This window comes from Mus caroli, unplaced genomic scaffold (assembly GCF_978045245.1).
Source record: "Mus caroli unplaced genomic scaffold, Mus_caroli_1 scaffold_8, whole genome shotgun sequence".
NCBI classification, from domain to species: domain Eukaryota; kingdom Metazoa; phylum Chordata; class Mammalia; order Rodentia; family Muridae; genus Mus; species Mus caroli.
Genome location: NW_028227263.1, coordinates 118,077,143 through 118,138,090, shown reverse-complemented (window position 1 = coordinate 118,138,090; position 60,948 = coordinate 118,077,143). Strand labels below are relative to the sequence as shown.

Here is a 60,948-nt window from a genome sequence, read left to right as displayed (position 1 = left end):
GACACACCAGAAGAGGGCATCCGATCTAATTACAGATGGCTGCGAGCCACCATGTGGTTGCTGGGATTTGAACTCAGGACCTCCGGAAGAGCAGTCAGTGCCCTTGGTGTTTGTTTTGTTTGATTGGTTGGTTGGTTTTTGTTTGGTTTGCTTTGGTTTGGTTTGGTTTTTTTTTTTTTTTTAATTAGATACTATCTTTATTTACATTTCAAATGTTATCCCCTTTCCTAGTTTCCCCTCCAAAAATCCTGGATCCCAGTCCCCCTCCTCATGCTCTCCAACCTACCCACTCCAGCCTCCTGGCCGTGGCATTCCCCTATAATGGGGCATAGAGCCTTCACAGGACCAAAGGCCACTCCTCCCATTGATGACAGACTAGGCCATCCTCTGCTACATATGCACAGTCCCAACATGTGTGTTGTCGTTGATTGTGGTTTAGTCGCAGGGAGCTCTGGGAGTAATGATTAGTTCATATTGTTAGTCCTCCTATGGGGCTGCAAACCCCTTCAGATACTTGGGTACTTTCTCTAACTCCTTCATTGGGGACCCTGGGCTAAGTCCAATAGATGGCTGTGAACATCCATTTCTATATTTCTCAGGCACTGGCAGAGCCTCTCAGGAGACAACTTTATTAGGCTCCTGTCAGAAAGTTCTTGTTGACATCCCTAATAGCGACTGGGTTTTGGTGGTTGTTTATGGGGTGGATCCCCAGGAGGGGCAGTCTCTGGATGTTCATTCCTTCAGTCTCTGCTCTGAACTTTGCCTCTGTAACTCCTTCCATGGGTATTTTGTTCACCCTTCTAAGAAGGGTCATACTACCCACACTTTGGTCTGCATTCTTCTTGAGTTTCATGTGTTTTGTAAATTGTATCTTGGGTATTCTGACCTTCTGGGCTAATATCCACTTACCAGTGAATGCATATCATGTGATTTTGTGATTGGGTTACCTCACTTAGGATGATATCCTCCAGATCCATCCATATGTCTAAGAATTTCATGAATTTATTGTTTTTAATAGCTGCATAATACTCCATTGTGTAAATGTACCACATTTTCTATATCCATTACTCTGTTGAGGGAACATCTGGGTTCTTTCCAGTTTCTGGCTATTATAAATAAGGCTGTTATGAACAGAGTGCAGCATGTATGTCCTTATTACAAGTGGGAGCATCTTATGCCAAAGAGAGGTATTGCTGGATCTTCTGGTAGTACTATGTCCAATTTTCTGAGGATCCATCAAACTGATTTCTGGAGTGGGTGTACCGGCTTGCTATCCCAAAAGCAAAAGAGGAGTGTTCCTCTTTCTCCAAATCCTCCCCAGGATCTGCTGTCACCTGAGTTTTTGATCTAAGCCATTATGACTGGTGTGAGGTAGAATCTCAGGGTTATTTTGATTTGCATTTCCCTGATGATTAAAAAGGTTGAACATTTTTTCAAGTGCTTCTCAGCCATTCGATATTCCTCAGTTGAGAATTCTTTGTTTAGCTCTGAACCTCATTTTTAATAGGGCTATTTGGATTTCTGGAGTCCATCTTCTTGACTTCTTTGTATATATTGGATATTAGTCCCCTATCTTATTTAGGATTGGTAAATATCTTTTCCCAATCTGTTGGTTACCTTTTTGCCTTCTTGACAGTGTCCTTTGCCTTAAAGAAGCTTTGCAATTTTATGAGGTCCCAATTGTCAATTCTTGATCTAAGCACATAAGCTGTTGGTATTCTATTCAGGAAATTTTCCCTTGTGGCCATATCTTCGAGGCTCTTCCCCACTTTCTCCTCTATAAGTTTCAGTGTCTCTGGTTTTGTGTGGAGTTCCTTGATCCACTTAGACTTGAGCTTTGTACAAGGAGATAAGAAAGGAACCATTCACAATCTTCTACATGCTAATCACCAGTTGAGCTAGCAAAATTTGTTGAAAATGCTGTCTTTTTCCCACTGGATGATTTTAGCTCCCTTGTCAAAGATCAAGTGACCATAGGTGTGTGGGTTCATTTCTGGGTCTTCAATTCTATTCTGTTGACTTACCTGTCTGTCACTTAACAAGTACCATGCAGTTTTTATCACAATTGCTCTGTTGTACAGCTTGAGGTCAGGCATGGTGATTCCACCAGAAGTTCTTTTATTGTTGAAAATAGCTTTTGCTATTCAAGATTTTTTTGTTATTCCAGATGAATTTGTAAATTGCCCTTTCTAATTCTGTGAAGAATTGAGTTGGAATTTTGATGGGGATTGCATCAAATCTGTAGATTGCTTTCGGCAATTTTTACTATATTAATCATGCCAATCCATGAGCATGGGAGATCTTTTCATCTTCTGAGATCTTTGATTTCTTTCTTTTTTAATATTTTTATTAGGTATTTTCCTCATTTACATTTCCAATGCTATCCCAAAAGTCCCCCATACCCTCCCCACCACTCCCCTACCCACCCACTCCCACTTTTTGGCCATCCCTGCATCCCTGATATAAAGCCTACTTAATCATGATGGATGATTGTTTTGACATGTTCTTGGTTTCAGCTTGCAAAAATTTTATTGAGGATCTTTGCATTAATATTCATAAGGGATATTGGTCTGAAGTTCCCTTTCTTTGTTGGGTCTTTATGTGGTTTAGGTATCAGAGTAATTATGGCTTCATAGAATGAATCATAGAATGGTTAGAGTACCTTCTATTTCTATTTTGGGGGAAAGTTTGAGAAGAATTAGAATTAGGTCTTCTTTGAAGGTCTGATAGAACTCTGCACTAAACCCATCTGGTCCTGGGCTTTTTTTGGTTGGGAGACAATTAATGAATGTTTCTATTTCTTTAGGGATATGGGACTGTTTAGATCATTCATCTGATCCTGATTTAAATTTGGTACCTTGTATCTGTCTAGAAAATTGTCCATTTCATCCAGGTTTTCCAGTTTTGTTGAGTATAGCCTTTTGTAGAAGGATCTGATGGTGCTTTGGATTTCTTCAGGGTCTGTTGTTCTGTCTTCCTTTTAGTTTCTGATTTTGTTAATTAGGATGCTGTCCCTGTGCCCTCTAGTGAGTCTGGCTAAGGATTTATCTATCTTGTTGATTTTCTCAAAGAACCAGCTCCTGGTTTGATTGACTCTTTGTATACTTCTTTTTGTTTATACTTGGTTGTTTTCAGCCATGAGTTTGATTATTTCCTGCTGTCTACTCCTCTTGAGTGAATTTGCTTCCTTTTGTTCTAGAGCTTTTTATGTGCTGTCAAGCTGCTAGTGTATGCTTTCTCTAGTTTCTTTTTAGAGGCACTAAGAGCTTTGAGTTTTCCTCTCAGGACTCCTTTCATTGTGTTCCATAAGTTTGGGTATGATGTGTCTCATTTCCATTAAATTCTAAAAAGTCTTTAATTTCTTTATTTCTTCCTGGCCAAGTTATCATTGAATAGTGTGTTGTTCAGCTTCCATGTGAATGCGGGCTTTCTATTATTTATGTTGTTATTGAAGATCAGCCTTAGTCCATGGTGATCTCAAAGGATGCATGGGATTTATTTCAGTCTTTTTGTATCTGTAGAGGCCTGTTTTGTTACCAATTATATGGTCAATTTTGGAGAAGGTACCATGAGGTGCTGCGAAGAAGGTATAGTCTTTTGTTTTAGGATAAAATGTTCTATAGATCTGTTAAATCCATTTGTTTCATAACTTAAGTTAGTTTCACTGTGTCTCTGTTTAGTTTCTGTTTCCAGGATCTTTTCATTGATGAGAATGGGGTGTTGAAGTCTCCCACTATTATTGTGTGTAGTGCAATATGTGCTTTGAGTTTTACTAAAGTTTCTTTAATGAATGTGGATGCCCTTGCATTTGGAGCATATATGTTCAGAATTGAGAGTGCATCTTGGTAGATTTTACCTTTGATGAGTATGAAGTGTCCTTCTTTGTCTTTTTTTAATAACTTGAGGTTGAAAGTCGATTTTATTCGATATTAGGATGGCTACTCCAGGTTGTTGCTTGGGACCTTTTGCTTGGAAAATTGTTTTCCAGCCTTTTACTCTGAGGTAGCATCTGTCTTTGTCCCTGAGGTGAGTTTCCTGTATGCAGCAAAATGCTGTGTCCTATTTATGTAGCCAGTCTGTTGGTCTATGTCTTTTTATTGAAGAATTGAGTCCAGAGATATTAAGGAAAAGTAATTGTTGCTTCCTGTTATTTTTCTTGTTAGAGTTGGGATTCTGTTCATGTGGATGTCTTCTTTTATGTTTGTTGAAGGATTACTTTCTTCCACTTTCTATGGTATAATTTTCCTCCTTATGTTGGAGTCTTCCCTTTATTATCCTTTGAATGACTAGATTCCTGGAAAGATATTGTGTAAATTTGGTTTTGTCATGGAATAGTTTGGTTTCTTCATCTATGGTCATTAAGAGTTTTGTTGGGTATAGTTGCCTGGGATGGCATTTGTGTTCTCTTAGGGTCTGTATGACATCTGTCCAGAATCTTCTGGTTTTCATAGTCCCTGATGAGAAGTCTGGTGTGATTCTGATAGGTCTGCCTTTATATGTTACTTAACCTTTTCCCTTGCTGCTTTTAGTATTCTACCTTTATTTAGTGCATATGTTGTTCTGATTATTATGTGTAAGGAGGAATTTCTTTTCTGGCCCAGTCTACTTGGAGTCCTGTAGGCTTCTTTTATGTTCATGGGTATCTCTTTCTTTAGGTTAGGGAAGTTTTCTCCTATAATTTTGTTCAAGATATTTACTGGCCCTTTAAGTTGAAAATCTTCATTCATATCTATACCTATTATCCATAGGTTTGGTCTTCTCATTGTGTCCTGGATTTCCTGGATGTTTTGAGTTAGGATTTTTTGAATTTTGCATTTTCTTTGACTGTTATGCCCATGTTTTTTATGAAATATTCTGCACCTGAGATTCTCTCATCCATCTCTTGTATTCTGTTGGTAATGCTTGCATCTATGGCTCATGATTTCTTTCCTAGGATTTCTATCTCCACAGTTATCTCCCTTTGTGAATTCTTTATTGTTTCTACTTCTGATTTTAGATCCTGGATGGTTTTGTTCAATTCCATCACCTCTTTGGTTGTATTTTCCTGTAATTCTTTAAGTGTTTTTTGTGTTTCCTCTTTAAGGGCTTCTACCTGTTTAGCTGTGTTCGCCTGTATTTCTTTAAGAGAGTTATTAATGTCCTTCTAAAAATCCTCTACCAGCATCATGAGATATGATTTAAAATCCAAATCTTGCTTTTCCAGTGTGTTAGGGTTTCCAGGACTCGCTGTGGTGGGAGTACTGGGTTCTGATGATGCTAAATAGTCTTGGGTTCTGTTGGTTAGATTCTTGCATTTGCCTTTTGCCATTTGGTAATCTCTGGTGTTAGATATTCTTGCTGTGTCTGCCTGGAGCTTGTTCCTCCTGTGAGTCTGTAAGCCTGTGTCAGCACTTCTGGGAGACTGGCTCTCTCCTAGCAAGACCAGTGCACAGAGGGCTGCAGAAGAGCCCCACCTCCTGGCTGCAGATATAGGCCCATAAGACCTGTCCCAGCTGCTCTGCTGCTTCTGCAGCCTGTGCACTTCTGAATGGACCTGCCTTAGAGAGGCACCAGAGAGAAAATGGAGATCTCCCCTGAGTCCTGGGGTCAGAGTACTCCAGTTAGTGCACTTAACCACTGAGCCAAATACGCTTATCTGATCTTACTACCTCCTCTGAGCCCAGTGACAAGTACTTGCCAAATTTCTATAAGAGACACCAAGAGCTCTCCACAGTGGTATAACTCTGAATGGACCACTATCAAAGGTGTCCCAGCAACCCACAGTGAGCCCTTTCTAGGATCAAGTGGAAGTCAATCTCAACTCGTATCTGATGCTTGCATACAAAGCTGCTAGGACCACCCTCAGGAATCACATGGTGCCACATCCTCAGGCCCCACCTGATGCCACCCTTATACTTAATGAAAGCAACTGCCAAGCCCCTTTGGCACCAGAAGTAGAAAGCTAAGTTTTACTCATTCAATACCAACTTCTTTCCTACTATAGTGTCTACCTATGTCGCTGATTTCCTGGGTCTATCTGATATCATAACTGCCAGTGGATCTCTCTGCCTACTTATGATGATGTTCTTAACATTCATCTGCCTCTAGACTTGGTCCTCATGTATCTCCCAGGGAAGGCAGTGCCAGATAATGGAGTAACCATAATGAAGTCACCATTGAAACAGCCCAGTTGGCACTAAGACCCAAATGACCAAGCACACATTAACTTAACCTTCCCAGAATACAACATGTTCACCAAAAGGTTGTTGTCCTTATCAGACCTTAAATAACGCACACACACACATAAATAAATAAATAAATAAATAAATAAATAAATAAATAAATAAATGGATTTTTTTTTGGTTTGGGTTTTGAGACAGGATTTCTCTTTGTAACAAGCGCTGGCTATTCTAGACTTGCTTTGTAGACCAGTGTGGAGAGCCGTGCATGCTGCGAGCAATCACCATTATAAGATGGCGCTGGGCGAGCAACAAATCAGGAGCTGACACGCCACATCAGGTGCTGAAACGCCATGGCTGAGCGCTATATAAGCGACTCCATTTTCTGGGGTCGGGGTCTTCCTGAGAAGTATGCAATAAAGCTTTGCTGCAGAAGATTCCGGTTGTCCTGAGTGTGTTCTTGCCGGCAGGGACAAAAGCTCGGGATAGACCAGACTGGCTGTGAACTCAGAGATCAACCTGCCTCTGCCTCCTGAATGCTGGGATTAAAAGTGTGTGACACCACACAGAAATGTTGAACTTTTTTTTTAAAGAAATTCCGTAAAATAAGATCAGCGTGGTTATTTGCTCCTCCTCTTCTTATAGCGTCAGTATTCCAGGGTCAGCCTATGCTTTCCACACTGGAGTTGACCTAAATTTCTGTCATAAATCTTCCCTCTGCCTACTAAGAGCAGTCCCTGAAAAACCAAGAAATATTGCTTTAAAACATCTTATGCACCTTCAAAGGGAACTGTCACTTCACAAGCACCCACTGTGCACAGCTTGTATGGCAATTAAGATACAGGATGTCCACAGACTTGGATTAGGGAGCTTGACCCAAGGTCTTTCACCAATGTGCTCCATGCTTGCCCTGTGTCCTGTGGGAAACATAAATACTAATTACAGAAGTGACCAGTATCACAGTGAGCTACCATAAGGGTCTTAATGGGAACTCAGTAGGAGTCTTTGCCAATTAGAAGCCTTCTGACAGCTGGGGTTTCCCAATATTGGTAGTTCAAGCTGTTATTTCACAAAACTTTTATAAATCCTTCACTAAAGTTCTAGGTTATTCTCCTCTAGTCTGTGAAAAGATCTGATAAAATATAGCTGTGGTTTTCTATCCTTTTCCAAGCCATACATAGGCAGGAAAGGTTGCTCACCCTAACCTGAAGTTGAGGCTCCTTTTAGAACTCTGTGCACCCATCAGTGGTGGCACATGTCTTTAATCCCAGTGCTCAGCAGGCAGAGGCAGGGGGATCGCTGTGAGTTCAAGGCCAACCTGGTCTACAGAGTGAGTTCTAGGATAGCCAGAGCTACACAGAGAAACTCTGTCTGTAAGAGAAAGAAAGAAGAAAGGGAGGGAGAGAGGGAGGGAGGGAGGAAAGGAGGGAGGGAGGGAGGGAGGGAGGGAGGGAGGGAGGGAGGAAGGGAGGGATATAGTGGGAAGGGGTGACAAGGAGGGAGGCAATGAGCCTCTTTGACTCTATCATATCCATGGGGCACCACAACCCAGCAAGGCTTTAAGTATTTCAAATTAAGCCTAGCATCCAGAGGTCTTCCTCTTTGCCCATGTTGTGGGTGTTGCAACACAGACAGATTCCATGTAAGGAGATAGGTTTGGAATCCAAAAGACTCAACTAAGTAAATAGAAGCAAAGGCCATCTTCTGCCCCTTCTGTCCCTGGGAGTATAAAGGCAGTATCTCAGCCTCAGCTATCAGCCTGTCACTCCTCACTGGCCACCATGCTGGGCTCAGGGCTGCTCCTGGTAGCCATACTGGCCTTCCTGAGTGTCATGGTCTTGGTGTCTATCTGGCAGCAGAAAATCAGGGGGAAGTTGCCCCCAGGACCCATCCCTTTGCCTTTCATTGGAAATTATCTGCAACTGAATAGAAAAGATGTCTACAGCTCCATAACACAGGTATCACTGGATGAAGGGATGGATGGGACATGGGACACATACAAGAGTTTGTGTGATTTCAGATGTTTTTGTCAGAAAATTCACAGAATAATCCAACGTCTCTTACTAGTGGGATTTAGAAGGCTCTGGAGCTATTTCAAGTCTTTGGTTTGTTGTTTGTTTGTTTGTTTGTTTGCTTGCTTGCTTGCTTGTTTGTTTTCAAGCTTTTTTTGTAGGATATCACATAATCTGACCTCTGTGTACTGGTCCAGTTAAGTGAATAAGTCCTCTAACAGCCCCCAATTATTCCACATCAGCTCCAAGAGCACTATGGCCCTGTGTTCACCATCCACCTTGGGCCTCGCCGGGTTGTGGTGCTTTATGGATATGATGCAGTCAAAGAGGCTTTGGTGGACCAAGCTGAGGAGTTCAGTGGACGAGGCGAAGTGGCCACCTTTAATACACTCTTCAAAGCCTATGGTGAGGAGAATCTGAAATCTGTGATTGTAGACAGACTTTTGCTACTTTGTGGGTTCTTCTTTCTTCCACCCTTCACCCTCTTCACCCATTTAACCTCCTAACACTAGGTAGAAGAGAAAAATAGAGAGAGTCGAATGGGAACAAAATTATTGTTAGACTACTTCCTGCTCATTAGGAGTGATGAGTTCCTTAGGGCAAGTTTAATCTTCACAGTCAGGATATCTAATTTCTTCTTGCTCTTGTTTCTTTGCACACGACTACTTAACAAACCACAACCAACAGTAACCAACCAACAACCAAAACCATCCTCTTGGGGCCCTAGCATTTATATAACCTCTGAGGAGTCCCCAGAATTCTAAGTACTTCCTCCCTTCTTTTTGTTCTTCTTCCATGGCTTCCACCGAGGCTCCTCAGTCCCTTCTCCTTCCTCAAGGTCTCTAGCCCAGTAAACCTAAACCCTGCCTATGTCTCTACCCCTAACTATTGGCTGATGGGATCTTTATTTACCAATCAGAATTAACTAGGGCAGAGTCCCTCAGGCTAAGTGTAGACTCCAAATCTTAGAGAGTAGCACTTAGCATTATGATAAACAGTGAAAGACAAAACCTCAACACCAGGGTATGTTTTTATATAAGAAGTCCTTACTTTAGTGGGGATTTGCTGTTATCAGAAAATGCTAAATATTGGTTGATTTAGCCATTTCAGGGACCCAGAGCAGCTAACCAGCATCAAGAGGCATGATAGAATTGGTCCAGCTAAAATATTGAGGACTAGTTTCCCTGCCTTCTGAGTCTCTCTGCTTCTGCCTGTTTGTAACTTTCTGTTTCCTTGCCTGGCTGATTAGTTCCAACTTTCTTATTCTGAGTGTGTCTAATGCAGGATCTGTGTTTGTATATTCTGTGTTCTTCCCATCTCTATCCATCTTTGTCTCTCTTCTTTTCTCTTAGAAGCCTTTTCCAGTGTGGACCTGGTCCTTCCTCAGCCTCAATCTACTTCTCTCCAACCCTCATGTTCTTATCTTTACAGGTGTGGTATTCAGCAATGGGGAACGAGCCAAACAACTCAGACGCTTCTCCATAGCCACACTGAGAGATTTCGGTGTGGGCAAGCGTGGTGTGGAGGAGCGCATCCAGGAGGAGGCAGGCTGTTTGATCAAGATGTTGCAGGGCACTTGTGGTAAGCAAGAGACCCTTAAGTGTTTGGGCAAGAGAAGGAACATCCCCTGTACCAAGAGCCTATGAGCTGTGGAGAAGGAGGGTGGGGAAGACCACCTACCAAACCATCCCCAAAATCTGGTGCTGAGAGTTTGGTGCCTCACTCCAATGCCCATACCATCTTCTAACTCTTCTTCCTCATAATTCCAATGTCTTCCCAACAATGTCACTCATCTCAGGAGCCCCCATTGACCCCACCATCTACCTGAGCAAAACAGTCTCCAATGTCATTAGCTCCATTGTCTTCGGGGACCGCTTCAACTATGAGGACAAAGAGTTCCTGTCACTGCTGCAGATGTTGAGTCAAATGAACCAATTTGCTGCTTCACCCACAGGGCAGGTAACAGACTCCAGCTCTGCCAATTGCCCTTGCAATATCCCACATTGGCCATACCCACAAAGGGCAAGGACCACCCCAAATCTCATACCCACAAACATAAGCTCCCCTCAAAACCAGCCTTTACCCTCAGACAATTAACATTTACATCAGAACCCATGGGAGCTATCGAGTACTCAGAACCTAATGACATCTGGATACCTCAAATAGCCTGAGAACAAAGCCCTCTGCTTGGCTCTCTTCCCTGTGCAGGTTTCCCCAGCTTAGTCTCTAACAAATCTTCTGTATGGTCCTCCTGAAAGTTGAGACACCTGCCCAAGGGAAACAACTGACCACCTCAGGTCCCCTCCTCCATTCCTGAACACCTACCTGGTTCTGCAAAATCAAGGCCAGTAAAGTTATTCAGCCCATCCACGCTGCTCTCCCAAAATATCCCACTGGCCCAATGGCACAAAAGTCATCTGCTTGTCCCAGGTCAATTTAGGAATGAGTAGACAGGCACCTCAACCAAGGAAACTGAACGCAGACCTCAGGACAGACTGTTTTCCTAAACAATGATATGAGTGTCTCCCAGCCACACACAGCCTTCATCAAAACAATGTCTGACAGGTGTGTCCACACCTTATACCCTGAACCATCCCACACTGAAGTCCTGACTATGTAGAAAACAGATGCTAATCTCAAACAAGTATCAAGACAACTAAACTCAGCCCTCCCGGATGCCTAAACATCTAGATTCATGAGTCACTGTGACACTCTGTCCTGAATGCTAGAAGCCTGGAGTCATGGTCTGATCCAAAAATTAGTTAAATAGTTGAATGTCTACCAGTGTCCCCTTTGGAGCCACCTCGTCTGGATTGAAAGACAATGACCTTCCTTCTTTAAATCGCTTCAGCGACAGATCAGTGGTTTAAGAGCATGCACGTCTCATCCTGAGTTCAGTTCCCAGCACCTATGACGTTTCCCACCTCTAGGAGATGTGACTTCAGACACCTGTATTCATGCACACACACATAATTAAAAGTAAAATAATAATAATAATAATAATAAATAACAACAACCACAAAATGAATGTAAAGAGTTCTTTAAAGACTAGAGTTGCGGTTTATTGCAATCCAGCCTCACATACATACATTAGTACATGGATGGATGCCTTGAGACAAGTCCCACTCGCACTGAGTGTTGCCACTGACAAGCCTCATTCCCGTCTTTTCTCCTCCCACCCCAGCTCTATGACATGTTCCATTCAGTGATGAAGTACCTGCCCGGACCACAGCAACGGATCATCAAGGATTCTCATAAACTGGAAGACTTCATGATACAGAAAGTGAAGCAGAACCACAGTACCCTGGACCCCAATTCCCCACGAGACTTCATTGACTCCTTTCTCATCCACATGCAAAAGGTGATCCCAGCATCTGGGGATGGGACATCTAAACCAGGGCAGCATGAAATCACCCTAGAAAAGGAGGAACAGAGGCCCATTAAGTCCCTATGATGTTCCTCACAGACGCAATCATAATTAAACATCACTTTTCCATCTGTTGAGCCTTCCTTATGCAAGCCAGGGTATGGGCAAGCAAATTAGCATGCTAACCAATATTCCAGTGTTCCCCTACGAGACACTGTTCTCAGTGCATCCTGCTATTTGCCTACTTAGCATGCATTGAAGCTACTGTTGAAGAGCCTGTAAAGCTTAAATTTCACACAGTGTGCCCAGGGTTGCATACTGACTTCATGCACCCAGAAAACTGTGCACTCTTGCCTCTCTGTGGCTCTCAGGCTTTTGCTCTTGGCCACGTGCTCTCCAGCATTTCATATCACCATTAGGATATACACATCAATACATATCAGTGGCCTAGGCAACTTAAGTGTTTTATGTGATATCTAAGGACTTCTTTCACAACTGAGAAGAAAGGACATAGAATTCTATTGCACATGAAGGTCAAGGGTCTGTTTAGGGGCTCTTCTATGAGTTGTTTGAGGGAGGAGAGAATGAAGTTTAAATTCTGATCTGTGTCTCAGACCTATCTCTAATAACACACCCCATCATGGCATCTGGGTTCTTTCTCGCAGTCCTTACCCCTCACTGTCTAAATATCCCAACCATAAAATGAGTGGCAGACAGTCAGTAGACAGAGAAAAGAGCAAAGCTTCTCCTGCAAACCCAAGGCTCCACACAACCTGGAGATTACCTTTCCCGTAGTTGTCTGGACCCTTTGAGAATAAGATCCAAAGAAATGTCCAGAAATGGTGCCTGTTGGGTCAATCTCCTCCATGAGGAACTTAAGCCACAGTTGATGGCTGTTGAGAAAAGAGGAAATCATATTCCTTAGTGGTGTGGCTACCAGTAAATTATCCTTTCTCAAGTGAAGAACCCCTAACCCATACTCATGCAGCCAAGCCTATTTATAACCAGTTGTCCATCCCCCCCAAAAAATACATAACAGGAAAATAGGAAGGAGGCTTATTAAGGATAAGAAAGAATTCCACAAAGTGGAAAAAAGAAGATAACAGAGGGGAATATGGTTAAAGTGCATTTCACATATATGTCTAAAAAATGAGGACTCAAGGTTCAGTGGGTGTGGAAGGGAATTCATCTGGGAGGGGGAGAGGTGTGAATATATTCACAGTAAAATAAATGAAATTCTCAAAGAATTAATAAAAATATTTATAAAAGAATGACTAGAAAGTTTTAGAAAATTAAAATCCTTAATGTTCTCCAAGAGGATGACAAACTGATAGATTTGGGTTCTCTCTCTCTCTCTCTCTCTCTCTCTCTCTCTCTCTCTCTCTCTCCAGGAGAAAAATGCTAATTCAGAGTTCCACATGAAGAACCTAGTGATGACATCATTGAACCTCTTCTTTGCTGGGTCTGAGACAGTCAGCTCCACACTACGCTATGGCTTCCTGCTACTAATGAAGCATCCAGATGTAGAGGGTAAGGATGGCTGTGTGGCAGGGAAGAAGTTGGGAACCCCAGATGCTCCAACTTTTTCCAACCTGACAATGACCCTCACCTTTCCCAGGTCCCTGGATGCTCAGACATGCCCTGCTATGCAGAAACAAGAGCATATTAAATGCATAAACAGAGTTCTCACTGTTAAAATATTAGACATTCCCAAATTGATTTCCCACTGGCTGCCAGATCCTTACTCTCTGGTCCCTGCCCTGACTCCTCCTTCTTCTCCCCACCATGATTCTGTCATGAAAAGGATAAAATGACCCTGCCCAACATTTAGGTATGGAGATATGTTTTCAATGGCCTATATGCATGTCACTTACAGAGACATGTACTACATACAGTGTTACACATGTGAACTATTGCACCTGCTTTGAGGCCCCTGGACTTTTAAAAACACCCCAACTCCCCTTGTCTTCCAGCCAAGGTCCATGAGGAGATTGACCGAGTGATTGGCAGGAACCGACAGCCCCAATATGAGGACCATGTGAAGATGCCCTACACCCAGGCTGTGATCAATGAGATCCAGAGATTTTCTAACTTTGTTCCTTTGGGCATTCCTCGAAAGATTACCAAGGATACTTCCTTCCGTGGCTTCTTCCTCCCCAAGGTACAGCCATAGCCATCAGGAGGGGCCTTTAGCCCACTTCCTGATGCCTTAGGGTCCCTTTCCATCTACAGTCATCTAACTCCACTCTATTCCCCCAACTACTATGTCAGCCTCACCAGGGTCCTCTGATTAGATAGATTATTGTCACCTCTCCTAGACTTAGTGTCTCTGGAGATTTATCCACATGTCTCCAACTTCTTGTCCCATTGCTTTGAATTCCAAGTTCTATCTGCTCCTCTGTCTTGCTACCTTCCAATATCTCAACTCCTGGGCTGGAGGCAAAGGCCTGGTGTCACTCTAGCAGCCTGTCTCAGAACATGAACCCAATGGAGCTCATATCTCCTACTCCTGGTGGCACACATCACATCTCCTCAAAACTCATACTCCATAATATCCCTTACTCAGGAGACCCCCAACTCTGTGCCTTTCAGATCTCTTCATTTAGAACCTAACACCTTCTGTTGTCCTTTCTCCATTTATCCATCTTCTTAAACTCCATCTTCCCTCTTCCAGGGCACCGAAGTGTTCCCTATACTGGGTTCTCTGATGACAGATCCAAAGTTCTTCTCTAGCCCAAAAGACTTCAACCCACAGCACTTCCTGGATGACAAGGGTCAGTTGAAGAAGATCCCTGCTTTTCTGCCCTTTTCCATTGGTAAGAAAACACTGGGTTACCAGACCACTGCTCACACCAACAGGGGTAGCTCATGCCAGCTCCCCTCTCTGTGATGCAACCTAACATCAAGCCAACCAGTTGCAGCCCCTGGACCTCCCAAGCCTCAGACATCCTGGATGCCTATGAAAGGATCAGTGGGATCAGTGATCTCTTTCAGAGAGCAGGGGGCAGTTTTAATGCAGTTTTAAATGATTTTTTGTTTCCTTTATTTTTTAAAATAATTTATTTAATATGCACTGGTGTAAAGTTGTCGGATACCTTGGAACTCGAGTTACAGACACTCATGAGCTGCCATATGGGTGCTGGGAATTGAACCTGGGTCCTTTGGAAGAGCAGACAGTGCTCTTAACCACTGAACCATCTCTCCAGCCATATATTCAGACTCTTTAAAAGAGGACAACAGCCAAGTGGTGGTGGTACCTGTCTTTAATCCCAGCACCGGAAAAGCAGAAGCAGGTAGATCTGTGAGTTCAACACCAACCTGGGTCTGTGTAAGTTACAGGACAGCAAAGATTACACAGAGAAAACCCTGACTTAAAAAAACTAAAAATAAATAAATAATTGATAGATGATAGATGATAGATAGATAGATAGATTAGATAGATAGATAGATAGATAGATAGATAGATAGATAGATAGATAGATAGATAGATAGATAGATTAGATAGATAGATAGATAGATAGATAGATAGATAGATAGATAGATAGATAGATAGATAGATAGATAGATAGTGTAAAGTTGTCGGATACCTTGGAACTGGAGTTACAGACACTCATGAGCTGCCATATGGGAGATAGATAGATAGATAGATAGATAGATAGATAGATAGATAGATAGATAGATAGATAGATTAGATAGATAGATAGATAGATAGATAGATAGATAGATAGATAGATAGATAGATAGATAGATAGTGTAAAGTTGTCGGATACCTTGGAACTGGAGTTACAGACACTCATGAGCTGCCATATGGGTGATAGATAGATAGATAGATAGATAGATAGATAGATAGATAGATAGATAGATAGATAGACGCATATGTACATACATGTGTACTTAGATACATAGATGATAGATAATTAGATGAATAAATGAGTGAGGCCACAGCAGAGCATTCACATTGGAAATATAATTGGTAATTGGTAGAGGAAACATCTGACTTCTCATTGCTCCAGCCTACCATGGGTTACCCCACTTTGTGTGTAGGAACATTGGGGTTCTGAGAGACTTGGGAGCCTTTCCTAATGATCCCTCACACTCCAGTGTAGAAACCCCTTCTCCCTAAGAGAACACGGCTGCACACTGGGTACTGAGGCAAGGCATCAGTGAGAGCTGACTCCACGCCTGTGCTCCTTCCCTCTCTCCTCTTCAGGGAAGCGATTCTGCTTTGGAGACGGCCTGGCTAAGATGGAGCTGTTCCTGTTCTTCACCACCATCTTGCAGAACTTCCGTTTCAAGTTCGCAAGGAACTTGAAAGAAGATATCAATGAGTCCCCCACACCAGAAGGGTTTACCAGGATCATACCAAAATACACCATGAGCTTCGTGCCCATCTGATTCTGGGTTGAGCCAAGGTGGATCAAGAAGGAGGGAGAGACAGAAGTGGTGCCAGAAGGAAGGTGGAGTGAAGAGAGAAGATGAAGACCGCTGGGTTAAGAAGGGGCCACCTGCATGGAAGAAATAGAAAAGACTACTCACCTTGGTAAAATTGTAACAGTAATAATAAAAAAAAAAAAGAAACACACAGTAAGCAGCAGTAACAAAAGCTGTCACTCATCCAGCAAGGGTCACTCACCTCTGCAAAACTGTCCCATCCTTCTCTCATTCAGTACTCGAAACAAGAGCAGTGTGTTCCCAAGCCCAGTGTACAGGTGGCAAAGATGAAGCTTACAAATTTGAATCTAAACTGAGGTTTAAAAGACTCAGGTTAGCTAAGTCTGAGGCATGGCACTCTATCCCCAGCATTCAGAGGCAGGAAACATGAAACTCTAGGAGGCCAGCCAGGATTACACAATGAGAACTTATCTCAAAAAAGCAGCAAGAGCAACAAAAACAACATCGTTTAAATTGCATTCTCATAGACCATAAGAGTCTAGCACGTACTTAAACACAGATTTGTATCCACAGCCATTTGGTCAGGTTTTTCGTTCTTTTTGTTTTGTTTACCGATTGTGGTTTTGTTTGTTTGTTTGTTTGTTTTGTTTTGTTTTGTACATCACTGTTAGGAATATTTAATTTGCATTTACCTATTAGTGTGGATGGTAGAGCATGCCATGGGTCACATGTGGAAACAAAAGGACGGTTTTTGGAAGTGTCATCTCTCCTTACAATACTTGGATCCCAGAACTCAAATTCAGGTGGTCAACCTTGACATCAAGCACTTTTACCCACTGAGACATCTAACTGCCCATTTAGGCAGTTAAAGCAGTTTCTTCCTTCCTTCCTTCCTTCCTTCCTTCCTTCCTTCCTTCCTCCCTCCCTCCCTCCCTCCCTCCTTTCTTTCTTTCTTTCAAGATAATATATATACATATATGCGCATACACACACATTATATATATAATGTGTGTATATGCATATATATATGTATATGTATGTGTGTATGTATATATATATACATGTATGTGTGTATGCAGATATAGATATAGATATAGATATAGATATAGATGTAGATATAGATATAGATATAGATATAGATATAGATATAGATATAGATATAGATATAGATGTAGATGTAGATGTAGATGTAGATGTAGATGTAGATGTAGATGTAGATGTAGATGTAGATATAGATGTAGATGTAGATATAGATATAGATATAGATACATCTGCATGTTCACCTGCATGCCAGGGAAATCACAAGATCATATTACAGATGTTGTGAGCCACCATGTGGTTGCTGGGAATTGAACTCAAGACCTCTAGAAGAGGAGCCCGTGCCCTTAAAAGCTGAGCCATCTCTCCAGCCCCCTAGACAGTTTCTTAATGTCACCCTTTCCTCAAATAAAACAACAAGGACTTGGGGCATTATTATATACCCAGAATAACCCTGTCTGACGTGTTTTTCCATAGCCCTGGCAGGCAACTGATCTGGCTCCAACACATACTTTCCAACAGTCTTGCTTTCTCCTATACACCTTAATCACCTGAACACCTGCTGTGCCTCACCCCCTGTGAAAGGTAAGGCCACTGTGTCTGACTTAGTCTGAGAGATAAAAATCACTTGGACAGAAATCCAGGAGAACATTAAATTATCATAGGTCAGCAAGGATGTGTGTGTTCATGCATAGAGTGCACATGGCTGTGTGATTGCCCATATGCCCATGTACTCTGCATGAGTTTCATGGGTCTCTGGGGCTCAGCTAAAGGGCACAGATAAAGGTCTTTGAATCTCCTGCCTGCTCCCACATGATTCAGTGTAAAACCTATACATCGGACTGGGATCCTTTTCTTCATAAACTAAATGCTGCATATAGGAATGAAGAGATATCTTATCATGTTAAAGAGATTGCCACTTGTGATAGTTATTCTTGGCTGTCAACTTGACCATATCAGGAATTAACTAAAGCCCAAGGACTGGGCACACCTATGAGGAATTTTTCTTGACTAAATCATTTGAAATGAGAAAACACATTCTAAATTCAGATCTTTGGAGGTGAAAAGGTTTACCTTAAATCTAGGCCATGCCTTCTATGGCTGCCTATATAAACAACATGGAAGAAGGAAGCTCTTGCTCATTGGCTGTTTGGCAGGTCTCATTCTCACTGGCAGGTCTATTCCTTCACTGGCATTAGAAACTACTTCTCTGGGATTCCAGCACATGTAGAAGACTACCTGAGACATCCAGCCTCATAAACTAAACAACTAGTGTATTTGTGGACCCTTTGATGGAAGACAACCATTGCTGGATTTGCTGAACCACAGCTTCTAATCCAATTATATATTATACATACACATATATATCATACATATAAAATAGATGTTTGTATTTATATATTATACATCTAATTTATATATTTGCACATATCATATAATATAATATAATATAAGTAACATAATAGAGAGAGAGTGTTGTGTGATTGATTCTATCAGTTCTGTTTCTCTAGAGCAGTGGGTCTCAACTTTCCTAATGATGGAACCCTTTAATACAGTTCTTCATGCTGTGGTGACGCCCAACCACAAAATTATTTCATTACTACCTCATAACTGTATTTTTTCTAGTTATGAATCACAATGTGAATATCTGATATACAAGAAATCTAATGTGTGACCCCTATAGGACTTGTGGTCCACAGGTTGAGAACCACTGCCTAGCGAACCCTGAGTAATACATAAATGGTTCTAGAGTAACAGAAGTATAAGGACAGATTTTTAAATATCTGGAACAAGCTTTTAACTTTCCAACACCTATAGTTACCGAAGTCTCTCATAGAAGCTTAGAAAATACAGAGAGCCCAAGATGTGTGCTATTTAACAAACTCTGAAGACAAATGTATTTGATTATCCTAATTCACCTATTGTGAGATGCAAGGAATCTAGTTATTCTGTACATAAAACTTTTGACAATTTGTGGGAAAGTAAGGAAATGATGATGTGGATTGGTTGCTTCTAGGATCTCTGGATAAATTGACAAAGGGGAAAAAAAAAGCTCTATGATAAAATTAACCAATTTCTAGCATCTCAGAACACTGTGAAGGAAAACAACTAAGTTATAATATTGACCAGCTCCAGGTGCACATAACCAGTCTAGAGGATTCTGAGTGCAGTCTGGAAAAGGATCTTTCACCAGCCAGCCCTCACCAGCCCACCCCAGAGGTCAAGTTGCAGAAAACCAAATCAAAGTCCTCTTTATAACGTTGGCTGAACTACAATTAAAATTCAAGCCTTGAGTGCATAGGCGGTTAAAGACAAGACATTGATTTAGTAGAAAATGGGACCCTGTAACTTGGGATGGAGCTGTATGGGAGGATCCCCTTGAGGCTGAACCCTCAGATTCTCAAGGGCTTATCTCACTCAAGGAAAGAGTCTTTCTCCCTCAGCATAAGATGCACCCCTGTCCACACCCCCTGCCTCTGACTGAAGAAATTAATCCTCCATTGTCTTCAGTGACTTTCCCTGAAGGAAATCCCAGGCAAGACACACTAATGGCCTTCAAGACCCACCAATAATTACCTCTAGCCCCATAACCAGACTTAAAGCAAATCAGGCTCCTAGATGGGAGGTAAAAAGGTGTGCCATGTGACTAAAGAGAATAATGAATTTGCTAATTCATTCAAGCAGAAGTCTGGGAAATCTATGTAGGAATGAATTTCAAGGGTGTGGAATCATTATTTAAGGGTGTGGAAGAAAGATAAAACTGGATCAGCTTGATCTATTGATAATGCTATGGCATTCGAATACACTGGGAAAGATGAAAAACTTAGAGTCGATTCAAACTTAGATTAAATGAGTTTGTTCTTAAAAAGGACAGCAGCATTAAAGCCAACAGCATGCTGTGCAGAAGTGGAAATAGGTAGACTTTATAAAGGCACACATCAGAAAGCTGTGTGGAATCCACAACTGGGCAGGAAACTGTTTTACTTCCTTCAGGTTTTTTTCTTTCCCACTATATAGTAAGAAAAAGACCCTTTTGTCCTTTTCCCATTGCATAAGCATAAGCATATGCAGGGTTTACAGAAGCAAAGACAGTGTTAATAATTCACAGTCCATTGTATCTTATCTCACCTACAGGCCACTAGGGTCTCCTAGGCACTCCAGAGCAAAAGGTCAATAGGCCTTAAGAGATGTCTGGGTCCTTAGTAAGTCTCTTTAGTCTTCACAGGGGACCTGTGTCAGTTATTACCCAGGTCTGAGCACTGATGGCCTGATGACTGGGAAAGTGCAGTTCATTGCTGGGCAGGCAAAAAGAGAGGGCTGTCATGGTTAGGGCTAGCTGTCACATACCCACAATATGTAATCTCTGGGTGGAGATTCTGGATTTAATCTCAACGGTCACACAGGTGTTTTTGCTTTTGCTTTTGGTTTTGCTTTTGGTTTTGTTTTTGTTTTTTGTTTTTTTGTTTTTTTTTTCGGGGGGGAGGGGTTGAGTGCCAAATTTTTGTTTGGATGGTTGGCCAAAGCATTTGTCAAAAGATGGCCTACTCAAAAGGAGCTGGAGATGTCTGATATTCCTTGGCTTAGTGTTAGCTGAAGAGATTTAAGGCTTAGTAAAATTGCATTTGTTGTGTGGGTAAACTGTGTAAAACTTAATCCTTCACAGTGGAAAGACCCAGAAGACAGGCCCTTCACTAATCCTCTAAGATGAAAAACTGTCAGAGGGGCATCAGCACATTTGAAGAACTTTGTTGTCTTCCTTTTCTTTGTACTGGCCATAGGGTTAGATGTACTGCTCCTCAGTTGGAGGAATGAAATGCCAGGGCCCCAAAGTAGCCGGGGCCAGGTGGTAGCACTAAATCACCAAAGGCAAGGTGATTATAGTTATCATAGTAGGCAGCTCAGACAAAGTAATGTTCATAATGACTTAGCCAACAATGGTCAGCACAGGCGAAGTGATTTCTATGGAGGTCTGACTCATACAGACTTTTGGTGCTAGCTAGTTAATCATGGTGTTTTCCAGGCATAAAATAGAGAAAATGCATGCTGTACTTTTTTTAAGCATATAAACAGAAAAGTTCTCTGATCAAAGAAAGAAGGCTTCCTGAGCCTCTTTCCTGCCTCACTCCTCATTTTCACAATTCCTTGTGGGAGGAATGTGACCCTGGATCTTAGTGTGGTGCTGGAGAGCCCTAGAATACAGTGATTGCAACTGTAGTAGGGAGAGGGAGATGCAGGCGATGCTTCAGGTAACTATTTATTCACCAGCCTCTTCTACCAAGATAGTGGACTCTAAAATAAGATCATACATGTGAGTACACACACACATAAAATATGATCATATATGTGAGTACACACACATGCATTCACACATATATACATAGATATACTCACACATGCACACTCATAAACATATACACAAATATACATACACTCTTACATCACACATACATGCAGATACACATGCACGCATAGTACAACACACACACACACACACACACACTCTCTTACTCTTTCCAGATTAAGCCCAAACAATTGTGGGTTGAATATTTTCTGTGTGCCTGTCACTGACTCCATTCCCATGATTTCGTTCCTTTTCTAGAGTGGACAAAGAGCACACATGGATGGCTTAAAACTGATGATATGCCAAATCAGTTTTAGGAGCTGCAAGTTCAAAACCAAGGTTCAGCAGATCCATAGCATTTGAAACATATATGTGAGAGTTCTTCCTTTCCTTCCCTCTCCTCTAATGACTGCAATGTCTGCAATTCTTGGGCTCACCCCTGAATCACTCCAGCCTCTGCTTTGAGATCACATGACAGACTCTGTATTTGTTTGACCTTGTATATGCACTTTATTTTGTCTTTGTTTTGTTATGTGTGCACATATGTGTTCACATGCTAAATCTGGGCACACATATATGCAGGTAGTTATGAACATGTGTATTCATGCATGTGTAAGCCAGAGGTTGACATCAAATGCTTCCATAACCAGTCTCTGCTTTGCTTACTGTGGCAGGGTCTCTTGCTGAACCCAAAGCTCACAAATCCATCTAGTCTAGCTAGCTGTATTGTCCAAGGAATCCTGTCTCCACCTCCATGTCAACCTGACTTTTAGGTAGGTGTTGGAAATATGTTCCATTCTTCATGGTTGCACAGCAAATACTTTATCCATTGGGCCAACTCCTTGGACCCCTCAAGGGCACTTTCTCATAAGAACACAAGTCATACTGTATTAGAGACCCACCCTACTCCTGACTGATCTCATTTTAACTATATCCTGTTTCCAAATAGTTCACACACTAAGGCCCTCAGGCTAGGCCAGTAATACCTAATACTCATTGTCTTAGTTAGGGTTACTATTACTGTGATGAAACAGCATAGCCAAAGCAACTTGGGGAGGAAAGGGTTTTACTTGGCTTACACTTCCACATCACTGTACACCATAGAAGGAAGTAGGGACAGGAATTCAAACAAGGCAGGAACCTGGAGGCAGGAACTGATGCCGAGGTCATGAAGAGGTGCTGCTTGCTGCCTTGGTCCCCATGACTTGCTCAGCCGGCATTCTTTTTTTTTTTAAAGATTTATTTACTTATTTTATGTATATGAGTACACTGTAGCTGTCTTCAGACACACCAGAAGAGGGCATCAGTTCCCATTACAGATGGTTGTTTGCCACCATGTGGCTGCTGGGAATTGAACTCAAGGCCTCTGGAAGAGCAGTCAGTGCTCTTAACTTCTGAGCCGTCTCTCCAGCCTGCATTCTTATAGAACCCAGTACCATCATCCCAGGATAGCACCACCCACAATAGGCTGGGCCCTTCCCCATCAATCACTAATTAAGAAAATGCTCTATAGATCTGCCTATAGACTAATCGTATAGAGGCATTTTCTCAGTCAGGATCTCTCCTCTCCAATGACTCTAGCTTATGTCAAGTTGTCATAAAACTAGCCAGCATACTCATGAATCACTCAACCTTATAAAGCTCCAGGCTAGTCTATGTGGCCCACAGGAACAGAGAATGCCTTCAAAGTACCCTGAAGTCCAACAACTAGGGAGTGACAAAGGGCATTGTTGTGTAGGAAAGTGGGATTTTAGTGTACATCTCATGACTTTCACTGATGACTTAGATGGAGCCTTTCTGCTTTCACACACACACCCACTTAAGATCTCTAGATCTCTCCCTCCTATATTCATAACCTATATACACCTATGTATGTACATACCCTCAACCACTCAAACAGTTCTTCCTTCTACTCTTGTATCCCATGAACTCTCTTATGTTCTCCAACACCCCCATTTCTTTGCATCTTTCTCCTCTTCTATAGTCCCTTTCCCATTTTCCTTTTTACATACATGCACATGTGCACACACACACACACACATTTAAATCCTGACTGAACAGATAACAATAAGAGAAAACTTGGTTTTGTGTTACTTTCCTTAACATGATGATCTGTCCATATCCTGTGAATGTCATAATTTTATTCTTGTTTTTCTGGTATAAGATTCTGTGCTGTGTGTGCCCCAATTTCTTTATACAGTCATCTGCTGATGACATCTAGGTTGATCTCATACCTTGGCTATTGAGAAGCATACAATGGCAAATGTAGCTGTGTTGTGTGCTCTTTTTAATCCCATCAGCCAATCATTGTCTTTCTGTTGGTGATTTGAGACCATTTTCCTCCAAGTTCCACTGGAGTATCCCCTTTGCCTATGAGGCTTCTCTTTTTATTTTTATTAATTATTATAATTTTTCTTCATACTGGTTAGTGGATATTGTAAGGTTGACAGAAGGAAATGGAATGTCACTTAAATTTTGTTACTTTCGCTTTCTTCCTTATTGGCACTATGTAGAACATAATGAATTGTTTTGTTCATCTATGTGGTCATGAAATTTATTCTGCTCAAGGCTCTATGATTGAAACTTGCATCCGCATCCATGTGTGATATTGTAGGGTACTGTTTATATGCACTGTGCAAAAGATGTGCCTCTATCCTTCCTTGCCTTCTTAAGGTACCTTCTGACTTGTTAAAATAAAAGGCTTATGGCCTATAGCCTAAGGCAGAAAAGTAAGGTGAGACATCTGAACAGAGAGAGGAACTCTGGGAGTCAGACAAGGGAAGATTCACCACCTAGACACAGAGGAAGTTGGACGTTCAAAAGTGAGGAGAGGAGGTATTGGGCGACAAGGGTGGGCCCAGAACTTGGTGCTCAGCATACCGATGATGAAGGAGCTGTACTACAACTACAGCATCCTCGCCTAAGCTGCGGAACATGTGAGCCAACATTAAAATGCCTACCAAGTGATACTGGGTGGTGTGAAAGGCAGTACGAAGGAAAAGCAATTAGCAGTTCAGTTTATACCTAAATTCTTCAAGCATTTTCCAGAGCTGGCTGATTCTGCTATCAATGCAAAGTTAGACCTATGTAAGCATGAGGATGTGTCAATACGACACCAAGCAATTAAAGAGCTGCCTCAGTTTGCCACAGGAGAAAACTTTCAGAGAATAGCAGATATACTGACCCAGCTTCTGCAGATAGATGACTCTGCAGAATTTAATTTGGTGAACAATGCTCTGTTAAGTATATTTAAGATGGATGCAAAAGAAACATTAGGTGGCTTGTTTAGCTACATTCTTCCATGAGAAGACATTGTTAGAAAATGAGCAATTAAATTCCTGTCCACAAAACTCAAGATGCTCCTAGATGAAGTGTTAACTAAGGAAGGAGAGGAGATCACGCTCACTGAATCCAAAATGGTCCAGGAAGATGTGACTGGGGAAGTGTTTGTTTTGTTCATGAACATACTGGCTGGTTTAAAAAGCTTACAGGCAGTGAGTGGAAGACAGCAGCTGGTAGAAGAGGCAGCAGACCAGACAGCAGACCAGGCTGACCTGGAGCAGACCTTTAACCCCTCAGAGCCTGACTGTGTGGACAGCCTACTGCAGTGCACGTGGCAGTCTGTGCCTCTGTTCTCTAAACATGTCCATTCTACAAGGTTTGTGACATATTTCTGTGACCGGGTTCCTTAGGGACCCATCCCATCTACAGACACCAAACCCCAACACTATTGCTGTTGCCAAGAAGTGATTGCTGACAGGAGCCTAATATGGCTGTTCCCTGAGGGGTTCTACCAGCACCTCACCAATATACATGCAGATACTCACAGCCCAAGCCCAGGGACCCCAGTAGAAGAGTAGGGGAAGGACTGAAGGAGCTGAAGGGGATTGCAACCCCATAGGAAGAACAATAACAACTAACTAGACCACCCAGAGCTCCCTTCCAGAGACTAAGCCACCAACCAAAGACTACATATGGAGGGATCCATGGCTCCAGATACATATGTAGCAGAGGATTGCCTTATCTGTTATCAATGAGAGGGAAGGCTCTTGGTCCTGTGGAGGTTTGATGTCCCAGCATAGAGGGATGCTAGAGCAGTGATGTGGGAGTGGGTGGAGGAGCACCCTCATAGAGGCAAAGAAAGGGATGGGAGGGTTGTGAAGATGTAATATTATTTGAACTGTAAATGAATAAAATTATTTAAAATAATAATAATAACATTTGTAAGATCAGGAAAGGGATACCCAGAAGAAGACCATGGAGACAGGTAGAGAACCACAGAAATGCAGGAAGAAACAGAATTCTAAAACAATCTAGAAAAGGCCACAGAGCAAATTAACATTGAACAGGCAAGTGGATCAAAAAAAAAAGAGAGAGCTTTGAGTGGGCAGGCAAGTCAGGGAAGGCCATGGAACCTGCCACTGCACATCTGTCTGCTTATCTCCCACATGTGCTGTCATCCTCACCATAGCCTTTGAAGAACCAGTCCAAGAAAGCTTGCTCTCCATGGCCACTGAATTGCTCAGCCTGGTCCACCAGAGCCTCCTTTACTACATCATATGCCCATGGCACCACAGCAGAATGAGGCCCCAGGTGGACGGTGAACACAGGACCATACCACTCCCTGATCTTTCAAAGGGAGAAGTTAGAGAAGCCATTCCTGGAACTGCCCGTGTCCTGATGTCAGGCATATAGATGCATTAGGATCTGGTGTCAAGCCTCTAACATATGTCTGCATCCTGACCTAGTCAGTCCTCTGCCTCAGAATCTGAGCCACACCAGGCATGCTCCACACCCCAAATGTACCATCTCTCTGCCCAGTACTACCCTTAAGAAGAAATCATAAAACTTCTTTGTGTCCAGTTCCAGAAAGTTGCCAAGGAAAGGTAACGGGGTAGGTCCTGGAGGCATCTTCCCTAAGAGTTTCCTCTACCTCAACACAGACATTGTGATCATGGCAATGAAGCAGGTCAGCAGAGCTACCAGGAGCATCCGAGGTCAGCATGGTGGCAGTGGGATGGACAGGCAGATGGTTATCTCTGGGATGGTGTTATCTTTATACTCTAGGCTAAAGGGTGGCTCGGGCTCCTGTTTAATAATTATCTCATTTTTTTTCCTCCTAGCTATTGCCCTGTCATTCCATTGCCTTGGTTATGAAACCAGCAACAACAAAAAAGGAGGGGTCACATGTAATGGATTTTAGGACAGAAGAAAAGTGTACCAGGCTTGCATAATGGGATGAGGGTATGGATTAGGACATCTCCAGAATTGAAGATGTAGTAATGTCTGCATGTGAAGAAAGCATCCAGATAGAGGTTGAGGGTATCAAACAGAGACAGAACATCACAGACACATGGATTAGTGGTTTTAAAAAGAATCCAGGGGTTTGGGACTTTTATTTTGATAGCATGGAACATGTTGCTGTGGATTCAGGACCCTTTAGTGAGAATGCATCAAAAATTAATATCTTAGGAAGGGAGATTTCAGAGTTGTAATCTGAAGACATTGGGTTAATAGAGGATCCAGACCTGTGGTTGTGGAGTTCCTGGCAGGTGATGTGTATTGAATGTCCAATAGAACGCTGCAGTCAGCTCCAGAACCCAGGTGTTATCTTCTCTTTGACCTTATGCTGTCTCCCAATACCAAGAGTTCTTAAGGAAGCCTCAAAATAAGGCCAGAACTGATACAATATAATGATATAACCAATATTTTCCATTCCCACATGTGACAGGGAAAGGGGAAGGCAGTCAGCTTCTCAGGTCTCTGGAACAATCCCTGGGATGAGGAGAAAGGCAGGGGAAATTCCCGGTGGCAGAGGGCCTGAGCTGTTCTTATGAAGCAATAATACCAACCACCAACACAGAGAGAAATCCTAACTGTCCAAGAATTTCCAAATTAGTTCTCAGTAAAATTAGATTTAAAATTGCTTACACAATGGTCAGGTTGTCACATTGCCTTCAAAGTATTTATGTTTATACCTAGAGTCCTGGCTGCTCTCAGCCTTGGCCAGAGAACCTTCTTTATGCAGCAGATAGAAATCAGAGCAAAGTTCATTGATCCACTTAAACTTGAGCTTTGTACAAGGAGATAAGAGTGGATCAATTCATATTATTCTACATGCTAACTGCCAGTTGAGCCAGCACCATTTGTTGAAAGTGCTGTCTTTTTTCCACTGGATGGTTTTATGTCCTTTGTCAAAAATCAAGTGACCATAGGTTTATGGGTTCATTTCTGGATCTTCAATTCTATTTCATTGATCCACCTGTCTTTCATTGTACCAGTACCATGCAGTTTTTATCACAATTGCTCTGTAGTACAGCTTGAGGTCAGGCATAGTGATTCCACCAGAAGTGCTTTTATTATTGAGAATACTTTTTGCTATCCTAGGATTTTTGTTATTCCAGATGAATTTGCAAATTGCCCTTTTTAACTTGGTGAAGAATTGAGTTGGGATTTTGATACAGATTTCATTGAATCTGTAGATTGCTTTTGGCAAGATAGCTATTTTGACTGTATTAATCCTGTCAATCCATGAGCATGGGAGATCTTTCCATCTTCTGAGGTCTTTAATTTCTTTCTTCAGAGACTTGAAGTTCCTATCATACAGCTCTTTCACTTGCTTAGTTGGAGTCACACCAAGGTATTTTATATTATTTGTGACTATTGTGAAAGGTGTTGTTTCCCTAATTTCTTTCTCAGCCTGTTTATCCTTTGTGTAGAGAAAGGCCACTGATTTGTTTGAGTTAATTTTATATCCAGCTACTGCACTGAAGCTGTTCTTCAGGCTTAGGAGTTCTCTGGTGGAATTTTTAGGGTCACTTATATATACTATCATATCATCTGCAAATAGTGATATTTTGAATTCTACCTTTCCAATTTGTATCCCCTTGACCTCCTTTTGCTGTCTAATTGCTCTGCCTAGGACTTCAAGTACTGTATTGAATAGGTAGAGAGAAAGTGGGTAGCCTTGTCTACTCCCTGATTTTAGTGGGATTGCTTCAAGTTTCTCTCTATTTAGTTTGATGTGGGCTACTGGTTTGCTGTATATTGTTTTGGTTATGTTTAGAGATGGCCCTTGAATTCCTGGTCTTTCCAAGACGTGTATCATGAATGGGTGTTGGATTTTGTCAAATGCTTTCTCAATAAGACCAGAGACACTAAAACTTATAGAGGAGAAAGTGGAGGAAAGCCTCAAAGACATGGGCACAGGGGGAAAATTCAGGAATTGAATAACAATTGCTTGTACTATAAGATCAAGAATTGACAAATGGGACCTCATAAAATTGCAAAGCTTCTGTAAGGCAAAAGACACTGTCAATAAGACAAAAAGGCCACCAACAGATTGGGAAAGAATACTTACCAACTCTAAATCAGATAGGGGACTAATATCCAATGTATACAAAGAACTCAAGAAGCTGGACTCCAGAAAATCAAATAACCTCATTTAAAAATGGGGTACAGAGCTAAACAAAGAATTCTCACCTGAGGAATACCGAATGGCTGAGAAGCACCTGAAAAAATGTTCAGCATCCCTAATCATCAGCAAAATGCAAATCAAAACAACCCTGAGATTCCATCTCACACCAGTCAGAATGGCTAAGATCAAAAATTCAGGTGACAGCAGATGCTGGCAAGGGAGGATGTGGAGAAAGAGGAACATTCCTCCATTGTCGGTGGGATTGCAAGCTTGTACAAACACGCTGGAAATCAGTCTGGCGGTTCCTCAGAAAATTGGACATAGTACTACCAGAGGATCCCGCAATACCTCTCCTGGGCATATATCCAGAAGATGTTCTAACTAGTAAGAAAGACACATGCTCCTCTATGTTCATAGCAGCCTTATTTATAATAGCCAGAAGCTGGAAAGAACCCAGATGCTTCTCAACAGAGGAATGGATACAGAAAATGTGGTACATTTTCACAATGGAGTACTACTCAGCTATTAAAAAGAATGAATTTATGAAATTCCTAGGCAAATGGATGGACCTGGAGGGCTTCATCCTGAATGAGGTAACCCAATCACAAAAGAATTCACATGATATGTACTCACTGATAAGTAGATATTAGCCCAGAAACTTAGAATACCCAAAATATAAGATACAATTTGCAAAACACATGAAACTCAAGAAGAACAAAGACCAAAGTGTGGACCCTTTGCCCCTTCTTAGAATTGGGAACAAAACACCCATAGAAGGAGTTACAGAGACAAAGTTTGGAGCTGTGACGAAAGGATGGACCATCTAGAGACTGCCATACCCGGGGATCCACCCCATAATCAGCCTCCAAATGCTGACACCATTGCATACACTAGCAAGATTTTGTTGAAAGGACCCTGATTTAGCTGTCTCTTGTGAGGCTATGCCAGGGCCTAGCAAACACAGAAGTGGATGCTCACAGTCAGCTATTGGATGGATCACAGGGCCCCCAATGGAGGAGCTAGAGAAAGTACCCAAGGAGCTAAAGGGATCTGCAACCCTATAGGTGGAACAACAATATGAACTAACCAGTACCCCCTGGAGCTCGTGTCTCTAGCTGCATATGTATCAGAAGATGGCCTAGTCAGCCATCATTAGAAAGAGAGGCCATTGGTCTTGCAAACTATATATACCTCAATACAGGGGAACACCAGGACCAAGAAGCAGGAGTGGGTGGGTAGGGGAGTGGGGGGGAGGGTATGGGGAACATTTGGGATACCATTGGAAATGTAAATGAAGAAAATAACCTAATAAAAAAATTTTTTTAAATGGGCCACAGAGCTAAACAAAGAATTCTCAACTGAGGAATACCAAATGGCTGAGAAGCACCTGAAAAAAATGTTCAACATCCTTAATCATCAGCAAAATGCAAATCAAAACCCTGAGATTCCATCTCACACCCAGTCAGAATGGTTAAGATCAAAAATTCAGGTGACAGCAGATGCTGGCAAGGATGTGAAGAAAGAGTAACACGCCTCCATTGTTGGTGGGATTGCAAGCTTGTACAAACACTCTGGAAATCAGTCTGGTGGTTCCTCAAAAACCTGGACATAGTCCTATCGAAGATCCAGCAATACCTCTCCTGGGCATATACCCAGAAGATATTCCAACTTGTAATAAGGACACATGCTCCACTATGTTCATAGCAGCCTTACTTATAATAGCCAGAAGCTGGAAAGAACCCAGATGCTCCTCAACAGAGGAATGGATACAGAAAATGTGGTACATTTACACAATGGAGTACTACTCAGCTATTAAAAACAATGAATTTATGAACTTTTAGGTTAATGGATGGATCTGGAAGATATCATCCTGAGTGAGGTACCTGTAATATTCAAAATGAATTCAAGACCACCCAGTACCTTCCCCCTCAAAAAGGACTTTCCAAAGTGTACTAGCAGGCAAAGTGCAGAGCCAGCTAAGGAAGCTGGCTGACTAAACAAATGTAAAAACATAGTTTTACCGGTCAAAATGATTAAGCCTGCAGCTACCAAAATAATATTAGCTGTCCTCAGAGACATAACCATATCAAGATTAGCAATTCTCCTGTGCCCCGCCCCACACTGAATTCTGACAAAGACCACAAACCACCCTGACCTTGTCACTAGAATCCCCCTGACTTTGATAGCTGTGGCATTAATAGCTGACCCATAAGTTCAAAAATGTACTTTTACTTTGCTGACCAAATCATAATAACCCACCATAGGGGCAAGCAAAGTGAGTCACTAGGCCAAAGGGTAAATTAGCCACTATACAAACCAACCAATGCCTGAAAGGGTTACTTGCTACACTAATGAGAACCCTGTTGCTCAAATCTGCCCCTTACAAAGGTATAAAAAGTGTGTTCTTTCTTTGTTCTTGGTCTCTCCTCTGGCCTGCGTGCTGAGAGGGGAGTCCCCAACATGTTGGATCAATAAAAATCTTCATGTGATTTGCAGTGATGGTGGCGGTCTCTGTGGTCCTTGTGAGTAAGGGTCTTTTGACAAACTCCAACATAACCCAATCACAAAAGAACACACATGACAAGCACTCACTGATAAGTGGGTATTAGCCCAGATACTTATAATACCCAAGATACAATTTGCAAAACACTTGAAACTCAAGAAGAAGGAAGACCAAAGTGGCGATACTTCGTTCCTTCTTAGAATGGGGAACAAAATACCCATGGAAGGAGTTACAGAGACAATGTTCAGAACTGAGGCAGAAGGAAGGACCATTCAGAGGCTGCCCCACCAAGGGATCCATCTCATAAAAAAAACACCAAACCCAGACACTATTGCATATGCCAGCAAGATTTTGCTGACAGGACCCTGATATAGCTGCCTCTTGTGAGGTTATGCCAGGGCCTTGCAAATACAGAAGTGGATGCTCACAGTCATCTATTATAACCAGATGTTGTCCTCCTGTAGCTTTCAGCCCAACAAGGGAAAGAACCCTATGACCAGTCAGTGATGTGCCCAGACCCTTCAGGATTATGATATAATGTCAAAGACTAGCTTTGGCACCCAGGATAAATAAACTGAGGTAGGGCATAGAGTTGGTGATTAGCTAGGCCAGCAAGGATGTTCATGGAGGAAATGAAGAATTTCTTTGGGGGCCACAAAAGAGAAAAATCTCCCTGGGGATCACAAAATGCTGGTGGAAAAAAGGGGAAAAGAATCACACAGACACACACAGAGAGAGAGAGAGAGAGAGAGAGAGAGACTGCATAAATGAAGCTCCAGTGAGCAAGCTCCAACAACTTCACACACACAGACAGACAGACAGATATATTGGATGGATAGAGCAAAACTCCGAGCCATCATCAAAGCCACTAACAAAAGCATCTTAGCCTAGCTTCACTAACAGTTTATATTTTCAAAGTCTTTCTAAGGGTGGTGGTCATTGCTAATAATCTACATCTCTAAGTTTTTTCCAAGGGTGGTGACTGTGTTAGTCAGGATTTCTATTCCTGCACAAAACATCATGACCAAGAAACAAGCTGGGGAGGAAAGGGTTTATTCAGCTTATACTTCCACATTGCTGTTCATCACCAAAGGAAGTCAGGACAGAAACTCACACAGGGTAGGATCTTGGAAGCAGGAGCTGATACACAGGCCATGGAGGAATGTTGCTTACTGGCTTGCTTCCCTTGGCTTGCTCAGCTTGTTTTCTTATAGAATCCAGGACCACCAGCCCAGGGATGGCACCACCCACAATGGGCCCTCCACCCTTGACCACTAATTGAGAAAATGCCTTACAGCTGGATCTCATGGAGGCATTTTCTCAAGGGAGGCTCCTTTCTCTGTGATAACTCCAGCTTGTGTCAAGTTGACACAAAAAACCAGCCAGTACAATGAATAAATCATTAATCTGCTCCAGCAGCAAGGCCTGAAAAAGATCAAACACTATTATTCTGAGTGCCATTGAGACTGCCCAGTGAGAGGCTAGCCACCCTTTTAGGGTTTTCATACAACTCTTAGATCAAGACAAATGTGAAAACAACAAGCAGAGCAAAACTCCACCACAGCATCAAGTCTTCAGGACATAGTCCCCTCTCTGGCACACTGATCATGATTATGCTAACTGGTGGACCACATTCCATGAGTTCTAAAGTTCTTTTGTTGTTCCTCCTGCATGGCCCTAGACAATATAATAAGGCTTGAAGGTGTGAGTATCCAGAAATAAGGCTGAATATATTTGGAAGCCAGAGAAGGCTTCTCAGAACATGGAACTTGCAAATTCTCTGGTATTCCTAGCAGGCACCGGGGAAAAAGAGATTCACCAGCACCTAGGTGTCCAAGAAACCAGGGCAGAATGAGCTAGTTCATCCTCCTTTCTGCACACGAGTTAGTGTTTTCAGTGGTAAGAAGTGGAAGATGCTAAGGAAATCCACAGCACATGTTCTATATACTATCAGGGCAGGACAATGGAACACTGCAAAGTGAACCAGCCCTGAGTTTATGCCCTATACTATCAGGGCAGGACAATGGAACACTGCAAAGTGACCCCAGCCCTGAGCTTATGCCCTCTGTCCACCTTTTATGGGCACAGCACACCACTCCTGGAAACAGCTCATTTAAACTAGAAGGCAAATGGCTTATCCCAGGATTTTGCAGCTAAACATTCCAATCTGTCATGTTAGGGGGAGATGGCAGAATACACCCCAGGACATCCTGTGATCTTTAGAGCTCAGCATGTATAATGGGCAGATCCTGCTGAAGGTGAGGATGAAGATGATTAAATTATACTTTGGGGCCCTCATTCCCTGTCACCACTTTACCTGACATCATTAGCATAAGTGTCAAATAATAATTAGATTTTTCAGAGCAGAAAAGAGAAGCCGAGAGTGGGTGTCTTAGTTAGGGTTTTACTGCTGTAAACAGACACCATGACCAAGGCAAGTCTTATAAAAAACCAACATTTAATTGGGGGTGGCTTACAGGTTCAGAGGTTCAGTCCATTATCATCAAGGTGGGAGCATGGCAGTATCCAGGCAGGCATGGTGCAGGAGGAGCTGAGAGTTCTATGTCTTCATCCAAAGGCTTCTAGTGGAAGACTGACTTCCAGGCAACTAGGGGGAGGATCTTATACCCACACCCACAGTGACACACCCATTCCAACCAGGGCACACCTATTCCAACAAGGTCACACCTTCAGATGGTGCCACTCCCTGGTCCAAGGATATACAAACCATCACATTCCACTCCCTGGTCCCCATAGACTTGTTCAAAAACATGAGTCTATGGGGGCCACACTTAAACATAGCATAATGCAAAATGCATTTAGTCCAACTTTCAAAGTCCTCATAGTCTATAGCAGTCACAACAATGTTAAAAGTACAAAGTTCAAGGTCTCTTCTGAGATTCATCCAACTTAATTAACTGTAATCTCCAAAGCAAGGCAGGAAACCAGCTGGGCAAACTCCAAACTCTGCATCTCCATGGCTGATGTCAAAGCGGTCTTCAGATCTCCACTCCTTTTTCATCTTTGTTGACTGCAACAAAATGCTTTCTCCTGGGCTGGTTCCACTCCCTGTTAGCAGCTTTCCTCAGCATGTGTCCCATGGCTCTGGCATCTTTAACATCTTTGAGTCTCCAAGGCAATTTCAATGTTACAGCTTCTTGTTTCAGTGTCTGGGATTCCACTTGATCTTTTGGACTCCTCCTAAGGGCTGGCATCACTTTTCCAGCTCTGCCCTCTGTAGCACTCTAAGCTCAGGTTGATCCACTCCACTATGGCTGCAGTTCTTGGTGATCACTCCATGGTACTGACATCTCTAATACACTGGGGTATTCCACTCCAACTAGGCTTCACCAATAGCCTCTCATAGGCTCTCTTCAGGGTGCCAAGCCTCAAATCCTTTGCATGACCCCTTCAGTCCTGGGCCATCAATTACAGCTGAGGCTTCACCTTCTCCAATGGCCTTCCCTGGCCTCTCACAGTGCTAAGCCTCAGCTTCTCTCCATGATCCCTTCATTCCTTCACAAGCAGTACCACCTGAGTGACTCTTACACATTACCAAGTCCAGCCGCAGCATGAGGTACAACCTTGGGTATCTCTGGAACACAGCTTCTTTGTGCTCCCAGAAAACAATTTCCAGAAGATTTCACCTCAACGATGCTGGTCTCTTCTTAATCACCGCTAATTCCTTAGCTCCAGCTAACCAGCATCAATTTTCCCAGTAGTTCCTTCCATTCTTAACTCTAGAGCCAGAGGCACATGGCTGAATCTGCCGAGTTCTGCTGCTTACAGGAACTAGAACATGATCCCCTTGTCCTATTACATTATCACTAGCTTTATGTTTTCTAAATCCTTCACTGCCTAAGCTTGGCTATCCTGGTTCTTGCTCTGTAGATTGACCTTGAATGCAGAGATCAGCATGCCTGTCTCCTGAGATTAAAGGTGTGTACCACCATGCCTGGATTTAATTTAGCTGGGTAGGATCTTGCCCCAAGGTCCACTCCCTTAATCTTTATCTCCTAGAACACAAGATTTTGCTCCATTTCACTTCCTGGTACTCCTTTAATACTCAAACCATATATTTTATATTTTTCCTTTCTAAGCTTGCTATGCTTGTTCAAACTTCTCTTCATAAGACTTAACCAGAGAACAAAGTCTCTGCTGGGCTTTTTTGAAACTTCTCTTTTCAACGCAATTAATCCAAGTCTCTTCACCTTAGCCTCAGGCAAACTTTTCAGACAAGGGCAAAAAGTAGCCACATTCTTCACCAAAATACCACAAAACCAGTCTTTATGCCACATTCTGAAATTCTTCTCCTTTGAAATCTCTTGGGCCAGGTCAACACAGTTCAAATTACTCCCAGCAACAAAGTCTTCCATATTCCTACTAGGATGACCCATTAAACCCCATTTAAAGCATTCCACTGCTTTCCAAATCCAAAGTCCCAAAATCCACATTCTTTCAAATAAAAGCATGGTCAGGCCTATCACAGCAATACCCCACTCCTGGTACCAACTTCTGTCTTAGTTAGGGTTTTACTGCTGTAAACAGACACCATGACCAAGGCAAGTCTTATAAAAAACCAACATTTAATTGGGGGTGGCTTACAGGTTCAGAGGTTCAGTCCATTATCATCAAGGTGGGAGCATGGCAGTATCCAGGCAGGCATGGTGCAGGAGGAGCTGAGAGTTCTATGTCTTCATCCAAAGGCTTCTAGTGGAAGACTGACTTCCAGGCAACTAGGGGGAGGATCTTATACCCACACCCACAGTGACACACCCATTCCAACCAGGGCACACCTATTCCAACAAGGTCACACCTTCAGATGGTGCCACTCCCTGGTCCAAGGATATACAAACCATCACAGTGGGCCAACAAACTTTGAAGTTAGAGCAGAACCAGTTAGAGCAACTGATGAACAAAATACTAATTTGAGCACCAGAGTTCACACTCAACCAACTGAGGATCCGTGAGTGATCTCTGCAGTACACATTCAGGGCTGGGGGTGGGGCTCAGGGGTCAAGTGTTCGCCTAGCATGCATGAGGCCTTTGCTTTCATCTCCAAGGTTACACACACATACACACACACACACACACACACACACACACACACTAACAACATCCATTGGAATCCCCTGCATATTAAACACCATGATAAACATTCACACCAAATTTCTCCTCACAATACCAGTTAGGGGAGGAACCATTACAACAGAGGACAATGGAACTTTGGAAAGACTTAAGTCACTTCCTACTCCAGTAACTACCGCCATCAGGTTCCAAGGCCAAGTCCAAACCTCTTCCTTCCCACACGTGATGGCATGTATTGGAACTCAGAAAGCAGAGACAGGAACACCAAGCAAGTGAGTCCAGACTGGGATGCTTAAGTCCCAAGCCAATCTGCACTACAGAATACAGAATGAGTCTCTCTCTCTCTCTCTCTCTCTCTCTCTCTCTCTCTCTCTCTCTCTCTCTCTCATTTAGTATAAATATACATATATACATATATACATATATACATATATACATATATACATATATACATATATATATATTTCTCTACACCATACAAGGTACCGACTGAAGGAAAGTAGCTCATTATATCACCCACTTACATTACATTTCCTACAATTCTGCTTCTGAGAAAGGTGCTGTAACAAAGACTGGGGTTTTGTTTGTTTTGTTTTTTTAACAATATGGTTACTAATTCTTTGAGAAGTTCCTAAATGTATTTTAAGCATACTTACTCCCCTCTCCACCCTCTCATCCTTTCCCACCCAATGTTCTGTTTTCTTAACCTTCTTTATTCCATCGAGTCCGGTTTGTGTCACCCAGCTAATCTTGGGAGTATGACCTGCTCTGGCATGTGATCAACCTTTAGAGGTCTAATCGTTAAAGAAAACGGACTCTCGCTCTCCCAACAGCTGTCAAATGCCAATAGCTCCTCAGGGAGTGTCAGGGTTTTTGTGCCCACCCCACCCCCTGCTTTGTGCTGGAATTGTGTGGCTTAACCTTGCACAGGTCTTGTGCATGCTGTCACAATCACTGTGAGTTCACATGCGCAGCTGCCTGTTGAGTCTGGCTGCCTCCATGCTCTCCACCTCCTCAGCTTCTTACCATCTTACCATCCCCTCTTCTCTGGTGGCCCTGAGCCCTTCAGTGAGGGGTGTGATATGTATGTCCCATTTACAGCTGAACACTGCAATTTTTATCCCCCGTAACACAACTAAAGAAGTATAGAAAATATTGAAACTCAATGGGACTCAACAGAGGATCCCAGGCTAAGGAGAGAGCATCAGTAAAGACTCTGAGGCTCAGATTCCTGAAGAAGGCTAGCCCCGTGCTGAGGCTGTTCAGCACATGTGTATTAGGAACCCCTGAGGCTAGGGAGAATCCTGAAATTCTCTCAGGGCCCTCAACCTGGAAAGAGTTTCTTTCTTCCCCACCAAGATACCATGGGATGCTGGTAAAATTATCTGGTTGGTTTTAACTGTCAACTTGACATGGCCTAGAATCACTTGGTAAGAGAGTCTCAGTAATGGACTATCTAGATCACATTGATTGGGAATATGTCTGCATGACTGTGCCAATTCATGTGGAGAGGTGCAAGCTGAGCACAGGAGGCATCATTCTCTAGTTTAGGGTCCTGCATCATCTAGAAAGAGAGAAAGCTACTTGAGCACTAAGCATGCATTTACATCCTTCTGGCCTTGACTCTGGATGTAATATGACCAGAAGCCTAGGCCACTGTGATGTCCCTGAAGTGATTGATGGACGGTAACCTAGAATTGGGGGGGGGGGGAAACCCTTCTCCCTTAAGTTGCTTTGTGTTGGGATATTTTACCACAGCCACAGAAATGAAACTAGGTGTCTTTGTTAGGGTTTTACTGCTGTGAACAGACACTATGACCAAGGCAACTCTTATAAAGGACAACATTTAATTGAGGCTGGCTTACAGGCTCCAAAGTTTATCCCAGTATCATCAAGGCAGGAGCATGGCAGCATCCAGGCAGGCATAGTGCAGGAGGAGCTGAGAGCACTATATCTTGATATGACTGAAAGGTGCTAGGAGAAGACTGTTTCCCATATGGTTACAAGAAGGGTCTCATTTCCCACCCCCACAGTGACACACTTCCTCCAATAAGGACACATCTACTCCAACAAGGCCACACCTACTAATAGTGCCACTCCCTGGGCCAAGCATATTCAAACCACCACAATAGGCCCCAAGATAACCTAACCTAGTTCCAGAATCTTCCAAAGCTGCCTCCTCCTCATCCCCATCACCACCACCATCTTCTTCTTCCTCTTTCTCTCCCTCCTCCTCCTCATCTTCATCTTCCTCCTCTTTATCCTCCTCAGCTTCCTCCTCCCCTTTCTCTTCCTCTTCTCACAATGTAGCTAGCCCAGGATGGCCTCAAACTTAAAGTTATCCTGCTTCCATTTTCTAACTACTATGATTATAAGTATATGCCACTATGCCTATTCTTGCAAGCCTCAAAAAGAAATGTATTTTGACACAATTTGACTGTATTCCATAATAGAGGTAAGACAATTCACAGAAATGCAAATATCTCCAGCAACTGGTTTTATTTGTTGTTGGATGTAGCTAGCAAACATATATAACCTTAGAACTACCAGGGATCTCTGTAACCTCCAGTGGAGTAATGACCCACGGGAGACAGGACAGGAGCTCAGTTCAACACAACTAAGTAGCAGGTGTTGGTTCAAACTTTGGAAATCTGTCCCAGAGTAGTTTATTTTAGACATATTTAAGCATAGCAGGATTTGTTGAAATTTTTCCTGATGATAATTAATTCAATCCCATGTGCACAATAAACCTTAAGATCGACTTCACTGAAACTCTTTGTAAAGTACATGTGACATCTTCCGTAAAGATGAGGTCAGTAGGTTCCATCAGAAAAAGAAGCTCATGATAAGGGTCTTAGGGAAGATTCAGTGTGGCCTCAACCACACAGATAGCACTGAGGTCACCGGGCTATTAGCCACATCTGCTCCTGGCCTTCTGGGCAAACAACAGGTTGTGCGTCCCTTCCTTTAAAGTAACAACCCTATGTGTTTTACATTCCTGGTTCCCCTACTGCTTATCTGTGAACACAGGAACCTCTGTGATGGTTACATAGAACCTCTAATGCAAGTTGATATGGTTTAGGTCTAGAATGTACCTCCCAAAGGCCTATGTGTTAAATGTTTGATCCCTAAGACCGGTTAGAAAGAGGAAGGAAATCAGTGGGAAGGGAAAAGAGAGGGTAATGGTGGCAAATATGATCCTAATTCTTTGCACACATTTATGAAAGTATCAAAATGAGAGGCCTGAAGAGATGGCTCTGTGGTTAAGGGCACTGCTGCTCTTCCAGAGGATCCAGTTTGATTCCCAGCATCCACATGGTGGCTGAGACCACACTGAATTCTCCCCAATCTATACTTCAAGTCTTAGGGATCCAACGCCTCCTCTGGCTTCTGTGAACACCAGGTACACATGTGGTACACAGATATACATACAAGCAGAATACTCATACACATAAAATAAAATAAAGATAGTTTTAAATTTTTTACATAAAAATAATAAACCTGCTTTTACATCCAGTTAATATATGTTAATTAAAATGTAAGGGAGAAAGGCTTGATTCCCAAGGCAGCAGTGTTCAAAGACCTCGGAGCTGTGGGAAGTGGACCATGGGCACTCTGCCTTGTGGGTTAATTTGTTGATGAATTCATACAATGATGGGCTGTTGGGAGGAGATGGAAATTTAGGAAGTGGGGCCTTTTAGAAGGGAATGGGTCCCTGAGGGCTCAGCTTAGGGATGATAACTTGCTCCTGGCTCTCTCTCTCACTCTCCCATCCCATTTCTCCATGTCTTTCTCCTAGCTCCCATGATACTGAGCCCTGTGGAGCCACATGCTCTTTACCCTGGTTGAATTAACAAGTAGAGGTACCCAGATCTAGCTTGCAGCTCTGTCTAGCCCTAAGGGCTGTGCTCTGCTGTGCTCCCTACCCTCACCCTCTCTCCTCCCCCTATGCTCTCCACTCCCTCTGTGCCCTATTCCCCAATCTGCAGACTAGTAACAAAGGCCAAGCAGGAAGAGATTCAAACTCCAAAACACTGATGCTTGTTTCATAACAAACCACAGATCTCAGGTTTCAAATATTTTCTGATGAGTGTTAACAGATTAAATGTTGCTGTTGGCTGCCTTCTAGCAAGTTGAGGTTGGGTTGGGGGACTGAGAAACATTAAACCCGTGTCTTATTTTTCTTAATAAGATCAGAAATCAACAAATACTCCAGCTGGACCACATGCACTTTCTATGGAGAAGTGTGATATTCCTTTTGTTTTGGGTTTTGCACAGGTATGTGTGTGGTGTGGGGGTGTAAGGGTACGTGTGTGAGTAAATGCATGTGCATGGGCATATGTGTAAGTGTGGGTGGGTGTGCCCATGTGTATATATGTATATGAAAGCCAGTGGTGGTTGCCATCTGCTGTCTTCCTCAATTTTTAAAGATTTTTTTACTTTGTGTGTGTGTGTGTGTGTGTGTGTTTTCCACATGTGTGCAAATATGCACAGAGACCAAAAGAGGGCATCGGATCTCCAGTTACAGGAGATTGTGAGCTGCCCAGTATGGATGCTGGTAATAGGATTCAGGTCCAGAAATGCTTTTAACTGATGAGCTGTCTCTCCAACCCTGATTATTCTCCACTTTAGTTTACTAAGGCAAGGTCTATCACTGAACCCAGAACGCATCAACTTAGCTAGTCTATCGATCCAGCTTGCTCTGGGGATCCTCGGCATCCTGAGCACTTGGATTGCAGGTGGGCTACCCTGCATATCCAGCCTTTACCCAGGTACTTGAGAATCCAAGTTCAGTCTTCACATTTGCACAGAGAAGTTTACCTGGAATCATCGCCCTAGCCCTGTGTCTGAAAACAGGGGCATTTCAATATTGGGAATCTAATGAATGTTAGTGATAATCAAAACCTGAGCTACTGAGATCACTGGGTGGGCCAGCAAGTTGGCTCAGCAGGTAAAACCATTTGCCATCAAACCTAATGGCCCGAGTTCCATTCCTGAGACCTGCACAGTGAAAAGAGAGACCCAGGCCCCACAAGTTACCCTCTAACCATCATCATAACACATGTGCCTCTGCACATACAAACACACACTTGCACACATACATACACAAATAAATGTCATAAAATTTTAAGAGGAATGTAATGGGTTTTGTTTAAAGAAAGAGAAGAAAATCATGGCGTTTGCAGAAATGGAGTGTAATTGGAAATTATTGCATGGAGCAAAACATTTCAGAGCTAAAAAGACAAATAAACACCAATAACTCACAGACTAGACTTCAATTTTCATATGTGTGTGGGCTGGTGTAGATCAAGAACCTAGGGAAGAAATAATGAGAAGGAAAAGAGGCTTTAAGGAACTGGGGCCATAAAAGAGGAGAAAGAATGAAGAAGACAAGGGACACTGGGGACTAGTGGAGGCAGAAAGGAAACCTGTAGGAGTGGGCAAAGAGATCAAGGAAGAGGATCAACGAAAACAAAGACAGGCTGACAAGACGGCTCCCTGGTTAAGAGCGCTCTTAACCTCTCCAGGCTGCTTGGAGAAGACTGATTCCCATGTGGTTTGGAGGAGGAGAGTCTCATTGCCTACCCCCACATGGACGTACTTCCTCCAACAAGACCACACCTCCTAATACTGCCACTTACTGGGCCAAGCATATACAAACCACCATAAACACTTACATATATTGAAGGCAAAGCACCCATACACAAAATATAAATGAATTAATCTCCAGGCCAGGTGTGGTGACACACACCTCTACTCCCAGCACTCAAGAGGCAGGGGCAGAAGTATCTTAATGAGTTCAGGTCAGCCTGGTCTACATAATGTGCTCCAGACTAGACAGGGCCACATAGGGAGACCTTTTCTAAATAGATAAATAAATAAATAAATAAATCCCAATAACAAAGTGATATGAAAATACCCGAATGAGACCCATCAGTTCACATAGCAAATACATAAAAAATTAAAAGTAGGGCTGGTGAGATGGCTCAGTGGGTAAGAGCACCTGACTGCTCTTCCGAAGGTCCAGAGTTCAAATCCCAGCAACCACATGGTGGCTCACAATCATCCGTAAGGAGATCTGGCGCCCTCTTCTGGAGTGTCTGAGGACAGCTACAGTGTACTTACATATAATAAATAAATAAATCTTTAAAAAAAATTAAAAGTAAAATGAAAATAATACAAATGTAGCATGATCTTCCACTGTAATTCTTCATCCCACTCAACTAAGCTGTGTCTAGTTTCACACGCTTCAAGAGTAGCCACCATACCCCGTGTCTGCTACTGTTGGGGGTTTTCTGTTGTTTGGCTGCTTTGGCTTGGCGTGGCTTGGCTTGGTTTGGTTTTATGAGACTGGATATTGCTACATAGCCCAGGCTAGGTGCAAACCCATGATCCTCCTGCCTCAGCCTCCAGAGTTCTGAGACTGTTGTTCATGAAGTCTGCTGCATTGTATAACTGAGAAAACTAAGTCTTGGGGCTGGAGAGATGGCTCAGCTATTAAAAGCATATACTGCTCTCCCAGAGGACCTGAATTCCGTTTCCACATGAACTCTCCTCCAGAAGTAACTCCAGCTCCAGCAGGGACCCAACGCCTTTGACCTCTAAAGACACCCACACTCTGACACATGCACATAAACGTAAGTGAAAATACGATAATTCTAGAAGGAGGAGGAGAAGAGAGAAGAAAATTAAGCCTTAGAGGCAAGGAGAGAGAAAGAAAGAGGGGAGGGAGGGAGGGAGGGAGGGAGGGAGGGAGAGAGAGAGAGAGAGAGAGAGAGAGAGAGAGAGAGAGAGAGAGAGAGAGAGAGAGAGAGAGAGAGAATGATCCTGCTAAGTCTCAGAGGCAAGATTAGACATGTGCCCAGAGTTCCCTCCCATCTCCAGTTTTACAGGCAGCAAATAAAATCAAGGGTGAAGTCATTGCCTCTCTGGGGTCCTGTATGGCTCATTGACCAGCTCTGTAAACATGTTTTAACTGCTTCCAGACCTGTGCTGGGAGGCTCCATTTTGGTACTGCCTTTTCCACTGATCAGGCAGAGAAGTGAGAGGCCAACAGAAAGGCTGGGCCTCCTAAGTTCCTTAGCAAACTGACGGGTACCAATGCTCCATCAGTTTGCAGCAGTGCTCCAAACCCCAGGGAGAAGCCCTCTGCCTCCCTCAGTTTGTTGTAGTATTGTTGTTAATGTTTTCACTTCTTCTTTTGACAGTTTCACACATTCTCATAATATATGTTGATTAAACTCACCCTCCAGTGCCCCCTCTCCATTCTTCCCAAGAAACTCCCCTCCCCCTGATGCCCTTCCTCCTTCTTCTTTTATTTTTGATCTTGGCTTGAATAAGCTATCCTGTGTAGCCCTGACTGGCCTCAAGTTCACAGAGATCTGACAGCCTCTGCCTCTTATATGCCCGTATCAAATGGTGAGGACCCTGTCTCAAAACAAACAAAAAACAAAAAACAGGCTTCAACTGTGTGTGTGTGTGTGTGTGTGTGTGTGTGTGTGTGTGGTGTATATGTGTGTGTAGGTGTGTCTTTGTGTGTGTGTATGTGTGTGTGTCTATGTGCGTGGTTTGTGCATGTGTGTAGGTGTGTCTATGTGTGTGTGTTTGTGTGTGTATGTGTGTGTGTCTATGTGCGTGGTTTGTGCATGTGTGTAGGTGTGTCTATGTGTGTGTGTTTGTGTATGTGGTGTGTGACTGTGTGTGTGTGTGTGTGTGTGTGTGTGTGTGTGTGTGTGTGTGCTTGCCACCACCACAGCACTTAGAAAGCTGAGGCGTGAGGATTAGGAGTTTGAGGCCAGCCTGCATTATATAGATACTTGATCTCAAATACATATATCTGTAGGCGTTAGGTCCTGGTTCTTCCTCCCAGTCCCATGTTCCGAGAAATAAGACTCGGACTCAAAAGATACCTTGGCCATATAGCTAGGCTCTACTTTGACTAGATCTAACTTAAAATATCCCATTTATTTTAACCTATATTCTGCCACATGGCTGGTTACCTGTGCTCATGGCTGGTTACCTGAGACTCACAACTGGTTAAGCACTAAGAATAGGTTACTACTGAGCACTCAGCCGCAAATGGAACATCAGCACCTGCAAAACTCAGGGAACATTGCGAATGAGGAGTTGGAAAGGATGTAAGAACCAAGAAACCAGAAAAGATGCTATGAAACCTGTCGCTGCAACAGCAGCTTCCTGAACAAGACTGGCATACGGCTGCACCTGTCAGCACTCCATCATGGACAGGGGTAGGGTCATGAGATCCCAGGCTCCCTGAGAAGCTACAGACACCTCAGTGATGTAGTCTCTGGTAAGCTGTGCATGCTAAAGTAAATAATTGCATCCTCACTCATGTAAGAAATTTTAATTAAATGCAGTGATACAGTGAGCCTCTCTCTCTGTGTCTCTCTCTCTCTCTCTCTGTGTCTCTCTCTCTCTCACACACACACACACACACACATATTTGCCCACATGCACACACACAAACATGAAATTAAAAGGAAGATAGTTTGAAAAAAGATGGGGTGGGGGAGGGCTGGAGAAATGGCTCAGTGGTTAAAAGACCTGACTGTTCTTCCAGAGGTCCTGAGTTCAATTCCCACAACCACATGGTGGCTCACAATCATCTGTAATGGGATCGTATGCCCTCTTCTGGTCTGTCTGAAGACAGCTACAGATTATTCACAAAGTAAAATAAATAAATCTTTAAAAATAATTTTTAAAAAAAGATGAGGATATATACAAGGGGAGAGGATAGAGAAGATGTGACCAAAGTTGTGCTTGTGTGTATGTAAGTGTGTGTGATCATGAGAGAATACATTTAAAAAAAATCTGAGCATCTCAAATGCCCCTGCTATTAAAATCAGAAGAACCTAAAACTTTAGAAGCTGGGATCACAGTGTGTTCATATTCACACGCAATACCATGACCTCTCTGTGGAAGCAAGTCTCTCCAAAGAGGCTGAGATTTATCTCCACCCATTGTGGTAAATATCTGCAGCCACAGCTCGAGAAGGAGGGGACGGTGGAGCCTACTTGTTTGAAGTCTGTTTTGTTTGAAAGGGGGAGGTTCATGGTTGGCACCATAGAAGGGAGAAAAAGGTTAATCCTTTAGTCCGAAAGCTAAGAGAGGAAGGTGCGGCTGCAACCAGCACTTCGGAGGTCACCCTCCAGCTCCCGAGATCTTACTTGTTCAAACCAGTATTATTTGTTCTATTCAGCAACAGAGACAAACTCGACTCTCAGCCAAAGTCTCTGGCATTCCTAGGGCTCAAGAGAGAGGAGGTGTAGACTTTTGTTGGGGTTCTGCATGACTCCTCATGTAACTGTGGGAATGCTGATGAGCCTGGCTTCCTACTTTTCAATAAAAGCCAAACATATGTTTTCTGCACGGAAAACGTCGGAAATGTCAGCAGCTGCAGAGATTGGAACTGCTGAGTGTGCTGGACACTCCCCACAGGTCAAGCACTGTTCATGAGAACCTTTCAGAGACACAGTCACGGAACAAGAGAGATGGTTCAGTGGTAAAGACTACTTGCTGCTGCTCTTGTAGGGGTCTGGAGTTCAATTCCCAGCACCCAGGTCAAGCAGCTCCCAATTGCCCATAACTCCAGCTCCAGGGGTCTCACACTCTCGTCTGGCTTCTGTGCATGTATATGCAGAGAGAGAGAGAGAGAGAGAGAGAGAGAGAGATGCAATCAAATAAAAGACAAATCAATATTTTCTAAAGAATAGCTCATGCTGACCTGGAACTTGGATCCACTTGCTTCTGCCTCCTAAATACACTGAGACTAGCCACAGTGCCTAGGCTACTAGGTCAGCACTATTTCATTTAGTCCCTAACAACAAAGTCTGTGTCATTATCAGACTCCTCACATTCCTCTGTCTTTGCTTCCTCTTTCTTGTCTGGGCTGCGGTGCAGATGGACAGAAGACAAGGAACCCCCTTCTGGCTCAGCATCAGCCACCAAAGCAAACCTCCCCCCCACCCCTACAGAGCCACCACGCTCACATTGTTGACATTAGCCAAGGCTTCTGCAAACAAGCCAAACCCAAATGTTACCCTAGCTGCTTTAACAAAGGGGGGTGGGGGTGTTAATCCTATGCTCTTTGACTCTCTGTGACTTCTCCATGAACTCACAGCTGGTCTTGAGGGCACCATGGATCCAAGTGAACCCAAAAACTAAGCAAACGGGGTGATGGCAATGGTCTCACTCTGTGTCAAGTCCCAGATGAACTGAGAGTCTCGCCCCATGACCACCAAAGACTCAGAACCAAGCAACTCGCCAGCATCTCAGGGAAATGCAAACATCTTCTAATGAAATGTTTACAGTGCTAAAGGTAACTGCTAAGAATAAATAATTAGACTATTTCCAGGCCAATTGAGGGGCTAGATATAAATAAAAGAACCCAAGTCTAATTGTATATCGTAACCTAAGATATAAATAAAAGAATCCCAAGAGCCAATGGGAAACTATATATTAACGAATGCTTGCTGAAGGAAAAGCTGTTTGCTACACTTATTAGACAAGACTTGACATGACAAAAAAATTATCAGCAATGACAGTAACATTGATGAAAAAAGAAAATATACAAGATGATATAGAACTTCTTACAGACTACAGGCATGGCTCAAAAGTAGAATATCTGCCTAGAATTCCCTAGTAAAGGGCTAGGGGCATGGCTCAGTGATAGAGCCCCTATCTAGAATCCCCCAGTGAGGGGATGGGAGCGTGGTTTAGTGGTAGAGCCCCTGCCTAGAATCTCCCAGTGAGGGGCTGGGGGCATGGCTCAGTGGTAGAGCCCCTGCCTAGAATTCCCCAGTGAGGGGCTGGAGGTGTGGCTCAGTGGTAAGGACCCTGCCTAGAATCCCCCAGTAGGGAGATAGGGGCATAACTCATTAGTAGAGCACCTGTCTAGAGTCTTCCAGTGATAGGCTTGGGCATGGCTCAGTGGTTGACTACATGACTGGTGTACTGAATAATTTTATATCAATTTGACACAAGCTAGAGTCACTGGAGAGAATAGAACCTCAACTGAGAAAATGCCTCAATCAGACCAGACAATAGGCAGGTCTCAAGAGCATTATCTTGATTAATGATGATGGGGTAGAGCCCAACCCATAGTGGGTGGTACAATCCTTGGGCTGGTAGTCCTAGGTTCTATAAGAAAGCAGACTGAGCAAGGCACAGGGAGCAAGCCAGTAAGCAGCATCCCTCCATGACCTCTGCATCAGCATCTACCTCCAGGATCCCGGAGTTCCTATTTGAGTTCCTGTCCTGACTTCCTTCCATGCTGAACAGTAATGTGGAAGTGTGAGCCAAATAAACCCTTTCCTCCTCAAGTTGCTGTGGTCATGGTGTCTCACCTCAATCCCCCAGTGAGAAGCATGAGAGCCTAACTAAGACACTGGCATGTGTAAGGCCTTGGCCTCCATTCCAGCATCACAAGAAGGAAGAAGAAGAGGGGGCAGAAGCAGAACCTAGCACATAAAAATATAGCCCTAAACTATGTAAGACAAAACATAGACGTTTTAAAGGATTCACAAAATCTACTATCATAAGAGGAGATTTAAACATTAGTGGCTGATACTTAAAACAGATCAAAAAATTTAAAAATAAAAAATTTTAAATTAGAAAAGATAAAACATATATCCATCCAATTCACAGCTCTAGAATCACAAGCAGGGTTTTTTGTTTGGTTGGTTGGTTGATTTTGTTTGGGTTTGGGTTTTGTTTTTGTTTGTTTATTTTGGACAGGAACTTATACAACAGCTCAGGCTGCCCTTGAATTCCCAACTCCACTGCCAAAGCTACAGTCTCCTCCTCTTCTTTCTTGTCCTCCTCCTCTTCCTCCTTCTTTCTGCTAGGATCATGATCAGGCACCATTCAAAACGCTAAAATCTGCATGTGAGCATGTGAATGTATGTGAATATGTGTGTGATTGTGTGTGTGAATGTGTGTGTGTGTTTGTGTGTAAATGTATATTTGTGTGCTTGTGTGAATCTGTGTATGTCAGTGAGTGTGTGTGTTTTGTGAATATGTGAGTGAATGTGTAAATGTGTGTATGAGTGTGTTAGTGTATGTGTGCTACTAAGGATTAAAGCAGGGCTTTGTGCCAGGCGAGGACTTCACCACTGAGCTACATCTCCAGTCAGGTTTTGAAGTTTTAAAGAATCTTCTTTATTTTTCACAATTAACCATGAACCAAATTAAAATAGAAACTATTGACAGGATAACTCAGATAGCACACATTTTGAACAATGCAAACATAAAATAAAAAAAAAACAATAAGAAAAAATTTAAAATACAAAACTAACAGGAAAAATAGCAAACATCAAATATTTAAGAAGGCTGGAGAGATGGCTCAGTGGTTAAGAGCACTGACTGCTCTTCCAAAGATCCTGAGTTCAAATCTCAGCAACCACATGGTGGCTCACAGCCATCTGTAATGAGATCTGACGCCCTCTTCTGGTGTGTCTGAAGACAGCTACAGTGTACTTACATAGAATAGTAAATAAATCTTTGGTGTGGAGTGAGAGGGGCCAGAGTGAGCAGAGGTCCTGAGATCAATCCCTGGCAACCACATGAAGCCTCACAACCATCTGTACAGGTACAGTGTACTCACATACATAAAATAAATAGATAAATAAATAAATAAATCTTTAAAAAATATTTAAGGAGAAAATTTTGCAGTACCAGACATTGAAAGCAGGGGTTTACATGTGATAAGTAAGTGTTCTACCCCTGAGCTACAGTCCCAGTTCTTTTTAGCTTCAGGTAGGGTCTAGCTAAGTCACCCAGGCTGACCCTGAACTTACTAGGTAGCCCAGTCAAGCCTTAAACATCTGAGTCTCAGCCTGAAATTTCAGGTGTATAACCATTATGCCTAGATTTAAATGCTTGGAAATTGTTATGCATGCTTTTGATTGTGTGACCTAATCTATGTCTCTTCTTACCATCCTAAGTTCCAATGTTTCCAAAGGTTATTTCAGAAGCAAAGGTAGTGCATGTCTGCCATGTCAGCACTTGGGAGGCAGAGGTAGGAGAATTGCAAGTTAGAGACTATCCTGGACTATGTAGCAAAACTCTGTCTCAAAAAGATAAAGGGGGGTGGCTGGAAAGATGGCTCAGCAGTTAAGAGCACTGGCTGCTCTTCCAGAGGTCCAGAGTTTAATTCCCAGCAACCACATGGTGGCCCACAACCACCTGTAATGGGATCTGATGCCCTCTTCTGACATGCAGGTGTACATACAGATAGAGCACTCATATACATAAAATAAATAAATTGCTTTTTAAAAGCTATTTTAAAATGAAAATAGGGGCTGGAGAGATGCCTCAGCTGTTAAGAACACTTGCTGCTAGAGGACCAAGTTTCAATTCCCAGCCCCTTCACCCCCACCCCCAACCCGGGCAGCACACAACTATCGATAACTCCAGCTCCAGCGGATTTGACACCTCTTCACACACATGGTCACACACAGGCACAAGCATACATGTAGTTAAAACTAAAAGGAACTCTTTACAACATTAAGAATGAGAGCGTGAGGCACAAGCTGAGCACTTAGGCGGCTAAAGCAGAAGAAGTGTGAAGTCAATGCTGCCCTCAGCAATCTGTTAACAGCCTGCCCCAGACATTAAGAAAAAATAGTGATAACAAGAAGCCAAGTAATGAATATCTACAATCTAAACATTCAGGATACACAGCAGGAGGGTCATGAGTTCAAAACTAGCCTGGGCTTTCTAGCAAGACCCTGACCCATAAACCAAGAGCATGGGCTTAGTGATAAAATGAGTGTCTGGCCACCCTTTGTTCAGTCAACCACACATTAATGAAAACATCTGACCAGAACCTCCAGTTTTTGCTCCTTATAAAAATTCCTAGGCCGGGCGTGGTGGCGCACGCCTTTAATCCCAGCACTCGGGAGGCAGAGGCAGGCGGATTTCTGAGTTCGAGTCCAGCCTGGTCTACAAAGTGAGTGCCAGGACAGCCAGGGCTACACAGAGAAACCCTGTCTCGAAAAAACCAAAAAAAAAAAAAAAAAAAAAAAAAATTCCTAATTGGGGACAGGATCCTTCCAGTTTCCATCTGTGCCCTAAGCTGATCCTGTGCCACAGAACTCCATACCCAAATACCTCTGGGAGAGAGTTGGTCTACCAGGAGTATGGACACATCTGTGAGCACAGGTAAGACCATGACTTCTGCTCAAATTCCTTTCCCAAGAGGGACCAACACAAAAATAACATTAAAAATAACAGGAAGCAACAATCACTATTCCTTAATATCTCTTAACATCAATGGACTCAATTCCCAAGTAAAAAGACATAGACTAACAGACTGGATATGTAAACAGGACCCAACATTTTGCTGCATACAGGAAACACACCTCAGTGTCAAAGACAGACATGACCTCAGAGCAAAGGGCTGGAAAATAATTTTCCAAGCAAATGGTCCCAAGAAACAAACTGGAGTAACTATTCTAATATCGAGTAAAATGGACTTTCTACCTCAAGTTATCAAAAAGAATAAGGAAGGACACTTCATACTCATCAAAGGAAAAATCTACCAAGAAGAACTCTCAATTCTGAACATCTATGCTCCAAATGCAAGGGCACCTACATTCATAAAAGAAACTTTACTAACACTCAAAGTACACATTGAGCCTCACACAATAATAGTGGGAGAATCCAACACCCCACTCTCATCAATGGACAGATCATGAAACAGAAAATAAACAGAGACACATTGAAAAAGCAGAAGTTATGAAAGAAATGGATGTAATATATATCTATAGACCATTTCATCCTAAAGCAAAAGAATATACCTTCTTCTCAGCACCTCATGTTACCTTCTCCAAAATTCACCATATAATCCGTCAACAGATACAAGAAGATTGAAATAATCCCATGCAATCTATCAGATCACCACGGACTAAGGCTGGTCTTCAGTAGCAACAAGAACAACAGAAAGCCCACATACACGTGGAAGCTGAACAACGCCCTACTCAATGAATAATTTGGTCAAGAAAGAAATAGAAAAAAAAAAGAAATTAAAGACTTTTTAGAATTTAATGAAAATGAAGGCACAACATACCCAAATTTATGGGACACGATGGAAGCAGTGCTAAGAGGAAAACTCAGTTCTGAGTGCCACCAAAAAGAAACTGGAGAGAACATACACTACCAGCTTAACAGCACACCTGAAAGCTCTAGAACAACAACAAAAAACAAAAACAAAAACAAAAAATACATCCAAGAGGAGTAGACAGCAGGAAATAATCAAACTCAGGGCTGAAATCAACCAAGTAGGAACAAAAAGAACTATACAAAGAATCAACAAAACCAGGAGCTGGTTTTTTGAGAAAATCAACAAGACAGATGAACCCTTCACCAGATTAACCAGAGTGCACAGAGACAGTATCCAAATTAACAAAATCAGAAATGGAAATGGAGACATGACAACAGAAACTGAAGAAATTCAAAAAATCATCAGACCCTACTACAAAAGCCTATACTCACTCAGCAAAACTGGAAAATCTGGATGGAATGGACAATTTTCTAGATAGATACCAAATACTTAAGTTAAATCAGAATCAGATAAACCATCTAAACAGTCCCATAATCCCTAAAGAAACAGAAACTGGGGGCTGGTGAGATGGCTCAATGAGTAAGAGCACTGACTGCTCTTCCAAAGGTCCTGAGTTCAAATCTCAGCAACCACACGGTGGCTCACAACCATCTGTAACGAGATCTGATGCCCTCTTCTGGAGTGTCTGAAGACAGCCACAGTGTACTTACATATAATAAATAAATAAATCTTTTGAAAGAAAGAAAGAAAGAAAGAAAGAAAGAAAGAAAGAAAGAAAGAAAGAAAGAAAGAAAGAAAGAAAGAAAGGAAGGAAGGAAGGAAGGAAGGAAGGAAGGAAGGAAGGAGGGAGGAGAGAGAGGGGGGGAGAGGAAGAGAGAAAGAGAGAGAAAGAAAGAAAGAAAGAAAGAAAGAAAGAAAGAAAGAAAGAAAGAAAGAAAGAAAGAAAGAAAGAAAGAAAGGAAGGAAGGAAGGAAGGAAGGAAGGAAGGAAGGAAGGAAGGAAGGAAGGAAGGAAGGAAGGAAGGAAGAGAAAAGAAAGAAATACAAACAGTCATTAAAATCTTCCAACTAAAAAATAAAAAGCCCAGGACCAGATGGGTTTAGTGCAGAATTCTATCAAACCTTCAAAGAAGACCTAATATCAATATTCTTCAAATTATTCCACAAAATAGAAACAGAAGGAACAATTCGTTCTATGAAGCTACACTGTGTATTCTCCTCTGGAGATGGAACGGTTTCTGTCTAATCAGGAACCTGTCACAATTTCCATTCATAGAGGACTTCAAAAGAGATTTTTTTCTACTTCTATCATGTTTAATGTTTCAAATAGATTTTAAAAACTGGTTGAATGCATGTTACTTTTAGCTTCAAAAGATATGTCTATTTAAGAGGCATTTAGCTATTATAAATTATTTTGATGACTTAAAAATGTCAATAATGGGGCTGGTGAAATGGCTCAGTGGGTAAGAGCACCCGACTGCTCTTCCAAAGGTCCAGAGTTCAAATCCCAGCAACCACATGGTGGCTCACAACCATCCGCAACGAGATCTGGCGCCCTCTTCTGGAATGTCTGAAGACAGCTACAGTGTACTTACATATAATAAATAAATAAATCTTTTTAAAAAAAATGTCAATAATGAGTTGTATATTTTTAAATAAATTTTAGTAAACAACAAAAAAAGGAGAGAGAGAGAGAGAGAGAGAAATTCCTAATTGGTGGCTGGGAGATATAGCGCTGTTGCTCTTGCAGAAAACTTGAATTCGGTTCCCAGCACCCAAATGGCAGCTCACAACCATCACAACTCTAGTTTCAAAGGATCCGACTCCCTCTTCTGGCCTTCTCAGACACTGCATGAAAGTGGTGCCACAGACATAAACACAGGAAAAGCATCCATACTTAAAATAAAAATACATTTTTAATTCCCAATCTAAAAGTAGAAAGGAATTTCCTCCATCCACCCCCCCCCCAAAAAAAAAAAGCATCTACAAAACTCAGCAGCACACACGAGATGTGTGGGTTGAGTGGGTGTGGAATTCAGGGCCAGGCTTGCCTACATGAGGCTCTGTCCAAAAAATTAAAAGATGGGAGCTAGAAAGATGGCTCAACAGTTAAAAGCATTACTACTCTCAAATAGGGGTCAGGCTTATTTCCCAGCATCCATATGGTGGCTCACAACCATCTGCAATTCTAGTCTCAGGGAATCTAACACCCTCCTCTGAACTCGACGGATACATAGAGACACACAAGCAAAACACTTAGAGACAAAATAACCTTCAAAAGAGACAAATACTATATAACTCCACGTACTAAAGCAGTAAATTCATACAGACAGAACTCAGAATGATTGCTTTCGGAAATGAAAGGAGGGAGAGAGGGAAATCTGTTTTTAATTAGTACCAGATGTCAATTTTGCAAGAGGAAGAGTTCTGGTAATCGTTTACATAACGCTGGCAATCCCACCACAGAACTGGGCAGTGAAAAAAATGGATGAGGGTTGGGTAACAAAAAAACTCACAACTGGTCAAAGTGCTGGGGAGTCTCAGTGAAGTGCTCTGCTGCAAATAGGACATCTCTAAAACATGCCCCCGCAGCCCCGCCCCAGCCCCCGCAGCCGCCACAGCTGCTACCCCAGGCTAAGAGACCACTGTAAAAAATATGACAAAAGGATTACAAGAGCCTGAGATCAGGGAGAACCAGAGCAACACAGTATCCTCTGGACATGACAGATCTGCTCCCCTCAGAAGATCATGACAACTGTCGTTGCCTGTACGAGACCAAACCGGTCAACAGTCAAACATAGAAGAAGACAGCCATGACCTCACCCCTCCCCTCCTCTCACTGGGGGAGTAATCAGCAGTTGGTAGCTTCTAGGAAATCAGAGTCAGTTTATTTTTTACAGATATGTGATCCCTGGTAGATCAGCCACATTCCAGTAGATGGCCCAGACCCAAGAGTATTTGAGAAGCACAAGATAGAGTCAATGGGTTATTAAAAAAATATATGGACACAAAGTTGGGGGGCTATGGAGGAGGGGATAGATTTGTGAGGAGTTATAGTAGAGAATGAGGGAATGAACAACATACATTGTATGGAGTTCTCAAAGAATTTTTAAATATTATAATTCTTAATGGATACAGCAGTAAAGTTTATGCTTTCCATATTTTAGCATAATTAAAAGTTATTTAACTAGGCATGGTAAAACCTATGATATCAGCACTCATGTAGTGGAAGCAGGAGGATTGCTAACTGGGGGCTAGCTGGAACTATAAAATATTGAGAGCCTATCTTAAAATAAGAAGGAAAAAAAATAAAGGTTCTATTCACAGTTTTTTTTTGGGGGGGGGGTTGTTTGTTTTTTTGTGTTTTCAGAAACAAGGAAGATGAATCAATTCAAATGCTGTTTAAAGATCAGATTAGCAACCTGAGAACCAGCAGTTGACACCATGTTTTTGCTCTTGTTTTTACTGGAGATTTAGCCTTGGGTCTTGCACATGATACCAGACTCTTACCCTCTTCCCTTAGTGAACAGGCAGGGACTCTATCCCTGAGCCACAATCTCAGCCCCTCACTGGAAATTCTATGTAAATACTCTACAACTGAGTTATAGCTGCTCTCTGATAGGTTCTCAGCAAATGTTCTACTCCTGCACTGTAGCTCTTTTTCTGAGCCCCTCTTTTGAATCCTTAACCCTTTAACTGCTCTTTCATTCTCTGAACTTCATACTTTATTATCTTTGCCTTCTTATAGTGAACATTTTTATAGGATGTACAAAAGTGAGAGAAAATCATGGTTAATTACATCGCCTAGATTTTAAACATAGCATCAGTACAGTTTGCATCTTTTCCTTTGTGTATTTCTTCCCCATCTTTTAGCTTGACTATTATGTATTTCTTTATCAGTTTAGAGATGGGTCTTGTTATGTTACCTGACTCAAGTGATCTTTCTCCCTCAGCATCAGGACCATAGGTACTTGTGACACACTTGGCTTAATCTGAACCCTGCTGTAATCCCAGAATCCTGGAGCCTAGGGCAAAGAAACCATGAGTTTGAGGCTTGGCTGGGCTTTATAGTAAGACCGTATGTATGTATGTATGTATGTATGTATGTATGTATGTATGTATGTGTAAAGAATTTCAATAAATATTTTTGAGAATTACTAGTACAATAAAATTTTCTTGTTCTTAGAGGGACACAAAATAATTAATATTATTTTGATTTAATCAATCCATGATGTACATAAATTTTAAAAGCATTGTTTTGTTTTGTTTTGTTTTGTTTTGTTTTGTTTTGTTTTGTTTTGTTTTGAGACAGGGTTTTTCTATGTAGCTTTGACTATCCTGGAACTCTCTGTAGACTGGGCTGGCCTCAAACTCCACCTGCCTCTGCCCTGAGTTCTGGGATTAAAGAATGCCCTCTACCCTGCATCTGGTCTTAAAAGCATCATTCTTGCATAATAAATATAAAGAGCATTTGTCAACAAAGAACAAAACCCTGGACATATGAGATGAATTAGTAAATAAATTCTGACTTTCTGAGTTTGATCTCCCAGGCTTACATGGAAGGAAACAATCAATTCTCACAAGTTGTCCTCTGCATCCACACACGCATGCATGCAAGTACACACAGATCAACTATGGTTGTCTGCATAAGACCAAGCTAGACAAAATTCCAGCATGGGTGGAGGAGGAACTCTGAATCTTTCTATTGGAAGAGCTATTGGTGGTTGATGATTGCTGATGGAGGGAGAGCCACTCTCCTTTAGGGTTGTGAGCACTGGTAGATTGCTCATGTCTCAGTGGGTACCATGCACCCACTGAGTTTGTTGACCGCCAAAACTAACAAACAGAGGGAAAAGGGTGAGTTAATTATGAAATTTCCATATATGTATATTAGGTACCTTAATATTCACCATCAACATTACCAGGATCCTTCCTCTCCTGCCATCCCTCCCCTCTCCTCTAATAGACAGCTTTATTCACAGCAGCTAACTCATTGGGACTAACCTAAGAGCCTGTGGTGGTTCACATGAGAATTTTCACCATAGGCTCATCTGTTTGAATGGTTGGTCACCAGTTGGTGGCACTGTTTGGGGGAAGTTGAGGAGGCGTGGTTTTATGGAAGAAAGTATGTCACGGGAGGTGGGCTTTGAGAGCTTAAAGACTTAGTTCACTTCCAGTTCATCTCCTTCTGCCCTGTGCTTGAAGCTGAAGATGTGTGCCTAAACTTGCTGCTCCAGCTGGCCTGCAGCCAGACCTGCCAATTCCCACCATGATTGATGCTTATCCCTCTGGAACCTCAGCCCAGAGAAACTTTTATAAGTTGCGTTGGCCATGGTATTTTATCACAGCAACAGAGAAGTGATGAGCCTATCAATGGATGAGAAACTTTAAAAATTTTTTTTTGTAAATGCACTGGTGTTTTTGCCTGTATGTGTGTCTGTTTGTATGCATGCATGTCTGTGTTGGATCCCCTCGAACTAGAGTTACAGACAGTTGTGAACTGCCATGTGGGTGCTGGGAATTGAACCCGGGGCCTCTAGGAAAAGCAGTCAATGCTCTTAACTTCTGAGCCATCTCTATAACCCCAAGCAACTGTGGTTTTAAGTCAGATGTGGTAGCACCATCTGCAGCACCATAATGTCAGAGGCTGAGGCAAGTGGATTAAATGGCTGAGCCACTTCCTGAAGCCCTAGCCCACTATCATACATGATCAATATACACACAGAACAAAACTTCTGGGCATAGACCTCATGCAATACAGTCACTTCTGTGTACTTTGGCATATACCTGTATCAGAAAACTTTACAAACAACAACAAAAAAAAAAAAAAAACCTGATGCCATAATTACAAAGTAATACTATGCAAAAAACTTAGTAATATGTTTCAACTTCCATAATTGTTCTAAAACGTTCCAACTCTTCTGCAGCAAACCATGAAAAGAGTTGTCTGCACTCACTGCCTCTGGGGTGCTCTCTTGAATCCACCAAGTGATACTTTCTCCTCCATGCCCACTGAGGATGCTCCCCTTTGGGTTACCATTGGCTTCCAAGGTGCTACATCTGAAGATGAGTTTAGTGGCTCAGGCCTGGAAACTCAGCTACTTAGAGGCTGAAGCAGAAGGGTGAGAATTTCAAAGCCCTCCCAGATCACAAAGTGGGTTCAAGGTCAGAATGGGCAATATAATGACACTGTGACTCAAAAAGTAAACAGAGGGCAGGAAATCTCATTGGTAGAGCCCCTGCCTAGAATCCCCCAGTGAGGGGATGGGGGCGTGGCTCAGTGGTAGAGCCCCTGCCTAGAATCCCCCAGTGAGGAGCTGGGGGTAGGGCTCAGTGGTAGAGCCCCTGCCTAGAATCCCCCAGTGAAGGGCTGGGGGCGTGGCTCAGTGGTAGAGCCCCTGCCTAGAATCCCCCAGTGAGGGGCTGGGGGCGTGGCTCAGTGGTAGAGCCCCTGCCTAGAATCCCCAGTGAGGGGCTGGGGGCGTGGCTCAGTGGTAGAGCCCCAACCTAATATATACAAGACCTGGTTTCAGTACTCATCACCAAAAAAACAAAACAAAATAAAATAAAATAATAAAATAATAATAAACAGAGAAAGAGAAGGCCTGTTATCCTCACACAGTTCTGGTAAACTATCAACCCTTTGAAGAACTATGCTGCAATATGTTTTGTTCCCTCACACTTAGTATATGGAGTTGCCTCAAAATCAGTACAGGCTAACTCCCACAATGAACACCTCAATCCTCCCACACTGGGGCCCATTGAAATGCCAGAGAAGTATTAACTAACTGCCAGGGAGACGCATTCAAAGCAGATATTAAGGGGCTTATTTGCTGAGTGCCCTGTAGCTTCTTGCCATGTATAAAGCAGGCAAAAATGACTGAGGTGTGTCTGCAGGGAGGAAGGCAGAGAGGCAATTGTGAGGTTTATATAAAGGCTTAGGGAGTTTGCCTTGGGGCCAGGCCAGATTCTTTCAGTACTTTAGACAACCTAGATCCCTTTTTCAATGCCTAGCTTTCAAGGCTCCAGCTTGGGCCCTGCTGAGAAAAACATTATTAAACTGGCAGGTCACAAAATTGTCACACCACTCCACCACTTGGTCACAGAAAGAAATCAAGATGAGGAGCTGGGAATGTGACTTGGTGCTAGAACATGTGCTTAGAGTGTAGGAAGTCCTGATTTCCATCACAAGCACAGAGAAAGAGAAGGAAGAGGAGGACAAGAAGGAGGAGGGAGAAGAGGGAAGAGGATGGGTAGGAGGAGGAATGGGAGGGAGAGGAGGAAGAAGAGAAGGAAGAGGAGGAGGAGAGGAAGAGGGGGAGAAGAGGAGGAGGAGGAGAAGGAGAAGGAGGAGAAGGAGAAGGAGAAGGAGAAGGAGAAGGAGAAGGAGAAGGAGAAGGAGAAGGAGAAGGAGAAGGAGAAGGAGAAGGAGAAGGAGAAGGAGAAGGAGAAGGAGAAGGAGAAGGAGAAGGAGAAGAAGAAGAAGAAGAAGAAGAAGAAGAAGAAGAAGAAGAAGAAGAAGAAGAAGAAGAAGAAGAAGGAAGAAGACGACGACGACATGAAGGAAAGCAGACAAGCGGTTGTGAACTAGAGTGTGTGTGTCCCTGCTCTGTACTCCCCTGCATGGCTTTCGCAATCTCACACACTTACCTTGTCCTCCACAAGTAGGGGGAAAGGTAGAGCCACCTGCAAATTCCTTTTACTTAGCTTTATGAAACACTGCAAACAAAACCCACACCTACTGTAAATACAGGTGCACAGACCAAGACCCAAAATAATCCCTAAGAGGCTTTACTAATAGAGCTTGCCTTGGAAGACACTGTACTGGGAAACATGGCTTTACTGTAGAACTCCAGGAGTCATCTTTTAAGTGGTCCATTGGCTTTAGTTAGATAATTCCTGTGGGGAAGAGGGAGGGAGGGAGGGAGGGAGGGAGGGAGGGAGGGAGGGAGGGAGGGAGGGAGGGAGGGAGGGAGGGAGGGAGGGAGGGAGGACTTCCCCTGTTGTGACTGTTTTAATGTTTAGAGCCTCTGAATTATGCTCTTAAAATTATGTCACTTAAAATTATGGGGATGGCTCTTTGAAGGGCTTCCACATTCTGCATGACATTAATAGAGCCATCTGGATATCGAATACAGGCAATAATCTCACCAAGTGCAGAGGCTAGCTCAGGGGGGAGCACTTACTTGCATGAGGCAAACATACAAACCTGGGACTCCTCTGTGCACTTTCTTAGGAAACTCAGAGCTAAATCAGGACAGCAACCTCTGCCACTCAAGACAGAGTCCAGCAACTCAAAGAACAGGCTAAGCTGCTCTCATTCTCTGAAGCACCCTCCTATTGCCCTTTCTCTCCCTTACTCTTTCCTGTCTCATTTTCTTCTTCTAAACAAGAATATAGGGTGGTCAGGTTTGTGATCGGTATCTAGGGCTCCTGAGAGCTAAGCGGGACAGAAGATGTCGTTTGAGCATATTTCTTTACCTTGCCATTTTCAGAAAGCCTTCAGGTGTGGGTTTTATCTGCAGCATTTCATAAGCTAGATCTGAGAACTGGGTAGCCTCGCCTTCGCCCCTACTTGTAGAGGACAAGGTAGGTGTGTGAGATTGTAAAGCCAGGCAAGGGGGTGCAGAGCAAGGACCTCTATTTCACAACTGCTTCTCTGCCTTCTTCCTTCATGTCTTCCTTGCCCTCTCCCTCCCCCTCCTCCCCCTCTACCTCCCCTCCCCCTCCTCCTCCTCCCCCTTCCTGTTCCCCTCCTCCTTTGTGCTTGAGGTAGAATTCAGGGCTTTCTACATGCTAAGTTCATGCTCTACCACCAAGCTACACTCCCATTTATCACCCTCTCCTTCATCCCTTCCACTCCTACCCTTATCTCCGCTTCACCCACCTTTTCTCTGTTACCCCAACACTAATCTGTAGCCCCACAATCAATAAAGCAGTGGTTCTCAATGTTCCTGAGACTGGGGCCCTTTAATACAGCTCCTCATGCTGTGGTGCTCCCCAAACACTAAAAATATTTTCGTTGCTACTTCATAACTGTAATTTTGCTGCTGTTATGCGTTGCAATGTAAACTTCTGATATGCAGGATATCTGATATGCCACCCCTGTGAAAGGGGCATTCAACTCCCAAAGGGGTTGAGCCCCACTGGTTGAGATAAGGGGGTTTGTTGGGGGGGTGTTTTGTTTTGTTTTGTTTTGTTTTGTTTTGTTTTGTTTTGTTTTGTTTTGTTTTCGAGACAGGGTTTTTCTGTGTAGTCCTGGCTGTCCTGGAACTCACTCTGTAGACCAGACTGGCCTCGAACTTAGGAATCCGCCTGCCTCTGCCTCCCAAGTGCTGAGATTAAAGGCATACGCCACCACACCCAGCAAGAGATAAGGGGGGTTGTTTGTTTGTTTGTTTGTTTGTTTTTAAAGATTTGTTTATTGTATTTATATGAGTGCACTGTAGCTGTCTTCAGATACACCCGAATCTTATATGTAGCAGAAGATGGCCTTGTTGGGCATCAATGGGAGGAGAGAACCTTGATCCCATGAAGGCTGGATGCC

General features: G+C 42.8%; 1 protein-coding gene and 1 pseudogene across 1 annotated transcript; both read left to right on the top strand.

The window, feature by feature from the left end:
* Positions 1-7,893: 7,893 nt before the first annotated feature.
* Positions 7,894-17,880, top strand: LOC147003362 (cytochrome P450 2A12). The gene is made up of 9 exons (XM_085842004.1): positions 7,894-8,116; positions 8,413-8,575; positions 9,602-9,751; positions 9,969-10,129; positions 11,355-11,531; positions 12,929-13,067; positions 13,511-13,698; positions 14,212-14,353; positions 15,748-17,880. Exons 1-9 carry the CDS (start codon positions 7,940-7,942, stop codon positions 15,930-15,932), a joined length of 1,482 nt encoding a protein of 493 aa, XP_085698130.1. The 5' UTR covers positions 7,894-7,939; the 3' UTR covers positions 15,933-17,880.
* Positions 17,881-24,100: 6,220 nt separating this feature from the next.
* On the top strand, positions 24,101-25,001 carry LOC147003361 (apoptosis inhibitor 5 pseudogene; annotated as a pseudogene).
* The last annotated feature ends 35,947 nt before the right edge of the window (positions 25,002-60,948 follow it).

Excerpts from the sequence above, each read along its gene's own strand:
- LOC147003362 (XM_085842004.1), top strand. The coding sequence starts at position 7,940 with ATGCTGGGCTCAGGGCTGCTCCTGGTAGCCATACTGGCCTTCCTGAGT. Across the intron at positions 8,117-8,412 it reads TCTACAGCTCCATAACACAG|CTCCAAGAGCACTATGGCCC; the intron begins GTATCACTGGAT and ends ATTCCACATCAG. Across the intron at positions 10,130-11,354 it reads CTGCTTCACCCACAGGGCAG|CTCTATGACATGTTCCATTC; the intron begins GTAACAGACTCC and ends CTCCCACCCCAG.